Source organism: Notolabrus celidotus, chromosome 13 (genome assembly GCF_009762535.1).
Source record: "Notolabrus celidotus isolate fNotCel1 chromosome 13, fNotCel1.pri, whole genome shotgun sequence".
Taxonomy (NCBI): domain Eukaryota; kingdom Metazoa; phylum Chordata; class Actinopteri; order Labriformes; family Labridae; genus Notolabrus; species Notolabrus celidotus.
The window spans coordinates 21,470,417-21,531,364 of record NC_048284.1 but is presented as its reverse complement, the minus strand read 5'-3'; the positions used below and the strand labels follow the sequence as shown (position 1 = coordinate 21,531,364).

The following is a 60,948-nucleotide window of genomic DNA, read 5'->3' as shown; positions in this document are numbered from 1 at the left end:
GCACTTTAAAAATTAATGCATTTGTTTCTTTTAGTCATTTTAAATCGTTCGTTTTAAACTTTTTAACCTCTGGTTGCACCTCATCTGACTTTTTGTTAAAATTACTTTTTAATTGTTGTCTGTTCTTAATTGATCATTATTTTAAGGTTTTATCTTTTATTTGCTTGTCGTGCATTGTAATGTTTCTTTTACATGCTCGACGTCATTGTAAATGAGGGCTTCGCTCTCAATGATTTTCGAGTTTACATAAAGAAAATATATAATATCAAACAGGAATTTTCAAAGTACGGTTGAGCTTTCTTTAAGAAACTTCATCCATTGCTTTACACTATGTTCTGGAATTTTCAGTTAACACTGCATGGTTCATCCCAGTTCACTTCTTCACTCTGCCCCCCAAAAGTCCCGCCCCCTCTCGTCCAGAGTAACAGAGAGGCGTGGGCACACAGAATGATTGACACTCCACTGAGCCTGTCAGCGACCGAACCGTCGCGAGGACGATTCCAGACGGTTCTGGAAGCTCTGATCAGGATTTCTCGAACACTCCGAGAGCGCACAAAATCCCCGCAGCTGGGAGTCTCTCAGTAGACGGTCTGCGACGGGAACATAGGCACGCTTCTCATTTGAGTTCTCGAATTCCAAGGACCAAGGTAAATGAATGAAATACTTTTATTCAAATATGATGCTACAATTAAATAGTCCACTGACATTAGAACAATCCTCACTTTGGCTTTCATGTGTATAGCTTTTATTATAATTGTTATAAAGCCTAAGCTTTTAGTGATGCATTTAATACTGTTTGAAATTACAATATATTTCAAATTTTCGGATATTCCTTGATGCAAACAGCGATGACTTCAGTCATGATAACACAATATTAAGTTAGCTGTGTAATGTACATCGTGTTATAATGAGATTATGGCCATGTAATAACGAAAGGCCGTTCTTTTGGAGGACATTTCTGCATAAAGACTGTTAAATGTCGGATATAAGTGATTCCTTCGCCCTGCCATCACTATTTGAACACCTCAAAACTTTTCAGTTCCATCATTAATATGGAAACTATCCCTCATCACCTTTTGCACGGCTTAAGCCGGGATGCAGCAGCCACATGGACCGCCGGGTGCGTTCTTTGTGCACCGGTCAGGCAGGAATTATGCGAACTATTTAATGACCCTTTGCAAAGAGTGGGATTTTTTATTATTCAGCTGTCATCTGCCGTCTCAGTTATTCAGTGCACGGACACAGAAGTACACCGCGATGATACAAACTCCCAGAACCTCCTGTCCTCAGATGGTTGGTGGTTGGTAGGAAGCGGAGGAGGAGCTCTTGATTCCTATGAAACTGATAGAGTTCAGTTCTCTTGGTACCTTCTAGAAACGTGTACTTCACACAGGAGACCGCAAGGTGGAGCCTTACTAAGTGATACCCAATTTTATTCAGGTGCTCCTCTCTGTTAAACCATTAAACCAATAATAAGAGTAGAAGAGAGGTTAATACACAACACATCTATTACACTTTAATGATCTGTCTACTTTTGAGGGCAGAAAATAGTTTCATCACTGTTTTCTCTTTTTTGGTAGATCAAGGTTGTAGGTGTGCAGAGTAATGCCTTGAAAACAAATACCTTGATTTGTTAAAATGCATTTTTCAGTCCAGACTTTATGTAATTTTCTGTCAGATCATTTAAATAATTTCAATCTACAGTATTAGTTTGCCTGTGTATTGATCAAACAATGCGTTGAGGCTACAGGAATGCCTCATTAAAAATATCTCTCATCTCTTTGTAACATACCTGTCTAAATAAATGTTAAATAAACAACTGATTCAACCTAGAGACAAAACATTGCTGAATAGCCTTAACTTGTGTAACTTATATAACTTGCGTATAGGCAGAAGCAGACAAGATGGATTATAGGCAGGTGGAGCAGTGAGTAAAGCTTCACCATCTGTCATACCACCTGTCTGCCCAAGTAATACATGCTCACACATCACTTGTCATTGCTGATGCAAACCACGCTGTGCCAAAGTGTTCACTGTCAAGTCATTAATTGTAGAATTCATTTAATATCTTTTACAGGAAATGGATACACACTGAACAGCATGATAACACTGTATACAGTGTTTCAGGTGGATTTATACGACAAACAAGACTGCATCTTTGTGGTTATGACAACTATTTTATTTTCTAAGGTGTCACTTTAATTGCTGGCCAGAGGGTGGTATGTGGTAGATGTGACAGTGTAGTGAGTCATTGTGCTGCAGGGGACCAAAAAATACCACGGTGTGCATGCCTCTGTAACAGCAACAAAAATGATGAGAGGTGATATGGTTTACATACTTTGTGACCGCATGAAATTTTTGATACAAGCATGTTCTCCTCCTAGATGCCTGAATTACACGATCAACCAATGGAGGAGGAGGCAGAGACCTTTGCTTTCCAGGCTGAGATTGCTCAGCTCATGTCCCTGATCATCAACACCTTTTATTCCAACAAAGAGATCTTCCTTAGAGAGCTTATCTCCAACTCTTCAGATGTAAGTTTGCATCAGTATTAGTCTAAAGCTGATTCCTTAATCTCATTGCTCCGGTCTTTGGTTTTAATTAAGGTTCTTTTAAATGAAACATGGCAATGTGCTGTGGCTTTGATACATTGTTGTATAATAAACGGGAAGTACTTGATAATTAAAAAGGCAATTGTTAAAATTTCAATCATAACTTGGATTAATGTTGTTGTTTTACCCACAGGCCCTTGATAAAATCCGCTATGAGAGTCTCACTGACCCCTCCAAACTCGACGATGGCAAGGAAATGAAAATCGAAATCATTCCGAACAAAGAGGAGCGCACCCTCACCCTGATCGACACAGGCATCGGCATGACAAAGGCTGATCTGATCAACAACCTGGGCACCATCGCCAAGTCTGGCACCAAGGCTTTCATGGAGGCTCTGCAGGCTGGAGCTGACATCTCCATGATTGGTCAGTTTGGTGTTGGTTTCTACTCCGCCTACCTGGTGGCTGAGAGAGTGACAGTCATTACCAAGCACAATGATGACGAGCAGTACGCCTGGGAATCCTCAGCTGGAGGATCCTTCACAGTTAAATTAGACACCTGTAAGTAATATAAAGGCCGTCATTTGGGCTGGTGCTATTTGACAATGTATTTTCTTTGATTGTTTGATTGCTGCATGTGGTGCCAGTGTGATCTGTGACTTACAGTTATCAATCTTTTTTGTTATTTCAGCTGAACCAATGGGGCGCGGCACTAGGGTGATCCTGCACTTGAAAGACGACCAGATAGAATACCTTGAGGAGCGAAGAATCAAAGAGATCGTGAAAAAGCATTCACAGTTCATCGGATATCCAATCACACTCTTTGTAAGCAATGATTCAAATAGTCCTTATCATGTCTTTAGATTTATTAACCGCTCTCAACCCAACGAAGTCATCAAAAAAAACATGGCAACCTGACCGTGTTATATTTTGATTCAGGTGGAAAAAGAGCGAGACAAAGAAGTGAGTGACGACGAAGCAGAGGAGGAGGAGGAGAAGGAGAAAGCCAAGGATGAGGATGAGGAGAAGGATGAGGACAAGCCCGAGATTGAGGATGTCGGGTCTGATGAGGAGCACGACCACGACCACGACCACGACCACGACCATGACCACAAGTCTTGTGACAAAAAGAAGAAGAAGAAGAAGATTAAGGAGAAGTACATTGACCAGGAAGAACTGAACAAGACCAAACCCCTGTGGACCCGCAACCCTGATGACATCACTAATGAGGAGTATGGAGAGTTCTACAAGAGTCTGACTAACGACTGGGAGGACCACCTGGCTGTCAAGGTAAAAGATATGACACTTAATGTTGTCTTTACTGTTTCAATGTAATCAGAGCAGTCGGATCATCATTTGTGTCTGTAACATTTAGCACTATAACACTACTTTTAATGCGGTCTGAGTGAGGAATTATCTGGAAACATAAGAAAACTGATATTAATGATCTGATCCATCTTTCTTCCCTGCAGCACTTTTCAGTAGAAGGTCAACTGGAATTCCGTGCCCTGCTGTTTGTGCCTCGTCGTGCACCCTTCGACCTCTTTGAGAACAAGAAGAAGAAGAACAACATCAAGCTGTACGTCCGCAGAGTCTTCATCATGGACAACTGCGATGAGCTCATCCCTGAGTACCTCAGTGAGTATAACAAACCAAACGAAAGTGGCATCACCAGGTTACACAGTTTGTTCATGAGCTGAAAAAATCAGCTCAGAGGTGTGAACATACTTTCTTTATTACTCTTCAGATTTCATCAAGGGTGTGGTGGACTCTGAGGATCTGCCCCTGAACATCTCCAGAGAGATGCTGCAGCAGAGCAAGATCCTCAAAGTCATCCGCAAGAACCTGGTCAAGAAGTGCCTGGAGCTCTTCACTGAGCTCGCAGAGGACAAGGACAACTACAAGAAATACTACGAGCAGTTCTCCAAGAACATCAAGGTGAGTGTTTCTGAAAGCCTGATTTATACTGCTGTGTGGAATCTACACCCTTGCTTACTCTAGCGTAGCAGAAGCAAACGTAGCCTGACTTGCACCTCCTCCGTGGCCACACTGCCTGAGCTGCTGTGCATTCCACCTTCTCTCGTGATCTCCTCTCTTTTGCAATAATTGCAGCATGATCAACTGCTGCTCTACATTCATCAGTTTCACTCCAACATGATATGCCCGGATTCAGTCACCAGCTACTAGTTTGATGTGATGGTGAAATGATTTCCAACTTATATGTTTGCAGGATGAATTACAAAGTTAAGCTAGCACCTTGAGCATTTTCGTATTAGTGAGTAATTACTTTTGTTCCTCAACCCTTTAACATAGTCACCATCTGTCTGATCCTTTGGCCATATTGTCTCAGAGTTAAGCTGCTTGTCTGGATCTTGTTCTGTGTTCAAGCAGAAGCCCTCTGGTTATAAGTGGTTACACCTGAAGCAGTATCAGTCTTTTTATGTGGGACAGGATGAAGTACAATTTCAGATTTTGATGTCATTTAGATGAATCATACTGGATGTTACTGACATTAGATGTATTTTTCTTGCAGCTTGGAATCCACGAGGATTCTCAAAACAGGAAGAGGTTGTCGGAGCTGCTGCGTTACTACACCTCAGCCTCTGGAGATGAGATGGTATCCTTGAAGGACTATGTAACACGCATGAAGGACAGCCAGAAACACATCTACTACATCACTGGTGAGGATGCTCTTCATTTATAAACTAATTTAAGTATATTAGATGTAGTTGAACTGAGTTATCCAGTGTAGTGTTCCAATAAGTCTGATACACAACTGCTGTTTCTGTATTTTTAGGTGAGACCAAAGATCAGGTGGCTAACTCTGCCTTTGTGGAGCGCCTTCGCAAAGCTGGCCTTGAGGTCATCTACATGATCGAGCCCATCGATGAGTACTGTGTCCAACAGCTGAAGGAGTTTGAGGGCAAGAACCTGGTTTCAGTAACCAAGGAAGGCCTGGAGCTGCCTGAGGATGATGATGAGAAGAAGAAGCAGGAGGAGAAGAGGGCTCAGTTTGAGAACCTGTGCAAGATCATGAAGGACATCTTGGAGAAGAAGGTGGAAAAAGTAAGCAGAGTGATAAAAGACACTGCATTTAAACAACCCCTGAGGTGCTTTCTACCTTTGTTTTCTCTTAAGTAAATCAGGTAATGATGCTGATTCTTAATTTCTACCACAGGTCACAGTCTCCAACCGCCTGGTCTCCTCCCCATGCTGCATCGTCACCAGCACTTATGGCTGGACGGCTAACATGGAGAGGATCATGAAGGCCCAGGCTCTGAGGGATAACTCCACCATGGGCTACATGGCTGCTAAAAAGCACCTTGAGATCAACCCCGACCACCCCATCGTGGAGACCCTGAGGCAAAAGGCAGAGGCCGACAAGAACGACAAGTCTGTGAAGGATCTGGTCATTCTGCTGTTTGAGACAGCCCTGCTTTCGTCCGGGTTCACCCTTGATGACCCTCAGACTCACTCCAACCGCATCTACAGGATGATCAAGCTGGGTCTTGGTGAGCGTTTGTGTTCATGTACATAAATGCTGTGAAAATTTTAATCATGCCTGTTGATGAGCTGCAAAATGAATATTAAATATCCAGGATGTCTGAAAATAGTACCTTACTCTAACTGTCTCCTTTTTTCTCAGGTATCGATGAGGATGATCTGACACCAGATGAAACCCCCTCTGCTCCCGTCGAGGACATGCCCCCTCTTGAAGGCGATGATGATGACACGTCCAGAATGGAGGAGGTGGATTAAACTGGTATCTAATGGCTGCTAGTCTTCAAAAGTAGTGTGTTGTAAAATTTGAAGTTTAATGTTGTAAATGAGACCGGAAAGTTCCCCCTGTCATCCCGTTTAACGAGTTCACTTACCTCCCCCTCACACTGACCATACTGTGTGCAGATCAGATTCATTCCTTTTAGAATGGTATTTTTTTAAGTTATCATTTTTGTATCATAAGTTTTGTTAATGTATTTCTTTTGTATTTATTGACATTCCAATGTTCTATGAGTGTTCTTACTTTGACTGTAAATTGAAAGTTTACTAAATTAAAATTGATACTGTTATTTGAAAAAGGCTTGGGGCCTATACAAATAAAAAAATACTATGCTGACATGTCATGTTTTGTTGATGCCTATTTGTCTCATAATTTTACTACAAATGAGTTCTCTATTCATTGAACTTAGAGAAAATTGACATGCTTGTTAAATTTAGTAGATAAACTGCTGATTTCTTATTCAAATTGCCATTTAATAGGACAACTGACAACAATATTATGTAAACAAGAAGTTCAAGCTAACAGCATACACAGAAGAAACTAAAAATTGTATTTAAATGAGCCTTTTGTATATTTATTATATTTTTGATAAACTAAATAAGCAGGTATCACTTATGATACAGACTGTATTGTCTAGTGTTGTCTAGGAAAAGTAAAAATTGGTTCAACGCATTCTACAGATAAAGGTGTGTGTGTGTGTGTGCTTTTCAATTGCCTTTTTGACATTAATCATGACAGAAAAAATGAGATCAATCAAAACTAGAGTGGCCTTTCCTGGTGATATTGCAGTGTGCTTCACCTGCTGCAGCTGCTGATGTTGCTGTAGCTACTTCTGCCTGTAATTTTTAAAGTCCTTGAGCAACTTCCTACAGGTGAAACTACTAATTAGGAAGACTTTATTATTATCTGTGTTTGAAAAACTTTGCTGAAAATGATGACTATGAAATAAATCATAAAAGAGTGCTTCAATAACCGCCAGAAGGTGGGGCTGTTTGCACAACATGCTGAAAAGGAACTTCTTGTAACCTAAGTAGAATTTGAGCAACTGAAGACAGGGAGAGTGCACAGTAAACACAAGTGAAAATTAAAATTGTTCATCTTAAAATTCCAAGAAAAAAAATCTGGGTCGCACACTACTAAGCAGAAATACTTGATTATTTAAAGGCATCAGTTCACAGTCAACCTTTAATATGATTGGAGATAAATTGTGAATGAATAACAAAGGTGACATTACAGCTTGGACAAGTTATATTTGCCCTAAATGATTTGCCATCGTGATGACAAAATGAGCAACATGTAAGAAGTAGCCATGACTTAAAGATTACAGGAGGTCATGGTCAGACATTTTGTCATTTCAAGCACATGTTTTACTAATAAACTGAACAAAAACTCTGTTCTTCGCTGATGTTCCAGAAAGCCAAGAAACTGTGACAGTGAGCCGATGCACAATTGAAGTATTCAGACATGATTAATTTAATTACTTACGCTTGTGCTACTACCCCTACTCTGGAATATGAAAATATCTGCTTTAAAGAAGACACTTTACAGGACAGTGGACCTATTGACCCATCGATAAAGATGAAATATGTTACATTTTGGGGGAAAACTGGATCTAATTAATAGAATTCAAAGGGGACAATACATTCTAAAAGTGATCCACTAGATGGCAGCAATGCCGCTCTCCCAACTCCTTTTTTGAAAGGAGGGTTTCAAATGTTCTAGATGTTCTTGAAAAATGTGAAGCGAGCACACTCGGCTATTGAAGGAGGTGCAATTATTTTATTTTAAAGTCACAATGTAAACAAAAGAAGTTAAAGCTGCTGTTGGTCCCTCCCAACCAGATTTCCTCTTAGCCCCCCAACACAGATCGGCGTGTTCAGGCTAAGATGATTCTTGAGCCTGGTGGGACCATAGGCAGCTCAGGGTGTTTTAACCGTTTTCTGTCCATTGTTGATGTGTGGTGTAAGGAGGAGGAGGAGGGAGGCAGAGGACTTAAGAGGATACATTGGACCACAGCGCCAAAAATAAATACATAAAGAAATAAAGAAGTAGAGAAATAAAGGAGTAAAGTGATAAAGAGGTAAAAAAAAAATCAAGAAATCAAGAAATAAAGAGTTAAATAATAAATTAAGATAAAGTAAAGAAAAAGAAAGAAAAGAAAGAATAAGGAAAAAAAATAAACTTAACAAAAGTAGTGGAATAAAAAGAGTAAAAGAGTGTGTGTGTTTATTAATCGCTGTGTGCAGTCATGATAGTGCTGGACTCATAACCAATCAGAGGATGTAGTAGGGGCCGCCCCTTCACCAATCAGGACAGAGGATTGGAGATTAGCTATGATTGGTCCGTCATAACGGGAACGAGGGGAATAATAACATTGCTTGATACAAAGGAGTTGGAAAATGCAGAGATTTCGCAATAGTCTCAAATTACTCCACTTACTGATGAGTACCAATGGGCATTATGACCTTTTCTCCAAACCCAGCAGAAAAAAAGTAGTTTTTTTTACACCATTCCTACCAACAGCAGCTTTAACTCTACATAATGCACATAGGAAATTCGTGCTACAATCTATCAATGCCCAAACCAACATATTTAACTTGTTTGTTTTGAACCAAGGGTTCTCAGCTGGTGAAAAACTCCTCATAGTGCCTTTAAATAGAAATTTCATATATAACTTTTATGGCCCTGAGGTATCCTGACAACATCAAATGTGGCCCTCTTTAGTCCCAAGGTGCAGGACACAGCGTCACAAGAAAAGCTTTGTTCCTGCTGCTATTACTGAGCTGAACAAGCAATAGCTTTTATTTTCTCACACAGTCAGCCCCCAATCTTATGACTTGAGCCCAGATTGTCTTACTTATTCATGTGGTTCTATCGTTTTTATTGGTTGACTGTTTTCTGATATGCTTTTTAAATGGAACTTTTAGCACTTTTATCATTTTTACATGTCTATTCATTTTACCATGTTTAGTGTTAGATTAGTTTTAGGATATTTTTTGTATTTTTTGCACATTAAAGCTGCTGTGAGGAACTTTTGATTTATATCAATTTTGACGCCCCATTGTGGACAAAGTGATACCTCTTATCTCTTGTTCTGTACATGCAAAAGTAGTGTTTTCAACAAAAACCTCACCCTGCTGTCTTTTAACAGACGGATTTATCACACTCAGTGTGATTATTTGCCACAAAAACAGCTGAAAAAGGGTGTTGCTAAAGCCAAATGTCAATCATGTGGTCTGACACCTACCCCCTCAGAGTGGTTTAAGGCATTAAAAATGACAACAGAGAAGGTATGAGTATTGTTGTTTATGTTTTGTTTGCTTTTGAAGGTCATAAAAAGGCATCAGTGTTGGTTTCAGTCTGTTTCTCAGCTGGGGAAAAACTCCTCATAGTGCCTTTAAGTAGATTGTTCTGTCTGAAGTCTATCTTGTAATTTTGTATCGACCTAACATCTCACTGGCTGCAAAACAAGTTTACCTACGGGTACAAATAAAGTAACCTGAACCTGAACCTGAACCCTCTTTGAAAAATGTTTGGACACCACTGATGTGGACTCTGACAGTGCCAGATAGAACCATCTTTTTTCCATCCTTTTACCAGTAGGGGGCTCCTGTAACCTCTCCATATTCTGGGTGTCGGTCTGTGACGTCAAAGTCAGCTGACATCAGACAGCCAATCACAGGGCGGAGACGGGCAGACCTGCTTTGCGCTGTGGTGCCCTGAGAGTTGTCAAGGTTTTGGTTTGTGGAGGATCCGAGAGGGGAGCAAGGGCGGCTACGGTTGTAAAATGCCGAATAAATCAAAAAAGGACAAGGTGAGTCATAGAATTACTCAAATATCATGGGGGTTAGACGCAAAGTTGAACGAGGTGCGTTTAAAGTGTTTTTTATTCACAAGCCGGCTTCAGAAGAAGACATTGAGCAATCAGCGTCCCATCACATAGACTGTTAACGGGAGCAGCACTCACCCTCAGCTAGCCGCTATCCTGCAAACACTTTATACCTTTTCTGCCTTCATAAAATACACCACCCCTTATCCTGAAGTGTGCTACACTAGTAAACTTTAAATGCATATGCGTTCCCAGACTTTGCTTATGTGCTTTCAAGTTTAAAAGGTCTACACTTTGTGTTTTTTCAAGCTGAAAGCCAGGGTTGTGTGAAGCTAGCCTCAGACTTGTGTGAGACTGGGTGGGCAGGCATGCTATATTTAGCTGGAATATTTTGCATGGCGACATTCATTGATAGACTGCTTACGTATGTTGCCACCCTTCCTGGTTATATCACCATAAATAAAGGACTTCAACTTTTTTTTTTTCTTTTTGTTGAATTTCAGGAGTCCCCTAAATCTGGCAAAGTGGGCAAGAGTGGAGGACAAGAGAACACAGAGCATGAGGTAGGCTGTTTATCAAACTTACCCATTGACAGAAGGACTATTTGTGACACAAGTTCAAACACCAGTGGTGTTACATCCCCAATGCTCTGCTATCTTCATGACCTAATAAATCATCAAGCTCCACCCATGCATTATCATTGCTGAGTGTGTCCATTGCAGGGATTCCAGGGAAAGTCTGGGCATAAAGATGATTGGATGTGGTTAACCTTCATACAGTAAAACATCCAATGCATGACATATATTCTACAATATAACAATTTGGATTAGGTATAGATAGTGTTATACACCAATACCATGAAAATCTCAGTTTATAAATAGCACAGGGAGTGGCTGTCATATGTTTTTTTTTTAATTTTTTTTTTTAAACCATGTTTTTATTAAGATTTTCAGAAAGCTTTACAGAGTATGAAGAATAATGTCAGACACAAAAACAAACAACCAAACAAAACAGGGCTTACATTGCAGGACATTATGCTACATGGCATCAATAGCACAATATTTCTTAAGACAAATGTTTAAAGAGAGGTAAGCGGTGAGCAGTAAAATCAGTCACTGTCCGGGAACTCTGTCCAATCGGGCAAGATAATCAGAAAAGGGCTGACAGATGTTGAAAAATTTGGTAAGATTGCCCATCATGCCATACTGGATTTTCTCCATGTGCAGTACACAGGTGAGGTCAGATAGCCAGGTCTTGAACTGGGGCACAGTGTCAGACTTCCAGAGATTTAGGCTGTTTCCGAAACAGCCTTCTACATACTACTTACTAATGTAGTAGGCGGTAGGTATTGCCTACTACATACTGCATTTGAATTTAGTATGTAGTATGACTGTTCTGTTCGATCTGTGTTGCAGTAATCTGAGCCAGACGTCACTAGATTCCCGGTTTCGGAAAGCAGAAGTAAACAACAGCGCAGCCGATAGAGAAAATGCTTCTTTAGCATCATTTAATGATTTAAAAACTTAGGAAGTGGTTTGTATGTAATTCAATAACCTTCACAGCACCCAAAGACGGCTTCCCGTCAAAAAAGAAGGAAAAAGAAAAAGCGGAACGAGCGCTGTGCATTATGGGAAACAGTACGTGAGGCATCAGTAGACATCCGGGGAGTTTTGGCTCACTGCAGATTTGGCTCTTGTTCACATACTACTTACTACATATTGAATTTTGGCCAAATCAGTATACTGCTAGTATAGTAGGCGGTTTCGGAAATAGCCTTAATATCACTTTCTTAGCAATTACCATACCATACATGATAGTGCTCTGCACAGAGAGACTTTGATTATATAAAGATGGAGAATACCCAAATAATGCCATGTCAGGGTCTGGTTTGAACACACAGCCATACATTCCAGAAAACCAGTTGGATATCTCACACCAAAAGGTATACAGCCTTGGACATGTCCAAAAAAGGTGGGCCAGTGAGCCCTCAGCAGATTTACAGCGATCACACAGAGAAGAGATTGTGGGATGGCTGTCATATTTGACATATGTGTAGAAATGCAGCCCTGCACAAAATACCCATCCTATTATTACATTTAGCTTGTGCAGTTTTTAAATAAACAGCTATAGTCATGTTAAGATCTGTAGGCGGTAGTGTCTAGTGCTAACCCAAAGGGTGATCTCTGAGTGCACTTGTATGTTGTTAAGTGCTGGGCCGTGCTTACTCCTATCACAAAGAGAAGAGAGGTGGTACACCTACTTTGAGTTGGAGCAGACATTTAGATGGTGTGTTTTGATGAAGAACATGTAGGGTTGCAAAATTCCTTGAATTTTTAAAGTTGGAAAATTTCCATGGGAATAAACGGGAATACACCAGGAATTGAATAAATTGAAGGTTGGCTCTTAACAGGGAACTTAAATATAGTTGGGGAAAATATATTTTAGCATAATCCTGACTAAAACAACCAGATTTCATGCGAGTACAGTTGAATGAATATCTATGCTATTCCTCAATCACATGCACATAGCACACTGCTTACTGCATGTCTATTGAGACGATGTCCACTACATGCACTTTTCATTTACCATTTTGAATGGGACTCAGTTGAGATTGCATTTTTGTTAAATTTTTGAATGGGTTGGGTCGGGGGGATGAGTAATATTTAACTCAACATTCATGTTTTTGTTCTTCAATGAAAGAATTGCTTGTTCAATAAAGTATTTAACACTTGATAAAGTTCTACTTAGAAATAAATCTGTTTTAATTGTATTATTTTGGGTGGATGTTTGCTTATAACAAAACAAAAGCTTAAATTCCCATGGAAATTTACCAGAAATGTTCCACCCCTTTGCAACCCTAAGAACATGTAACTTTTCTATCTCTTTAATTCAGCTTTTGTCAGATTGCTGAAAAAATTCTTTAAGATTTTCACAAATAGTAAATACTAAATGTGACCCGGGTTCAAACCATGTTGTAATTGGTATATTTTACCATAGTCCTCTTGTAGCTGCTGTAATACAGGGTATTTAGAAAGAGATTGCGTTCTAAGGGGTATGATGTACTTCCTTGGCTGAGAGGCCAGTGGTGCAAAGCCATCATCAGTGAAACTATGATTGAACTTCTCTAAAACAGAACCTCACAGAAGCATTGTGTGGTCAGCTTGTAACCTTGCTTCTGTTAGTTAGAAGAGCGTTTATTGACAGCACTGGGTTGCACCTGGATCGTAGTAGCCTTTCTCGTGACTGAAGCTGCTGTTTGTTTGGAACCTGGTGCTAAATTCTTCTGGGTGACACCAAGTATGAAGAGTTCACCGCAGTCCCCTCACCATTTGTGCTGCTGTACGGCTACCACAGTTTTGCATAGAACTAAGAATATATGAAATACAATTGAAGGTGTACAGAAATACTTCTCTGTATCCTGGGCGGAAGTCTTTCTTTTTTTTATTAGGTGCTGTCTTTGCAGTTTTCTTGTTTTCATAGGAACATGTATGCTGATGTTGCAAAAGACTACCTTCAATGCAACAAACAAGAAGAGCCATTTGATGCACATGTGATGCATTCTCACTCAGCAGGCAAATATTTGAGCTACTAGATGGAGCCCCAGCTATCCGTCAGCTACCCTCAGATCCACTCGCATCTTTTTAGCTGTAACTTTGACTAGCAGGCATGATGACTGAGGAAGACGAGAAGAACAGGTAGAATGTTGTAGAAGAGACATTGTTGGGAAGAGGAACACACTTTTGCTGCTGTTTCAGTTTAGGGTCAGTGCCTCGCTTCAACAGTGCCCAGTAAGTGAACCAGCTACCATCTACCCCTCATATGTACTTGTCTGTTCTTAAAAATTTGCCTGATCTGACCATTCACTGTTTTTACATTTGGATGTGATCACATCTGGAAAGGATAAAGTGGCCTTCTGTCTAATTTACGAACTCTTATGCTAGGGATACACAGCATGTCTGAACTGCATGATGGCTGCTTCCCTGAACTGCTGCAGCTCACGACCTCCTGGAGTCCACACCAGCAGTGTGTCAGCAGCCAGCTGCTTGAGAGCTGCTGCTCTTTATGTTGAGTTTGAACTGTAGTGAAAGGCTGTGATATTTCGGATATTGTCTATAATAATTAGGGATGCACAATATTGGATTTTTTGCCGATATGCCGATATTTTACAACTCATTTAGCAGATTACCGATACCATTTTCACTGTCACTTTTAGCTTGGAAGATCTGCAGAATGCTCACAGCAGATTTTAAGCAGTGCTTTGTTGCCCACATGGGCTGTGTGGCCACTCTTACCCGTTAGCATGCATGCCAAAAAGATAGGCTAACGCAGTGTGGCCCAGGCTTTAAATCATCAATTCTCTTCTGTATTGGAATTAGCGTACAGTATTATGGTGATGCTCTTACCACATTTGTTATGTAATATTCATTTATTTTGCAAAATTTGAAAAACACTTAATACTTAAAACTGCATATTTATTTACGACAATTGCTTTCAAACAAAATTCATACTAAAAGATACTTCCTACTTAAAACTTGGATGTTGCTCTCCCTGAGACAATCATAACAAAACCCACAACCAGGGCAAATTTGGCCAATTTCACATTTGACAGTAAGTAAACCTAACCTCTGTTCACAGGGAACATGTGAAAAGTGCAACTGTACAGCAAATAAACCCAAATTAAATAAAATGGTTTACTCTTTGACAGTAAATGTGCCTAAATTAGTCAGCTACATGTACCTTACAGACTGCTGCTTAAGTTCAAATTTAACTTAAAACATGAGCCCAGCATGTGTGCAGCAGCCCATTATTTTATCGGTTAATTATACTGGCGGATATCAGCATGTTGGCCGATATCCAATGGTTAATTTTTTTTTATATATACTTTTTATTTAGTAGTTTTCACACACAAAGAAACAGCAACAAGGAAACAAAAAAAGACAAAACAAAGATGTGGCAGCATGTCAGCATTGGATAAGTTTTCTTACATATATATAAGACTATCTTCTGTAAGTAAACAGCTCATTTTTAACTCATCCGTGAGTATAGGATTTGATACCCAATGCAGAGACACACTTTAAAGATAATGTACAAAGAAAAAGATCTACAACGTCGACAAGAATAAACAGAGAAAAGAAAAGAAAAAGAAAATAGTTCATTTTTAAGCCATTATTGGTCGATACCGATAATGTGCCGATAATATCGTGCATCCCCAATAATAATTAAACACACAATCATTTTGACTGTCACTTTTAGCTTGGAAGATCTGCAGAATGCTCACAGCAGATTTTAAGCAGTGCTTTGTTGCTCACATTGGCTGTGTGGCCACTCTTACCCGTTAACATGCATGCCAAAAAGATAGGCTAACGCAGTGTGGCCCAGGCTTTAGATATTGTTTTGGTCCTGTAATAGCAGTAAAGGCATCTGGCGGGAGTCATTACATAACACTTTATGCTGCAAGGTTATAGAAGATGAAAAATGTATCATGAGCAATATGCATTTTAAATACTCCAAGATAAAGGAACATAAATTTAACATAAAGAAGATTTTCCCCCCACATCCTCTCCCATCACCAAATCTAAACATAATTTCCTCCTAGGACTGAGCTCTTCTATTCATCGAGAGAAGTCCAAAAGCTTGATGCAGTCATTTCCCCCCTGACAGGAGAGTCAGTCCTCCTCTTTACTAGATGTTTAATATTGATGTTTTAATGTCTGTTCACCACCTGTGTGTGCTTAAGTGGCTGTAATGCACTGTCAGACATGCATGCTTGTCACTTGTAAAGCTCAAATAAACCATTTGCACCCTATTTCTCTTCAAAAGCACAACAGTAGACATTTGATATAAATGTTACTTGAACGCATCACCAAAAAACATACATTTACTAGTTTGAGCCGAACACTTCTGAATAAGGAAGATGCACATTTCTCAATCTAAGATCTACTTAATACATTTCTGTTTTACAAACAGGCTTTACAGTCTCCTTCCCATCTCATCTCTAGCTGTGTGATGGCAAGCAAAAGCAGCAAGCATGATTGCTGCTGTGTGCTGGCAGACGTGTAGCAGATGTACCGTTTCACCAAGCTTGTGTCAAATTGAAATCGTTGGGCTGCAAGCTGTTGTTGTACCTCCCTGCCCCGCCCTTCATTTTGTCCCATTTACTTTGTAAGCAGAAGTGTTTAAAGCTAAAGGGAATGTTTATAATATATAAAAGCCTTCATATGCTGTCTTGGTAAAAAAAACAAATCATTTAGCTACATTAAAAGCATTAAAACCATAGCTAACCTGGCAGGTGTTCTTACGTTCTAATTAACAGAATTCTTAATTCCTGTTTTTAGATTAAACAATAATGTAATCTAGTTCATAACAGAAATCTGTCTTTTTGCTTTACTTGACAGCTTGGTCGTGCCCGGTTTTTAAGCTGCTGTCTTGCAGTGCCGCAGACAGAGGCCAGCTTTTGTCAGATCTTAAACAAATGTAACAACTCCCCTTGTGACTCAGACAGACACAGCTCCACAGCTGCATCTAATGAACTGAGCTGTGTGACATCAGGTGTGTGTTGATGTATGGATCCCAGCGGGCAGGTGGGACCAGGTGTGAGAAACCTGCCAGATTCATTTTAGCCCACATCAGGATTATATTTAGCAGTACGGATGTCTTCTGGGTGTTTTTCTACGTCTTTGTGAGACTCAGCCGGGTGGCTTGATAAGCGGATAAGAGAGCCGTTGTGTTTAGTTCTCTCTACGACTAATATAATGTTCTGTACGATTACTGTACTCAGGTGTGGTGGAGTGTGTTTGACGGCCTTGGTTATATAATGCAAGGCACTTTGCTGGAGGTGACATGCACACAGTTTTATCAGATTAACAAAGAGGTCATTGTACTCCATGCATCACATATGCTTGCTTTACCTCAGTGTCACTAATGTGGGTTTGTTTCTTCTTACCTCAGCAGAGCTCTAACAGGAAGACTAGCAACAGTGTTCCTCCCACCACCCAGCTGCTGAAGGGGAAGCAGCCAGGTTCCCAGACACCTGTCAAAAAGGACAAGAGGCAGAGCTCCTCTCGCTTCAGCTTGAGCAACAACAGGGAGCTGCAGAAACTGCCCGCTTTCAAAGGTATTTACTGGTGCAGTGACAACATACTGTCACCCAATCATATCCCTTCATTAAGAGCTGAAATGTTTCAGATTTGAGTTTGAAAATCTCAAATCAGACTTCTTTTGTAAAAGGTATTTGTGATAAAGGATGTCTGTAATCTTGGCATGGATAAGAGCAGGCCTCACAGACTTGCATACCTGCATGCACACACTCTGTTATTTACTCTGTCTTTCCACACTGAAATATCCATAAACTACCCCGCTGCATCACTCTGATTTTGATACTGAGCTGGGCATGACATTACGCAATACAAGGAAACAAACAGAGGACGTACATGGCATGGACTTTGCGCTGGATTTAACCCAAGTGTCTATATTTAGTGGTAATCCAGAGATAAAGCTTTAATACCATGGTCCCTGTGTTTCAGGATGTTGCCAGTGACCAGCAATGTCTGGCAGCTAAACTTATATTCCTTCTCTCTCTTCGTGTGCTTGCAGAGGAGAAATATGTTTGTGTTTTTGCAGTTGCATTATCCACATTTAATTAAACGTCTGTGTCGGTGTACCACCAGACGGGAAAGCGTGGAGAGGGAGCCGCCTGTTCTCCTTCTGGGCCTATTATCTATGCATGTAACTGTGTATGCATGCATGCATGAATACACACAGCAATGTCGTCCTCTGCATTTTCAGATCTTTTCAAAGTAAGTGTATAACCTTGAGGTGCACTCAGAACAAACTGCACTGTGAGCTGTGCAAATTGAAAAAAGATATGCAGATTTCAGAGTGCAGGAAAAAAGATTGGTTGTCTCTTCCTGAAAATACATTTATTATATACAATATAATACTAAATGAAAAACATAAATTTAAGCTTTTTGTTGAAAGCAAAATATTCTTTTGTTTTTTGAAGGTGCCGCCTCCCAGCAGAGAATTAAACTATACACATGAGTCATTTACCAAAAACAGTTGTTTTTTAGGGAATATACACATTTTATATAACTAACACAGCAATGATATTACTGTAGGGCAGCAGAATCAGGCAGATCTGGTGCATATGCAATATGTCACTTTTTTTTATAAGGTGTAACTCTGCACTTCCTTTCAGTATTAGGATGCGGTAAAACTCTCCCTGTGTTACTTTTTGGAAAATGTGAAGGCTGCATTGAAAGGTGGTCAAACCTTGTTCCTCGCTTTGCATCAGTAATAGTGCTGCCACCTGAAAGAGCTGACTTTTCACATGGAAGATTTTGCTTTGTGCTACTACCCAGGCCTTAAAATGTGCATCTGTTAAGTTTTTCTTTTGTTTTAAGTTTTTCTCCTCGACAGAGAGAACTAAAACAGACCTTTTTTCCTCTTATGCGAAAATTGAAGTTCTTATCTATGACTAAAGGAAACAGCAGCTGTTGTGTTTTTGCACACCATCTTTTCGCTAAGTCTACCCTTTCTGTAAGACCACAACCAACACTCACAGATGAGTCTGCCATAAATAATTCCTGCATCTTTATCCTGTTTCGCTTTCAGTGCTGCACTGTGATAAGACACCATGAGCATAACTTTAATTCTGACAGAGGTTACCACATTCTCACACCCCAATGAAAGCTTTGATAACACTTGCACAGCTTTATCCCACAGTGGGCAAGAAGGGCCAGAAGTTGTTATCACTCTGTCCTGTCCAAACACGCTCCTCGCTCGGCCTGTTTTTACTCCAGGCATGTTCACCACCTCCTGATGGAAACACATGTCCGAGAACCTGTCCTGCAGAGCCACAAGGTTGAAGCGAGACGGAAAACCCCAAACAGAATCAGGCCTTTCCCACGCACAGGTCCCAAAAGTGAAAGTGCTGATCGTGCCTCCTGAGTACATTTCAACCCGTCCAAGCTTTTGCAGTTTGTTGATCAGCAGTTGAAATTATTCCTGCTGAAAAAGTAATATGGTGAGCCTGTTTTATAAGACTGTGCCAAAGTAAAACATTTGTGTTTTGGATAAATGTTTGTTTGACTGAAGCGTATAAACAGAGGATTCATCTCTACAGGGGCCTGTTTATTTTATTGTGGTCCTGTTTCAAGTGTTAATGTTCCTGCCAAAAAGCAAAGAACAACAGTTGTTGCCTCTGTATGTGTTCTCTTTAGAGCAGGAGCTATCCTGCATGAAGCATCTGTTTCACAAGGTTTGCTGCCCCCTGGTGGTTAGAATACCACATAAATCTTGCACTGTCATCACTGGAACAAATTCTTCAATACATAGCTTAGTCTTTAGCCTAATGTGCTTTTTATCAGCTGTTGTCATCTCATTTCTTACTCTTCATCATCAATATATCAGCATCATATTCACCAGGCGTTGATGTGGTTACATTCATTCCCCCTGAGTCTGTGACCAGAACTGCATCCAGAGTAGCAGTCTGTTTTTCATCGCACAGACGTCTGTCAAGAAAGAGCAGACTGTGCTATTTAATGACTTATCAGAGTCAAGTCCTTACACCAGTGGTTCTCAGAGTGGGGTCCTAGGACACCTAAGGGTCCGCAAACCATAGTGTGGGGGTCCGTGAAATAATTATAAAAAATTCTAATAAATTATAAAATTGTGCTGTGTCATAAAAACAACATATATATACAGCTGAGGACCATTTGCGCCAATGAAATCAGCCTATTGTGCCCATTACTCCCAGCATAGAGCCATTTCTAAATCAGTTCACATCGTCCAGTGATGCTAAGCCAAAGCTAGCTAAATTAAGAAGCAAAGCGACGTCTGATCACCTGGAAGATAAGGACAAAACTAAAGACTTTTTCCAGCAAAAGAGCGAGGAATACATCCGCCAGAAAACTCAGATGGTGAAGTGTTTTCTGTTTATCACTATGGAACAGGTTTGAAGTATTTGGATTGACAAGTTTTACCATTCAAATAGTTCCAAGGGCATCTAAGAGTTCAAATGGTAAAGCATTTGCTTATTCTATGTTACAATTATGAGGGGTCTTTGGAAAATGTTCTCACCTGTAAGGGGTCCCTGGTCCCATACAGTTTGAGAACCCCTGCTTTACACAACAACATGATAACACAGTTAGAAATGCCACAAACTATGTCATAAAACCAAGTCATTGTGAAGTAAAAGTAGTCCTTTAGTGGTGGACATTAGTTTCATGTTTTTTAAACTGTATTATCAGTACACAGTAAGGATTAGTGTTTTTTTTAGTATTGTTCTCTGATGGGAGGCTCTGTGTAATTTGAGAGGTTCAGAGGTCTTTAATATGTAGGAAGATGAATCTCTGGCTTGTAACAGGATGATGGGTGACAGGATTATGACATATTTCCTGCAGCCCTCTTAAGGTTTGACCTGTTTTTTCATCCAAGGGAAATAGAGTTGAAATTCCAAATCATTTCTGGGCTGACTTTCTCTGTAAGGGATACTAAAGTAAACTAACTTACGGTCTCTAGTATCGTTTGCTCAGACTGTGAGCGTACTATTGTGTTTATTTAGCTTATACTATTAGCTAACATAACCAAGCAGAGTTAAACCTGTTGGAAAATAAGGCCAGGGGGAAAATTGCTGTCTTTAAAGTGCCACTGAAACTCATGCAAGTGGGTTGGCTTGTACTTGAAGCAGGATGCCAAAGGGCAAGGCAGGTTTCAGGGAAGGGTTTCCTCTGCCAACCCTGAAAGTGTTAGAGGAAGAGACTCCCACACCTCATGAGAGAGATTTCCCTTGTCCAATATTTTGCATAGAGCACAAAAACAAAGACATAACTCACAAGCTGTGATGTCTTGCAATGGTTGACTCAACTCTCATAACAGTTACTTAAGAAAATGACCTTGGTTTGTGCCCACGCTGGAGTGTTTTTCACACTTTATAATACCATCTGATTAGTCAAGTTTTATATAATTTAGAGTGGTTGGTACAGCTGTCAATTTGAAATAGCTGAGATCAGCCTACAGACTTTAGGCAACACTTTTTTTATATATTTTGTCCCAAATAATACTCTTAAAATATTGTGAACTGAAAGCTGTTTGACCCTTGACATTTGTAGAGGAAAAATCTGTACAAGGAAAATTCAGAGCTATAGGGCTGCCCTTTAAGTTGAATTCATCATCAATCAATCAAATTAGTGTTTCTCCAGTTTTTTGTCTTAGTTTAACAAAGACATGAAATCAGACGAGTCCGAGAGCTGAGCTGCTGTAGCTGGTTCCTGGGGACCCAGTTTGTTTTGGGTCAGGATTCAATCAGCGTCTCTGCTTGATAGGTTTAACTCAGATCAAATTTATCTGCAGAGGTTTCCTCTGCTTCAAAAAATCTAGGCTTAAAAGTTGGTAAAACATGAAATAAAGCAGCTTGATTTTGAAGATTAGCATGTCCCCTCACTCTTCAGGGGGCTGTGGATGAACCAACGCCAATTTAAGTTCTGCAGCTGACCTAAATACTTGATTCAGTTAAATAATACAGTTGAAACATTTTCAGCAGACTCATTTCTTAGTAATCAGTCACCGTGACTCAACTCAACTTTATTTAAAAAGCACTTTTAATACATACAAGTGCTTCACAAAATAATAGAGGGACAGAAAACAACAGAGATTGGAACAGTTGTAAAAGACTAAAATAAGAAAGAAGATGGTGATCATAAAAAATACTTAAAAGTAAAATAGAATCAATAAAATAAGTTAGAGGGCCGGGGCTTAGCCTAATGGTTAAGTTGCGTGCCCATATAGCTAATCCAGCCTGCGGCCCCTTTCCTTCATGTCACTCCCTCACTCTCTCATCCGGTTTCCTGCTCTATCCAGTGTCCTCTCCTGAAGAAAATAAAGGTGTAAAAGCCCCAAAATACTTTAAAATAAATAATGATTAAAAAAAAGTAAAAAAATAAATAAAATAAGAGTAGAAGGCAAAAATAAAAATAATTTAAAGTTGAAAAGATCAGAGAAAAACAAGAAATAAATGAATAATTATAAGATATACTGTACATTATAAAAAAAATTACAATAATTTTAATTTCAGTGGCTCACCTTTTAATAGAAACTCTTGTGAATACCATAGACTGTATAAATAATGGATGTAGTATCTGTGACGTCACTGATCTGTTCCTGAGCAACAAACAAATTCACCCCCCGTACAGTGTGTGCCGATAGAGAGATTAGCTACGTAGAGCAAATCCATTTTTTGAACCAGGCTGTAAACATGTTTATTAATGCTGCAAAGATCAGCTCTTTTGAATTGGTGTGTATGTGGTTTACGTTGTTTCTGCAGTCAGCCTCAAGCGGATTCTTGATGAATTGCAGTTTATAACACTTCCGCAAGGGCTTCATATTTTGAGACCGGAGGTGGCCGCTTGGTGAATACTCAGTATTGTTGATAAATATGAGACTCTTGTGTGCTTTTTAGGAATTGGGTGCTGAGCGAAACACAAAACCAAACATTGGTAGTTTCATTATTGAACAGTCAAGCTGATTGGCCTGACAGATGACTGTGTCACGCCCGGGTCCTATAAATTAGCTGAAAGTAACTGCTTTGAATAAATCACTCCTGATAACTGCTGAAGAAATCAGATAAATGAGAATGGATGTAGAGCGGTGCTTTTATCAGTGGAAGCTGCTTAAGGAGAAAATTAAGTTCAGCGCATGTTAAAAAAAGCCTTGGCTGTGATTGGCCTGTTTCCCCAAACCCATTTTAGCAGTAAGTGCTTATATGGAGGACAATGTCGCTGAAGATCAACAGACCTGTAAACGAAACACTCGGCTGAGTATTTTAGGCCGGCCTGCTGCTATCGATGATGGATTTAAAGAAGGCTCTGATATAAGAGACCGGCACACTTTCCATCTCTTCCATGACGAGACTCATGATGCCTCACAAGTTCTCTCTCTCTCTCTCTCTCTCTCTCTCTCTCTCTCTCTCTCTCTCTCTCTCTCTCTCTCTCTCTCTCTCTCTCTCTCTCTCTCTGCATGGCTAGAAATAGCACAGACACAGCAGAAAACTAAAGGCTGACGAACGCATGTGCCAAATGAGTGCTGCTGGGGGAGTATTTGTAACAAGTGGGTGTGTTCAGTGTTGTCCTGGTCAGAACAACAGATGTACTGATGGGAGATAACCCCATGACTAGTGAACAGTGTGCTAAGAAAGAGCCCTTTATGCCCTCAGACTAGACCCTGTTGATGAAATACCCCACGATTGTATATATCAGGATGAGCCAGAATTCATGCTGGACTCCTGCCAACTGTGATTCCTGACTTATCATTTTTCTATGCATGTAGTAATAACTTCAGTGTTTGTGCATTTTGATTCACTCAAGGTTTCTGAAACATCTTCCAAACACGTGGCAGATTTTTTTAGAGTAAGCTCAGTATTGCGGGAGTTAACGAGCATGAAAATAACAAACACAAATTGAAAAACCAAGTCAGATCATTTTGCCTAGAATTTAAGCTACGGGTATAACAGTGGTAACAACAGATCTCAGCAGGGGAAGGAAAGCTGTACCTGCAGATTATAGGATTGCAAAACTCTGAAAAAAACACTTGTATTATATAAAAGCTTGTTTGATCTCTAGACCTTGCAGCTGTGTCTGCTTGACAAAAACATCAGTGGCAAAAAAATCACGATTTGTTGCTTGACTTCAGTTTTGCACATGTGAGAAGATAAACAACGTGACAACAATGACATTCAGATAATATGTTAAAGCACAGCAAATTATAGCAAATGGCAAATTTAGAATTTGGAAAGAACACTCTGTATGCATTTGCATGTTTTTTGTATTGCACTTATTGCAGGATGCAAAGGTGTTTGGTGTTATTTTCTCTGTGAATATGCGTGTGTATGTTTGCCCACAACCCATAAACAGAAGGATTATTGAGTTGTTACAGGAGATGCTTCATTGAAGGCTTGTTTGAATATCTTAGACTGACTTTGATGCATTCAACAGACCACATCGTTGTATATCGGCTCTTCCTGCACAGCCTCACAGTGCGTGGTTTTGTCCCCTGTGCTGCTGAAAGAGGCAGACAGACAGTGCTGCTCACTGCATATGCACATCCTGTGTTGCTCACATTGAGACTTCCTGCCTTCCTGTTTTCTCTGTCACATACACCTGGGCTCGGGCTGTGGTCCTGGAGAGCCATCTGTCATGCAAGAGCTCTCACACAGACACAGAGACCCACAGAGACAGCACACACATTAAAAGGGCTCTGAGCTAGCAAACAGTGTTAGATGGTGTTCATGCTTCAGGCTGGTTGTTCTCGGTGGACTTGAGCTTTTCATTATTGGTCTTTTGTTATGTTTTAAGCTGATTAATGAGTTGCATCATATCCCTTTAAGGAATTATGGCAGCCTATACATCAGTGGTGTAAAGGAACGAAGTAAAAGTACGTTGTTACAGTACTTAAGTAGGTTTTGGGAGTATCTATACTTGACTTGAGTTTCCATATTTTTTGAAAATTTCACTTTTACTCCGCTACATTCATATTGTCATCATTGTTACATGCTACAAAATAAAATGTGAATACAATTGTCTCATGATGTATGGATTATCGGGACTGTGCATGTTCCCGTTTGAATAACTGAGGCTCGTCTCAGCGAGACCACACACAGCCTGCCAATATAAGTCTCAACAGCATGATGGAAGCAGCCTCGTCCACTGGCGATAGTGGAGATACCGCCACACCACTACCTGCTAGTTGTGCTTCAGGAGAAGACGAACACCCGTTGCCATATCTAAAAAACCTTTTTGCTTTTGTCAGGATGAAAGATTCATCCTACAGAATGAAGTGCCTCTTGTGTTTGCTGAAAAACACCAAAATAATGGTGTTCCAAAACTCACCGTCAAACCTAAAAACACACATTGAAGAAAGTGAATGAACTAAGTGCAGTAATACCATATTGTCAATACTGAAATCATTCCCTGCTGTCTGCACGTTGTCCGTGAATCTGAACACACCTCTACCTGCCTCTGCAGCCTGTCAACGAATAGTTAGCATTGCAGGACTTGTCTTCAGCCCACGAAGAGCATGACTGAACTCTCACAATTTTGCAAACCAACTTCTGCTGAAGATGAACTGCAAATTTGTGGACTTTAATTAAGGAAGGGGGGGAGCAGGGGGAGAAAAGGAGGGAGCAAGAGGAGAAGGAGGGAGGGGGGAAGAGGAGAAGGAAGGAGGGAAGGAGAGAGGGAGCGAGAGGAGAAGGGAGTTGAGGGAGGGAGAACAACTATTCCTAGCTGTTTTGTTTCTTTGTACTTTTACTTTTGATACTTAAGTACATTTAATTTGAGCCACTTTAAGACTTTTACTCAAGTGTTTTTTTAATGGGTGACTTTCTCTTTTACCTGAGTAGATTTCAAGTAAGATATCTTTACTTTTACTCAAGTTTGGCTTTCAAGTACTTTATACACCACTGCTATACATTAAATAACAATGTCCCTTTATTTTGTGTTTATTCTTGTATTCTTCAAAAGAAAACCAGTAAAACATAAAGAATATCTGTAGTTTGCGCTTTAAAACTCTTGACAGATGTGGCTGTCCCCGCTCCAATCACAGCAGCAGTCCCTCCCCCTCCCCCTCAGCCCACCAGCCAATCCCTTCCCTCATGTTTATTTATTCCGACAGCCCGGCCCATGTGATTGCAGCCAGCCAACTGCGCAGCTGCACCGAGCTATGACATCACTAACTAGCTGGTTCCCTCCAGCAGCAGGGGAGCTTCATTTTCTGCTCCGAGTGTTCGTGCTAAAATGGAGGCTGGCTCTTCGCCTTAGCCCGGGCTGCCCTCTCCTCCCCTGTCTCCTGCCTCCACTCTCTGATGTTGGCATGTGCTAGAGCGGCCAGCGGGATGGTTCTGGATGCACCGAGCTCTAATGGGCCTTTCCAGCCTGTGGCCCTCATGCATTTTAGAGGTGAGAACAGGAAATTTCCCTTCTCTGCTGGGCTGTGTTCATGTGTTTGAAAGGGAAGAAGGGCTGGAGTGTTGTTGTCACTTAGCAACTGAAGCTGCTGCTGCTCTACATTTTGCAGAAGGAAATAATTGTGTCAGGGGACTGTCCTTAAAGTTGCTGCGTGAGATTGGGAGCATTTCTCTTTCTTTATGTGGGTGGCAGGAGTATTTTTGGAAGAGGAAGCGGGGGCTTGTGTTTGTATGTGAACGAGGAAGGGTTTTGTCAAGACATTGCATAGCTTAGCTTCAGTCAGAGAGAGAGGGAGGGTGAGAGAGTGAGAAGGAGTGCTACTTTTGAGCCTCCCATCCCCCCATCAAGACTGCTGATGTCATAGGAAGTGAGGTCAAAGCTTGTTGTTGTCACCGTGTGTTTGCATTGTTGTGCATGGATGTGGTGTCAGCTGACACTCGTGCAAGCTGAAATGCTCTGCATGTTGCTGCTGGTTAGTTACCCTCTAACCACAGAGCTCGAAGCTGCAAGAGTTGAGTGGGGAGAGCAGAAACTCACTCTGGAGGAATGCTCAGAGTGCTGATTAAGTGCTCAGGTGTCACAAATGTGCAGCTAATGTTTGTGCATACTCCGGAATCAGATGTTGCAGCATGCATTTAATGATACCCTCACTGTTGCACGCACATGCTGCTACTTGTGAGATGTAGATTTCACGCTGCGGTATTCGGGATTGTTAAAACAGGTGACTTCTTCAATTTCATGCAGCTCCTTTACTCATTCGTCTATCTGCATTGAAGCAGAGCTGGCCCCAGTTTATTAATCACTTATCAATTATACATCACCAGCTGATATATCATAGGATGGTTTTTCCTGTGTGCACAACCGGAGCCTTCAGATGAGTAAAGGTTATTTGCCCATCCATGCAGAGAGGCCTGTGTGTGAAGTCTGCAGGTTCACAGCATGTCTCTTAATATTTTAAGCCCATTCAGAAACCCTAGTGCTGTAGTGTAACAGGAGCTGGGCGACCTCTTAGCACTCAGGTGCTGGTGATAAGGTGCTCATGGGTGCACCCTTGTTTAGGCTTGTTAGAAGAAGCTGCTGGAGTAGACTGAGAATCACTTGCGACGCTTTCAGTATGCATGCAGATAAACTTCAAACAAAATGTTAAGTTGCTAATGTGATGATTTCAGCGTGCCAGCAAGTGGCAACCTCCGGTCTAAGAATAAGAGTCCAATGCGGATGTGCTAAAAACTGCAGTTCATCGTGGATCCGCTTGAGGCTGGCTCCAGAAGTACCGGAAACCACATACACTCCAATTAAAAAAAAGACAATCTTTACAGCAGAAATAAACATGTTTACAGCCTGGTACAAAAGACGAGTGTAGTCTGGATAGCTCATTTCTCCATCGGCACACACTGTACGGGGGGTGAATTTTTTTCTAACACAGCAATTTGGAAGATATTGAGATTACGAGTCTTCCAATGAGAGGCACAGCTGACTTGATTGACAGGCAGGAACACTGTAGCTGTTGGCTATGAGGCTCAAAGCCCGCCTCTTTACGTCACAATTGCTGGACAGCAGAAATATGGCCGCCGCCGCCGATTGGCGCTTCAGAAACAGATGGGTGACGTCAAGGATACTACGTCCATATTTTATATAGTCTATGATTTTTGCTGTTAATTAAAATAATCTGAATACATTTTAATTGACTCAACATGTTTTTGTATGTGTTGTTTCAGCTCCAGAAGGTTGAGGGAAATAGAGTTGTAGCAAATATGCCCTCGAAGTGTCATATCGCCCCGTCGCAGCAACTTCACTGTTTAAAAATTCAGCTTGCTGTTAAAGGAAGTCAGACCACAGTGTTGACACACAACACATCCCATTAGGAATCTCCAGGGATGAAATGGCTAAAGCTCAGGGGCGAAGCGAACCACCAGCTGTATTTCCTCTGGTGTGATCCATTAGATCCTGGATTGAACACATGGAATTAAATATCATGCTTTTAATGTACAGCTGTAGACAGACGTGCCACTGTTCAACGCTGCGTCTGAATATAGACACAAAATGTTTTGTAACCAGTTGGCTCAACTCTCTGTTCGGAGGTACTGCACTGTACAAGCAGTACACACTCAAAAGGACAAGCTGTACAATGCCTCACAAACCACCTCAGGAAAGTTTCATACATATTTTCAAAGGCTGTTCGTTCAGGGAAATGTAATAAAGTTGTTTCTTTAAGGATCAATAAAGATGTGAAAGCAAGGAAACTGTGGCATCCACATGTATAACAGGTAATTTCATGTTATAATGGCTGCAGTGCCGCTATGACTCAGACACATGGAGGTGTAGGGAAAGTCCTTGTTGGTGCTGTCAGTCCTTAGCTAAGGCTCGAGCTTGTGTGGGAGTGTGCACGACCTCCTTTCAGTAAACATTTTAAGCATTTCTCATAAATGACTGATCTCACCATGCCAAGTCATTACGTGTTTTGGACTTTTATGGACTCTGATGTTTGTAATGTTGCCCCCACATGCTGTAGAGGAATATTGAAAACAAGGCTGGGCAGAAAATGCTGCATACAGACCATGCTATTCATTGCACAGCTTCTTCATTGCACAAACAGCTGCTGATAGGTTTGCACGTCGCAAGCAGCTCTTTCAACACATTGGCTCGTGACCACAATCTCAAAGTGGTTTGAAAAGATGCCATTATGAGTGGGCTGCTAAAAAGGAGGTCATGCAATGATTGATAAATGTATCATACCTGAACTCGGATAAAATTGCATGACTGTGAAGATTTTGTGTGGAGGTGTATTTTTTTATGCGTCCGGAAACTAGTAAACTAAAGAACAGGTAATTGCGAATGATTTTAAAGTTTCGTAAAACATTAGAATGCAGACATTTGACATCCACAAGCTAAACAATGTCAATACTAGGGATGTTCTGAAGCGACTATATGCTAGTTATTTATATTTTGACTAGCCAAACTAGTCTAAGGTTAAGGAAAGTCAAAATACTTGCAGGTTAATGTTCACAAACCTCTGCTGGTTGCGCATCACTCTGGTCAAGTTAATCAGAAAGAGTCTTCGTATAGCTTTATCTTCATTTGCTACATCAAAATTTGCCAATCTGTGCAAGAAGAAGAAGAAGAAGAAGAAGAAGAAGAAGAAGAAGAAGAAGATTACTGCTGTCTAGAAATGAATTCATATTGATGGGAGTTTTTAATGGTAAAAAGTTGACAAATGGGGGATCACACTTGTGCATCACAGGAGCGTCCTGTTCTCAAAGGCTTCACTGACAGGAAGGGTGAGCAATGGTTTGTTTCAGTCTAGAATTTGACCTCTAGATATGAAATATTCTCATGTCTCCACACTGTGACGTACATGTGTCTGAATATATCTTAAAGCTTCTGTGAAGAACTTTTGGTTTGAGTCAATTTTGTCGCCCTATGTGGACAAAGTGGTGTGTTTTAGGGTTACCACAAAACCAGCACAGTGTGATGACCATAGACTTTATAGAATATGTATGTAGTATCCTTGACGTCACCCATCTGGTTCTGAAGAGCTGTTTTGAGGCCAATCATTGGCGGCAGCCATATTGCTGTTGTCGAGCGATTGTGACGTAAAGAGGCGGGCTTTGAGCCTCCTAGCCAACAGCTACAGTGTTCCCGCCTGTCAATCAAGTCAGCTGTGCCTCTCATTGGAAGACTTATAATCTCAATATTTTCGAATTTGCCGCATTAGATATAAATCCCCCCCCCCCATACAGTGTGTGCCGATGGAGAAATGATCTATCCAGACTGCACTCGTCTTTTGTACCAGGCTGTAATCATGTTTATTTCTGCTGTAAAGATCGTCTTTTTTGAATTGGTGTGTATGTGGTTTCTGGTACATACGGAGCCAGACTCAAGTGGATCATTGATGAACTGCAGTTTTCAGCACATCCGCATTGGACTCATATTTTTGGACCGGAAGTTGCTGCTTCGTGATGACACAGAAAAATGTCACTGAGCACAGACCAACATTTGACTCTCTCTGTATTTTCTAATATTATTGATGAACGTTTAATGGGTGTCAATAGTCCACAGATCAGGAATCATAGAAAACATATAGTGACCGGACGACACTGCTCTCTCTCTCTCCTCTGCACTCTGTCTGTCAGCGACAAACACAAACGAAACTCTGCTAACTTTGTCTTTATCAAATGCTGAAAGGACCTCAACTCAGTCAGCATTTGACAACCTGTGAAAGAGCAGAGCAGAGACACAGGAAGAAGCGCAACTTCAGCTGCACACAAAACCAAATCCAGCACCTTCCTGCCAGTTTGTGGGGAGATGTGAACATGTTCATGAGTTCTTTAGAGTGTAACCACTGAAGATCAATCAGATAATAACTTCTCATTTCTCAGTTTCACCGTTTAGTTTACGTCACCGGCGCCCGCTCTCTGTACTTGATCTCTTGGTCCATCAACCGCTGCTCCCTGTCTCTCTTTTTTTTATTTGCTCGTGGCAACTTCTGGTTGAAAATTGGGTTCTCAAACTGCTTTATTCCTTTTACATGAATTCAATTTGTAATTTTTTTTTTACATATACCCAAATGGTCTCCTAACAAGGACACCTTTATGTTCCAATGCTCAGTTCTTGGTGGCAATAATTCTCAATTTGGCATTACTCACATCTTACATGGTCTGTGTGGCTGACATGTCTCTTGACCATAGCTGATTCGATTAGCAAATCAGCAGCATATGATCCCAGAGTAACAACAGCAGCAGCTTGCATGCATCTTTGATTAGCAGTGGTCACCCCCTGGTCCAAAGTCCTGTCCATGGCTGTGGTCACCATGGAGATGCACAGCACACATGTAGGGTTGTTAACGGGGAGACTAAACTGAGTCATAAACCACAGGCTGTGACGAGCAAATGAATGCTCTTTCATAGGTCGGTTATATGAGGTGTTGTTTTGTACAAGTCTCTACTGTGTTGGACAAATGAAAGACAAACTAGTTTTTGTAGCTTTGTGATCCAGCTAGCTCAGGCTGAATGATTAATAAACACTCACTTTTGTAATCTTATCTCATCTGGTCTTTCAAAAAAACCACAAGTCACAACACTTGATTGAGAACGGCGCTGCCTGAACACATAACAGCCTTTTTTTCTAATCCCTGCAATGGTTACATGTACTCTCAGAATAGCTCTTTTCCTTGTCTATAAAGCAATACTTGGCCTTAAGCACCTTATGTGTCTGACACAATTTCTGTGCACAAGTTGGGAAAGCCCTTCAGGTCCGCTGGGAGCAAACTTGTAACGGTTCCAAAGTGCAGAACAAAACTCCTGGCTGGTTCTGTATTTAGCTCCTGAGCTTTTAGCTTCTGGCACAGCCACAGAATATTCTGTGGGCTGTTTGAAGTCTTATTATATTTTCAGATAAGCCCACTTATATGTTGCTTTTACTGCATTAATATTTATCTCATTTTAAAACACGTCATGTTTATTTGATTGCCTGATTAATTGCATATTAGTGTTGAGTTTGAGGGCTGTGCATAATCAGTGCTAATCATTGATTAATTTGAAGCAGCTGCTGTTTTGGTAACAATGCGCTATCACTGGCACAGAACCAATGCTGGCTCATTGACAGTGAGGGTGCAGTATCTACAAAATCGTGTAATGGTTTTTAAATTGCGAGTCAATGATCATACGCAGACAGGTGTGGCTCAGTAATCCTGCAGGCAGATTTCGAGCCTCTGCATCATTGATGGAGCTCTGACTCCGTCAGTGAAAGGTTAAATTATTGATTCATGAAGGCTTGAAATGAAGTCACTTCATGTCACTACATGAACTCCACTGTAGCTAATTACAGCTGTGCCCAGCCTGAAAGATTTTGAAGCTATGGTTCGATTCATCCCTGAATGCAAGAAGAGGGTTTGAGTTAGAGAAAATGGAAATGGTTTTTGGCAAGAATTACCATGGCAACAAATCTCTAGCATACAGTTTAATTCTGCCTTGAGTTAAGAGTTTGGAGATTAACTGACTACTTTTTTACTTTTCATTACAAAGGACAATTAGAGCATTATGCATTTTTGTACTTTTGTACTCACCTTTAACCCTTTGTTATGTTGCGGGTCAAATTGACCCTTTTTAAGGTCTATTTTAGGCAATATGTTCCAAACCAGCTAAATGCAGCATAAAAAATTTGGGCAGTATGTGACAGAAGAGGTATCATGTTAATTTCAAGAAGAAGTACAAAGAAATAATTTTCATGAGGTACAAGGAGGAAGAAGAGTGTTGATAATCATGAGGGGTTTACTTTTGATTGTTGGTGTAAATATGAAGATAATGTATGAAGATATGACTTGTGGGAGTGCACTAGTATAATGCCAGATAATAGTGAATGAAGGGATAGGATTAGATAAGTTTTAACTTCTTCCTACTCCTTTTCGCACATGTAAAGTAAAATGTTTCAGTGCTTGCTTATATTGTTTTGTTTCTTTTGTATAACTATTTCCTCTTTTCAACTTGTATGCTTTTTTTTTTGTTATTTTTACTTTTACAATTTCAAAATGAAGACATCAAATCAAATGAAATCAAATTTCTCAACATCATTTCATAAAAAAATAATAATAATCAAAATGTAAAATAAAATTAACAAAAATCAATGTCATGTAAAACTATTGTATTTATATTTAGAGCTTTCAAATGTACATTCAATAGTTTTAACATGAATTTTAATGAAAAACGAGTGAGTTATCCTCATTGAACCATGATCTGTGAGAATTAAAGAACACCAATGGACCAAACCTTGATTTAAATGGTTAGTAATGGAGTTAAAAATTAGATTAAAAAAAAATGTGTATTGGGATTTTTTGGGTTCTGACACTTTTGGATAATTGAATATGTCCCGGGACCCAGGAACATTATTGCTGTCCCAGAGAAACAAACATAACAGGAGGGTTATACAACCCATTCTTTTATACATAGTGATTATTTTTCTGTATCATCTGTCTAGTTTTAGAGTACTTATCGTAAATATTTATACAGTTCATATTTATGATAAGGATATATAACATGGCATTTTATCGAATGATGGTTAATTCAAAACCTATGTAAAAGCTGTTTTAATATGAGGGGTAGTTTTTGTTGTTTTCTGCTCCTGGTGAAATCTTCAAAAACAGACCATCCCTTCATTTCTGTCTCACAGATGTTCCCCCAGCAGAGCAGGAGAAGCTGTTCATCCAGAAGCTGCGGCAGTGCTGCGTCCTATTCGATTTCGTTTCAGACCCTCTGAGCGATCTGAAATGGAAGGAGGTGAAGCGAGCGGCGCTGAGCGAGATGGTGGAGTACATCACCCACAACAGGAACGTTATCACAGAACCCATCTACCCAGAAGTGGTTCACGTGGTCAGTATTTATGCAGACATACACAGTCCACTGTAAATCTATGTGATTTGTGGTTACCTTTTTACTTGATATATTATTTTGTTACATTTTCAATTACATGCGAGATCTTTTATTGAGCCTAATGCACCTTATGTGTCAAGTGTGACAAGTTCATTAGACTGGCTGATGCACATTTACGTGTAATACATTTTTATACTACAATTATACACTGCCATATAATATCTGTACAACACTGTACTGATAGTTTTGAAAGTAGATAGAGAAGACAGAGAGGGTGAATGCTAATAATCTATGTTCACACACACCCCGGCCATCCCCACCTGTGTCAGTGCCTTAGTTTGCCACCCAGCTCTAAAAGTCTAGACACGCCCCTGCATAGTGGCACACTGAAAACTGTGGGAACTGAATTCTACCAGTCTGTCAAGTTTTTTCTACAAAATGTCCTGGAGAACACCCCTCTGTTTTTTAAAGACTGAGAGCAACATAACCAATCATTAACTTCTGTTCCATAGAGGCAGTGAAAAGGTGACTTGAAAAAGTGCTATATAAGAAGAATTGACGTACCATTTACCATATTCAGTGCAACATAACTTGAATTTCCAAATCCGAATGCCCTCTGTAATGTGAAAAGGAACCACAGGTCTGTCTTATAAGTTGTGAACTGAACAATAAACCTATGCTGAGGATTTAAACACAGAAAGTGCTATTTAGCTTATTTATACTTTTGTGTCTTATTTAACTCCTGCACATTCACATAATAACAAATGTTGAATTGTAGTGCTGCATCTTTTTTAGTTAAACACACTGAACAAGTCATAATGTTGATTCTGGCCTTTCATTTTCTCCATTCCTTGATAAATAATTATATTTAAAAAAAAATATTAATCTCAGTTAGCCATAGAGGTGGTCTATGTAAAGTTCCCATTACTCATTAAGAACATACATCGCATAATAATAATAATAATACATTTTATTTATATAGCACCTTTTAAAAACATGTTTACAAAGTGCTTTACATAGTGCAAGACATAGTGAGATAAAACAGAAAAGCACATGACAAAGGTAAGGAGAGCTAAAACTAGTTAAGTAAAAGACAATAATAAACACCATGCAATTAAAAAGTCAGTGATGAGTTAAAAAGTAAAAGCACATTTAAAAAAGTGTGTTTTTAAAAGAGGACAAGGATGTGGCTTGCCTGATCATCCCTGTTTCCTTCAAACGTAGGCCCGCCTTCATTTTTACGGGTAAATTAAAAGCACATTGTCTTATTAGAATATAGTTGATATTTGTTGAATTGTTTATTCCTTTTTGTCCTTTTATATGAAATCCCTTTTGTTATGCGTTAAAAGGTGTTTCGTGGTTATATGGATTCATGTGTTGGAATATTTGTTAGCCCCATATGGCATAAGCTGTACACTATCTGTTGGAGCTTTCTTACTGCCTGTATAATCCTATTTGATTTAGTCCGCTCAATACAATGTATCCTGCTTCTGAGAAGTGTAGCAGTGGTTTTGGTTATTATGTTAAAAGAGGGCCCCTTAAACTTAAATTCAGTTTAATGTTCGTTGGTGGTCGTGCCTCACTGTTCGGAAATAGATTTTCTTTTGTAGTGTGTGAAATCATATTAGACCCTTTTGTGTATTGGCTCTATATAACTTAATGCATGTGACCCCGGAGAGCCATCTGACTCAACTGTTTCTATAACCTATCACTTATGTGTAAGGGCGTGTTCTCTTAAGAAGAAACAGAGGCGGCTGTGGCTCAGTGGGTAGAGTTCAATCCCAGCTCCAGCAGTCACATGCCGAAGTGTCCTTGAGCAAGACACTGAACCCTGAATTGCTCCCTCTGTTGTTCAGAGGTGTGTGAATATGAACGAATGAGAACAACTAATACTGATGGTCCCTCACTACATAGCAGCCTCTACCATCAGTGAGTGAATGGGTGAACGTGACGATTAGTGTAAAAGCGCTTTGAGTGGTCAGAAAGACTAGAAAAGCGCTATATAAGTACAAGTCCATTTACCATTTACCATCATTTCTTTTTCACGTGTGCTTTATTTTTGTTCTATGGCCAGAGAGTGTAGTTTCTAAAGCTAGCAATATTTTGAGTCCCTGTGTATTCTTTTGTTACTGGCTCCTCACTTAGTCACAGGAAACTCACACGGGTCATGTAACTAACACCACTGACCCCAGTCTGAACCCAAAGATCTGTGTCACATAAAGCTAACTTCACTTATCTGCAAAATCAGTACAAAGCATTGCTAATTAAGAGATCCATATTATGTTTCCGTGAAGAGGTCACTTAGTTTTCAGTGTTCATTCAGAGCTCTACTGTACATTTATCATCCAACACTCTCCTCTGAATTGACTGTATGTGCTCACATTGCCATGTTTGTCTTCCCAATCCAAATTAAAACCCTTTGATGATAATCAAAGGCCCGCTCAATGCCACATGGTAAACTGCAGATGATCAAGGTGCAAATTTACCCCCATCCTCCTCATCCTTCCTTTATTTGATCAGTGTAGCAGAAAATGCAACAGAGCTGCCAAATCAGCATGAAAATATACTCTTATTCCTTGCTGCCACTTTCCCCTGCCCCTGTGCAGACAAAGACACTTTGAAGTCCACTGATGCTTTCATCATCAAAGTATGGAGATTGACACAACAAACTCCTTTCCAGTGTAAAGAGTGTATTCTTATGTTAAGGCTGTACTTATTATTTCCTTCTATAAGTGCTTGTTCAGTTTGAGCATGTTTGATACCTCAGGGTCTAAGCTTTGGGACAGTACTCTGCATGACACAATGAGGGTTTTGCCAGTAGTCCTGTTCTCTTGGGGGAAGTAATGACGAGAATAACAACAAGGTGGTGGGAGACAGAGTTTTCGACCCACGTTGACCACTCTTTAAAGATAATCTCTAATGTATGAAGGACAAAAAGTGGCTTATTGCCAGTTTAGGGAATGGTACTGCCAGGTAAACAGGCTGCTATCTCAGTCGAGCACAAGATGGAAAGTTAAACCCTAACATTGAACTTTTCTGATAGAAAATACAACATGTTCCCATGCAGCATTTGCAAGGCAGATTAAGTTAAAGTTAACTTATTTTGACTTGCCATGATTCCTTTGGTTCTTTGACTTTTTCTTGGAAACATTTTGGGAAATTGGTCACTGGACACTATTTTTAGGTTAAATTAGAGGAATACACTGTTGTTACTAAAAAAGAAACTTTGGCATGATTCAGTTTGCAGTGGCTACATGTCATGACACCATAATCTGATCTGTGCAGTAAAATAGACAAATGTATCTCACTTATTCATAATGACATGACTAAAATGCTGTTTATTTTGTTTTCTGTAACCCCCATCAGCCTCTTAGTAACATTTATTTTAACAATATAAAACAAATCAGGGATTGTGGACAATTTTGTCAGCTTTAAAAAAAACTGGCTGATAGATTTCTAAACTGTCCCATCAGGTTGATTGTTGTAGTTGCCAGAAATGTGTTCAAAGCAGATGCCTAACCACTCGTTCTAGACAAACTAAACAGATAAGAGTTAATGTTTACTTGAGTTTGGACAAAGCAGCTGTTATTCTCCCCCTGGTGACATGGAAAGTTCAATTCTGTATGAACAGTTAATAGTTTATTGTAACTCACAGTTACAACCTCTATTCCAAAAAAGTGCAGTCACACAGGCTGCACGTTGTAGAGAAAGGAGGAGAGATCCTATTTCAATACATCCTGGTACCAGTAAAACAATGTACTTAAAGCCTAAATTAAGTATTACTCTGTTTTATATGTGATTGTTTTTTTATAATAATAATAATATAATAATAATCTTTATTTATAAAACTACGTTACAAAGTGCTTTACAATGCCTCAAGCACATGTGCAAAATAAAGAACATTTTGAAAAGCCATACAGACAGTGCAAGTGTCATCACTACTGCAAGAACATGAAATCATAAAAACATAAAAACAAAGTAAAAACAAAATAAAAGCAAAATATAAGCAGGACCCTGTGCAATACACCTTGATCAAATAAAATCAGATTGCACACTGGAGTGTACAATGTTAAAAGGTCAGAGATAAAACTGGGGCCCGAGACCGTGCAGTGCTTTAAAAGTAACTAATAAAATCTTAAAATCAATTCTAAAACATACTGGCAGCCAATGTAGTGAAGCTAAAACAGGCGTGATGTGGTCATATTTCCTGGTGCTAGATAAAAGCCTGGCAGCTGAGTTCTGTACTATCTGCAGTCTGTCGAGGGATTTTTGATTAAGACAGGTAAAAAGGCTGTTACAGTAGTCTAACCGAGTTGATATAAAAGCATGTAAAATCATTTCAGTGTCTTTAAAAGTTAAAAAAGATCGTATTTTTTTGAAAGATTTCTAAGATGCCAAAAACATGACTGTACTAGTTTTGTGATGTGGTATTCAAAATTTAGGTTGCTGTCGAACCAGATACCGAGGTTCCTTGTGACAGGCTTCATGTGATCAGCAAGGAACCCAGCAGATGGCAGAATTTGTTTTGTCATCTGCTGTGATCCAATTAAAATAATTTCCGTTTTTGAAGAATTCAACTGGAGGAAATCAGTTGACATCCAACTTTTAAGATCCTGCATACAGTCCTGTAGTGCATTCAACATTCCAGGGTCAGTGGCTTTAACGGGCAGGTACAGCGGAGTATCCTTAGCATAGCAATGGAAAGATACACCATATATCAGAGGTGCTTCAGGGTGCCTGGTTCCGATCATATCATGAAACAATCTCATTTACATTAAAAATTGGTGCTTCATTTTCTGAGAGATGGAAGTTAGAGGAGAGGGAGATTGCACAAGAGGAGGAAATATCTCCCTGTCACCTGATGTTATTGAATAAACATGACTTATCTGCGGCCAATTAGATTTATGAAAACTTTTGCAATGAAAGTTCAGCAGAGACTGGATCAAAGAATTGTGAAAAGTGACTTAATTGACCAGATAACGATCATGGGAGGTAAACTATGAAGCAAGTTCTGCGATTATCGGGGTAACTTCAAGGTTAACTCTGGGTGGCTTCCTTCTTACTCAGGCAGATCACCATGGTAGCTTATGCTGCAATCCTAACCTGCTCTGAGGGCAGGTTATGTTCAGGATAAGAGATCAGTTGGTAGAAATCTCCCTCTACTGATCAATCAATTAGCTTGATTGCGGGGCTTTGTGAGCTGATGATGAGGGGAGCAGGGAGAGAGGAGGGCAGCGTCAACGTCTAGCCGTATGATGCTCCTTATTCAGTGTATGGTTAAGCTGACATACCTCTCTGTTTTTTTCCTCCAGTTTACTGTGAATATGTTCAGGACATTGCCGCCATCATCAAACCCCACGGGTGCAGAGTTTGACCCCGAGGAGGATGAACCCACGCTAGAGGCTGCATGGCCACATCTACAGGTACACAGCTCACTCACAAACATTTCAAATTAATGCAACTAAGCTGATGTAGCTGTGATCCTCAAGACTGTTTCTGTTTGTCTCTCCACAGCTTGTCTATGAATTCTTCTTACGGTTCTTAGAGTCACCAGACTTTCAGCCAAACATAGCCAAAAAGTATATTGACCAGAAGTTTGTAATGCAGGTGAGTTAATGCTGAGAAGAACACCAAAATGATGATGTCTGTGTCTGACACCCAGCGTCTCAGTAACCTTCATTTCTTCACAGCTTTTAGATCTGTTCGACAGTGAAGACCCCAGGGAAAGAGATTTTTTAAAGACCACTCTTCACCGCATCTACGGAAAGTTCCTGGGCCTGCGAGCGTACATTAGGAAACAGATTAATAACATATTTTATAGGTGGGTAGGAACATTAATGTGTTTACAATTGTGTCTGTGACTGATGGAGTGTACTTTGTGAAATGAACCCTCATGATGCATCGCTGTACTTTTATATTTCAGGTTCATTTATGAGACTGAACATCATAATGGAATAGCAGAGTTACTGGAAATATTAGGCAGGTAAGGTATCTCAGAGAGGTGCATTTTATAGCCTTCCTGTTTGTGGCTCATTCTAAAGTGTTGTTTTCAGTATTCAAATGATTGCATGTGCACATATTTATAAATAAAACAGAACTGTTTCATCTTCCTGTTGGTGTCTTTTTGTTTTTCTGACGATAACTTTTCTACTTGCAGCATAATAAATGGATTTGCGTTACCGTTGAAAGAAGAGCACAAGATATTCCTTCTAAAAGTTCTACTGCCTTTACACAAAGTCAAGTCTCTAAGTGTATATCACCCTCAGGTGATTATTTCCTCTACTGTGCATATTCTGTATCATATTTACTTTACATTACTGCAGTTGGTGACATAATGTTTCTCTCTTTGTAGCTGGCCTACTGCGTGGTGCAGTTCTTAGAAAAGGACAGCACCCTCACTGAACCAGTAAGAATTATTTTATTAATGTTATTATGTTGTTAAAGTTGATGATGGAATTATCCCTCAATATCCTGTCTGCTAAAGATTAGTGGATGGCTGTATGAACCCAAGAACTCCATCTGCCAGAGTCTCTGTTTTTGACATTTGCTTGGTGTACTTGGTTGTACTTTCAATTCTCTAGTTTGAGAAACTCCTCCTGGATTTTGGGGTTGTATTAATTTCAAATTTTACTAAAATCCAAACAAATTGAATTGTTATGGGTTGTATAAAAAAGACCCAAAATAGGACTACTTGTTTAGTTGGCTACGATTGCAGTGCAAGAGACAGAAAAACAAACCTAATCTGATTGTAAGTGTACGTCTTACTTGGACAAATCAGCTGCTCATGCCCGCTCCTTCTACCTCTTTTTTTAAATAACCCTGTTGCCCTCTTTGTGCAGACGGTGATGGCTTTGTTAAAGTATTGGCCAAAGACTCACAGTCCAAAGGAGGTCATGTTCCTCAATGAACTGGAGGAGATCCTGGATGTCATTGAGCCATCAGAGTTTGTCAAAGTGATGGAGCCCCTCTTCAGACAGCTGGCCAAGTGTGTGTCCAGCCCACATTTTCAGGTTAGTTGTAACTCCCTCCAGTCAAGACACGGACAGAAGGCGTTCTTTTTCTTTTACGGGCATTTATTTTCCATGCCTTTGAGCATGCCGTGAGAACTGTGATAAAAAAATCATATCAGCTTGATAAAGCTTGAACACAAATAAACACATAACGCACTACTTGTCAAATCAAATCAATATACATATAAACTGTATGCTGTTTAACTTGTAATCACATCAAAGAAAATAATTCGGCCATTCAAACAAACTTTAACACATACCTCATTGGCCCCATGAACTGAGAGGGAGTAAAAAATGAATTTATGGCTTCCCAGGTCTTTCAATTGTGCAGCAGATTCCTCCTCTCTGCCATTAACCTTGCTGCATGGCAAGCATGAGGTGCATCTCGCTAAGACCCGCCCCCTTTCTCATGTTCTGGAAGCTTCCATCTGCTATGGATTATTTCACTTTAACAAATTCTTTATAACTTACATACTAAACAGCTAAATATTTGAACCTTAAATGTAGTTTTTAACTTAAATTATCATGTGAATTGAAATGAATTAAATTAATAAACTTAAATGACTGGCAGCTACATTTGTAGTTCATCCTATTGCACATATATTGTGGTTCAGCACATTTAGTATGTATGTAACCCTGTTAATGTGTCTTTAGGTGGCAGAGCGAGCTCTGTACTACTGGAACAACGAGTACATCATGAGCCTGATCAGTGACAATGCCGCTAAGATCCTGCCCATCATGTTCCCCGCCCTTTACCGCAACTCCAAGACCCACTGGAACAAGTGAGTCCCAACACAGACACACAGACTCTCCTGTCTCTGTGTTATCTGTCAGGTAATATTGTAGTAGGATACAAACTACATAAATCAAGTGATCTGTGTGTGCAGGACGATCCATGGGTTGATCTACAACGCTCTGAAACTCTTCATGGAGATGAACCAGAAGCTGTTTGATGACTGCACCCAGCAGTTCAGGGCTGAGAAGAGCAAGTAGGTCACTTAGCTACAGCTCTCCTGGTCTTATGACACAGTTCCAAACATCACTGGAAAATACAAAACTTTACTAGAAATGGAAAACACAAATAAGGCTAGCCATACACTGGACGACTTTCACATCTCAACCCATTTTAGAGCTGTGGGACACCACACTCATTAGGACAGTTCCGACCAAACATCCAGTTAGTGACACTTTCCAGTCTGCTCGTCTCATTGGTTATTGCAGGAATTCAATCTGAGGTAGTAAGAATATAAAAGGTGTTTGAAATTTACAATCCTAGGTCTGGAGGTTCTGACTTGGTCGAGGAACAGTAAAATAGTCGTAATGACACCACACACTTGAGGATTATTTGAACACATGATATGTTAGGACAAGCCTAGAATCAGGCCTTGCCTCCCATCATTTGAGGTAGCAAATAAGGCCCTGAATTTGGCCTAAAATCATCTAGTGTGTGACTAAGCCCAAGCAAGAATAATTTTGAGCTGCAAACTCTGTATTGTTTTTCCTTTTAATGCAGCCTCTAATGGTTCTCTTTGTGTTGATTGCTGTCTCAGAGAGAAAGCCAAATGGAGAGAGAGAGAAGAAGCGTGGCTGAAGATTGAGAATCTTGCAAAGTCAAACCCACAGGTGAGCAAAGACATAGTAACGAATATGTAGCATATAATACATATGTAAGGGGGTAATCGTGTAGTCCAAGATTGCCTCAGTGCAGTTTTTATTTCTGTAATAATAATTAACACCCAGTATAGTGTCAGCGCTTCCATGAGAACACAAAAGTTTGCAATCCAATGAGCTGTTAAGGTCGTTCTTTGGTGGAACTGATTTTAAAACGTCAAGTTTGACAGAGATTAAGCTCTCAAGCAGAAATTATTTTAAAAAATACATTAGTGACCTTCCTCTTTTCCTCGACCTGCACAGTTTATGATGTACATTGACTATGTGGGCTCAGACGGTCCCATAGACATGGAGACAGACGGGCCACTGCTCGAAGACGTCGACCTGCTCAAGAGAGCCATGGAGGAGGAAGCCACACAGGTCAGGAATGACTTATCAGAGTAGTGTTGATGTGCAAGGCAGGGAGAAAGTAGACTCAACATAAAGCCGGGCTTCATTGTTTGAACCTGGTCAGAAGCTGATTCTGATCTGAACATCAAAAATAGACTTTACAGGTTTATTTTCACTGACGACATCAGCTGAGTTGGAACAGCTCAAATGTAATCTGTGAAGCGTAGCTGAAACTTTATACATGTGATTAAAGAAAGCATGAAATCAGTCACAGCTCGTAAACATTCTAGACCATTTAAGTCCATGATGCACAGCAGGAGGAATCACCCGCACGCTGCCTCACTCTCTTATAAGACAAGGAGTTTGATTTAAGTTTTTCCCATAGTCCACGAAAGAAATTATCTATGTCTCTCATCCTCGCACCATGCTTATTGCGCTACCTTTGCACCATCTCTCCACATGTCCAGATCCAAAAAGATCAGAGAAGGGAGCGCCCACTGATGCGGAGGAAATCAGAACTGCCGAGGGACATCTGCACTGTCACAGCGTTGGAGTTGCACATGAGGGCCGAGGAGATGTTGACGACGCAAGACGGCCACTAAGAAGACCACCCAAGACCCACCATAAAAACCAGCAGCATCCACAGAGGAACCACAGGCCCACAGGGGCCAGCACAACAACACAACTCTGGTATCTCAGTCCAGTCCAGCACAAACACAGAACAGTCTCAGCTCCACATGACACAGATCAAATCTACAGTCGCACGTCAAAGCCTGGTTGGGCTTCATTGGGACAAAATAAATGGTGCTGAGACGGTCCTGCGAGACCACGACACGCACCGCGCCCTGAACTTCAACCAAGATACTGTAGTGTCGTCATCTCTCTTTCCCCTCCTCGTTTCTCTTATTTCCTATCCTCTCAACTTGTTGTGTTTTTCGGGGTGCTGTGCTGCCCCCTTCTGGTCATTTCTCTCAGGTGTTTTGTTCTTTTTGTGAGTGTGTGTGTGTGTATGTGTGTGTGTTTACGTGTGTGTGAGCTGTCTTCTCTTCTTGCCTATAGATGTCAGGTGCTTGTATGAATAATATGAGCCCCTTACTGTACCCTCCATAGAGGACATCTAATTTGTAAAAAAGAAAAAAGTATCAGTTTATGAGAGTTGTTTCGGTATCCTACATATTTGGTATTTTTCTCATGATATTGAAACAGGACACCTGTTACTATATTTTCCTTCTTCTTTGTGAAAACACACTCCATATCCTTCGAACGGTTCTGTTTCAAAGTTACCTTATCTGCAGTTAATGTCGCATTAGCTGTGAAAATGTGTTGATGGTTCTGTAAATCAGACTAGGATCATCAAGATTAAAAGTGTTCATCAGGCAGTGCTGGCAGATCTTCGTTAGGCTTAGTTTAGTGCCAACTTCTCTCATTAATTTAGTCCCTCTCTAGAAAAAACGCTCCTTTAATTTGTAGACAATACGTTCAGACAGTTTGCAGGATGTGCCAGCAGCTTGATCAATGGTTATATCACGAGTTTAGGTTCATTTGATTGGACATTTGGATGAGCCCAGCCTGTTACATGAGCCAGGATTGTGGGATTTATTTTTGGTTGCCTGGTCACATCCAGCCATGGTAGGCGGTGTGTTAAACATAGTAATTAGCATTCAGTACAAGTCGCTGTCATTCATGTGAGGCTTATGAGAGGTCAGAGAGATGTAGTTGCTTGTCTTGGATTCCCACAGTGTCACAGTGTGTTGAGAGAAGTGAAAACATGAGGGGGGAGAGCAGAAACTGTGCTGATGGTGTTTGCTTTTTCCTACTCTTTTCAAGCAAGACCCTTTTATTTATAAAACACTTGTTCGAGATTAGACTGCTTCTTACGTGAGGTGTGTTTGGTTTGAAGAGGTCAAACATGAGCCTTTCTTTTCACAGTGCCTTTTATAGTCTAAGGGGGACATTGCTCAACAGAGAATCGAGTAGCAGCATGAGCTCAAATACCACGTCATTGTAAAAAATAAATAAAAAAAACGTTACATTGGTTTCCAAAAATGCGTCTTCTTGAGGCTAGGATTTTGTAGTGAGAAGCAGAGTGGTCGCCCCAAACCACTTCAGCAATGAAGCACTTCCTGATTAAACTTGAAAGAAAATAGAAACACAACTGAAAAAACAAACTAGTTAAAAGAAATGAAATCCGTGATGCTGTCTGTCGTGGTGTGAGGGGTCACCTCCTTTGGGTGCCTGTTGATAAGAGCTAGCCTCCATAGGAGAGGACATCACCTCCCATCGTGACTTTTCCGTTGTGCGCCCCAACTGTCTCATTCCACTTAATATTTGTGACATTGTTTGACCCCCTCTGCCCAGACCTGCACTCTGGCTCTAAGCCCCCGTTGTTTGGTGAAAGCCTACTTCCCCTGTAGGGCTCATTATTTGGACATCTGTTTGACCTGCCTCTGGATGTTTGCGAGTTCTTTTTGTTGTGGTTTTATTCTTCCTTTGCCTGCAGAACCTCTCGTCAGTGTTTCAACTGAATGTGCAAAATGTAAATAATACTGCTGTCACATTGTTTCGTTTTCACCATGTTTGTCTTGAAGAACAACATTCACTGAAGGATTTTACATACACCTCATCCCCTTTTGATGAAAAGGAAGTAAATAGAGTCTTTATCTTCTGACGGTTGGTTGTCACACAGGAGGGTCCCGTTGGTGACTGTTGTTCTTCTTGAAATGGCTTTAATATTGGCTTCTTTGGAGCTCTCTTCAGTTCTACGTAAGCTTTGTTTTCTCTGTAAAAAATGAAATGTCTTTGAGTATCAGCTCATACTGAAAGGCTTCATCGAATATTGTACATATAATGTACTTTTATTTTATGTTATAACTATTATTAAATGGTAGATTTCATATTTTGTACAAAATACTCAGTGTACAGAATACAGAGTTATTAGCAACTGCAGACAGTTGGTATGTGGCACAGACTTCTTCAACACGTGATGATTTCCATTTAGAAATATAGAATTTGGATAGTTTTTTATCTATTTGTAATCTGGCATCACCTCCATTTCTTTGTTTTCCATCTCCAGACATGTGTTGAGATTCTACATACATGAGCTTTTTATGTGTGCTTTTATCCAAATCTCCAGTGGTGTACATCTATCTATATACAGCAAATAAAGAGAACATGTGAGTTTTATATTTTCATCCTAAAACATCGTTCTGCGAGTTGTCATTTGTCACATTGAAGCTGTCTTTTCTTCCCTCGCAGCACTCCTGATGAATGTGACATTTCGTTTTAAAGAGGTGTCATGAAGCTGCTCTTGAATGTTATGTCAGGTTAGCATCAGATTCTCTTATCAGAGGTAAAGAGGTGAAGAAGAGGACAGGTGATCATTTGACACTGAAAATGTCTGGCATGTGTTACTGGTAAACGGTGTGTTAGTGTTCTGTCCCTGCAGAAGAATTTAATTTGGGACTTTCAGGACAAACACTGTTTGCTGCTTCAATGACTCATTCTAGTGAAACAGCTGTCACTCTGTTGCTGTGAACAAAGACAATGCAGTCCAGTTCATACATTGTAAAAATGAACAGTGTACCTCAATAAACTTAAAAAAGAAGTTAATTAAATCCTTAAATAAACATGGCTCATCGTATGAATTTAGCATAGAGTTATTTGGAATAAATAATCAAATCTTTTTTTTAAGTTATATTTTGGGGCTTTTTGCCTTTATTCAATAGGACAGCTGAAGAGAGACAGGGAATGTGGGGAGAGAGCCTGGGAAGACATGCAAGAAATGGTCGCGGCCGGGAATCTAACCGGTGACCTCTACAACGAGGACTGTAGCCTCTGTATGTGGGGCGCTTAGACCACTAGGCCACCAGCACCCCAATCTTATTAATCTTGGGTGATACAGGTTTTTGGAACACCTGGCGTTACTACACTTACTCGTTTCTTCTAACTTTAGTACACTGAATTTTTTTAAATTGTTAACCTGCCCATCTCACCTATTGAAATGCATAATAACAACTAATGTCACTTTAAAAGGTGGTCACACTTTCACAACAGAACAAGACATGATACCATTTGGACTTGCACTGTCTGCTCTTTAACTGCAGTTCTTTTGGAGGGAAACCAGCGTTTTATGATTGTTGTTGAAATATTCACTGTTGACTCTACAGAGGACAAAGAAGTACCTCATTGAGTTCACATGAGGTAACTTTCAACTTCTTGTATTGGTAAATGTTAAAGTCAGGCCATTAGGCATTCATCATTAAGCTAAAAGCTGCTACTTTAGCTAACTTTAGCTGGCTCCCTGTTCTGCTTCAGTTGTTAACGAAAAGTCATGTAAATAACTGAAACTTACCATGTTCAAGTTTCATGCTTTTAATTTGCTATTAATGTTCTTTCACCGGAGTTCTACATGCTGATATCACCATGTGTCTTTCCTGTGTCAGTTAGCTTAAGGTAGCTTAATTAGCTACATTTAATCAGAATCAGAAATACTTTATTTAACCGGGGGGGGGAAATTCAGTCATTAAAGTTGCTCCTGTACACAGTAATTAAGCATCAAATCAAATCAAATAATATTAATGGAAGAAGTAATCAATAAGATATAAAAACAAATACAATGAAAATAATGATAATAAAAATATGTACAGCGGACAAAAATATTAGCTATGTAGAAAATAAATGGTTGAAGTCCCAAAAGATCAGGAAGAGGGCCCTCTGGTGGTGTGTTTGGAGTCTGGTAAGCTGATGCTTACCATAGTTAAACTGTGATAGACTTTGTTTTCAGTCATGTCCACAGTTTAATCTGTTTTTGTTGACTAAAAAAACAATATTTGACAAGGATGGTGATGTCAAGCATCACAGACATCAGCAGTACAACACAAGGTCTCATTTAATAACTAGAGTGGATATTTATCTCAGATAGCTGAAATAAAATTCCTCTCGTTCAGAAAGACCATTTTGGATACTGGCAATAAAACTCCTCCAAGGAAAAACTTTTATTTCAGATTTCTACAATCTAATTGTTACTTGTCAAAATTTCAGTTTAGGATATCCCAAAAAAAAAGGTGACAAACATCCATTATTCTACATCCTCAGTTCATTTTAAAATTGTCATTTCAGCTATTCACATTTGGCATTTGATTTTAGATATCTGCAATCAGTTATGACCTGAAGTACTTAAATATACAGTGTGGAGAAATACTTCTAGACACGTCACTGTGCAGGACATGTTGACCAAAACATGTTGATAAAGAGATAACAGGACAAGTGCATGACAAGTGTTGTTACTCTGGGAATTATGTTAATTCTAATTAAATTAAATGCACACATATCAGTCATAGCTCATTAGAAAGGCTTGTATTTAGGGAGAATGTGTTTCAATGTCAGATGAGGCAATTTACAGAAAGTCAAAGATAAATCCCTTTTAATAATCTTGATACATTTTCGTACAAAAATACATCACAATGTAAGATTAAAAACAGGAAGTAGTATGACACAAGGTAACTCAAATATGAACATAATGATATTGAAATAAAAAAAAACATTTGTTCCATTCAAGCTTTAACCAAAACATACGATAAACTTAACAATACTAAAAATACTGAATTAAGTAGTTTCTTTAAAATGTTCTTCAATCATGAAAAACTTCCACCTGAAACCTCTGCGGCCCAAGAGCTTTTAATTTGTATACCCAGTCCTCTGCTGCCCCCTGCTGGACAAAACTGGTAAACATTCAACCCTTTAAAATCTAGATGATTCATCTCTGGACGTTTATTTCAATCACATACATGCTTAGTCTCTGCAGTACTGAATTATAATGTAACCGTTTTTTAACTTGAATGATACTTGAATAAAACTCACTGCTAGTTTAAGGCTATTTCATTTCTTATTACACTTGATTCTTTTTTCATTTGAGAATTTAGTGAACTTTAATGTATATTGTCATGTCATATGTTGTGACATGTCATGATACTATTGTCACAACCTAAAAATTCATAAATATATTTTCATGTATATATATTTAGATGTATTTATTTATGAATACAAATGATGCTATTATTATTATTATTATTATTATTATTATTATTATTATTATTATTATTATTATTATTGTTGTTGTTATAATCATCATCATTATTATTATTATTATTATTATTATTATTATTATTATTAATAATAATAATAATAGTATTAACATTGTTATTAATATTATTATTAATAATAATAATAATGTTATTATGATTATCATTATCATTATCATTATTATTATTATTATTATTATTATTATTATTATTATTATTATTATTATTATCATTATTATTAACTATCAGATCAGCCTTGTTTTTTTTTATCTGAATGATTTTGTTGCTTCTGGTTCATTATGTTGTGTTGCCTGCTTTCTCTAATTTTACCATACCGCAGTAATGAATCAGGACACACTCAAAAGTGAAGTCACACATCGCTGACTCAACTCACGTTGATATCCTCCTTTAATTCATAAGCAGTGATATTTCAAACGGCATCATCTGAAGGACACTTCACGCTTTTCTGTCGGAGATGTTGCTAGGTGCTGCCATCAGCCGTTCACAGTTGCCCTAACACTGGCTCGTCTGAGGTCACTTAAGTTCCTCTATTCATTTGAAGACAACAGTGAGGACTGGCATCCGCCCACCCTCTTGTGTCTAGCACCCCTGCTGGGATCTGCGCTGAACCCAAATGAACTTGCGAGGATTTGGTAAATAAACAGACTTTTATATTTTTGTCTTCCTCTTAAACCACAAATATTGTTGCTGCTGGTGCTGCTGCGACGCAGATGATGACAAAACACATTGCAATTATTGATTTGTCTCCTTGAGAATATGAATGTTTTATTGCTGCATGTTTTAATTTTGTGGATACAATCAGTGCATTCCTCAGATTCCATTTTTTGGGGTCAGACATAAACATCTGTGTTTACTGTAAGAGAACTAAATATTGTAGCATAATAGCCTTTTTGTCTAAATGGCTGCCCTAATGAGGATGCAAATTGTCTCCCCCAAAAAACCCAATTCGCCTCATTATCGACACATTGTACCCCAATTATCTAAGAGGAAATATTCCTCTGGGCTTGATGCGCCAATTCAAAATACGTCAGTGGTTTTTGTGCATGGTTAAAAGACTCTGTGTATCTCTCTCACCGCTCTCAGATGGGGTCACTTGAGTTCACTGTTTTTGCCTGCAGTTGGAGAGCTCCACTGCCTCTCTTGACTTCGGTGTATTGCTTCCTCTTCTTCTTTCCCTCCTTTCTGATCAGGGTGTTCTGACAGCTTTCTTTTACTGTCAATGTTCAAATCTTCCTGAGCAAACCCCCCTGGTCCTTGCAACCCAAACCCCCCCCCCCAAAAAAACAAAACAACATCTTGTCACGACAGGAGATGTCAGAACCTATCGCCATGGAAACAGTGCTCAAAAGTTTGGAGCGTCGACCCCCATTGTGACTACATCCAATCAGATTTTAGAAAAAGCTTTCAGCACAGCGTTACTTAAGTCTGAAGTGCGGTGTGGGTATATCTGTGTGGATCGGATCCTGTGTGTCTGGTTCTTTTTGTGTGTGTGTGTGTTCTGTTCTGGTTGGTGGTTTGTGTGTGTACGTGTGTTTGTGAGGAGTGGGAGCCAGGAAGTGACTCATCACAACACCCCGGGGGTCTGAGATCCGACTCAGCTGTATGGTCTCACATCCACCTCTTCATCCTTTCTCTCATACTGATCCTCTGTAGCGCCCCAAGTTTCCCTGAAAAAAAAGTGTCGAGTCACACCTAGCACCTCAGCTCCACCCCCTGTTCCTGAGGACAGACGGCTGGAGTGCGGCTCAGTCCCACTTTCTTTGATCCCTGACCCTCGGTTTCAAAGTCCTCAGCATCAAAGCCCGGGACTTGGGATCAGACCAAGCAGCGGCCAGATATCCTGCCTTACATGCACGAGAGAGAGAGAAACAGCATAAAGCTGTCTTCCCTTGAGGTTTATCCAAAAGTAACAAGGCTAGAGTCTTTGCAGGTGACACAAGAAGTAGCAGGTGCAGGTAGATTCATGGGGTTATAAAGCAAGCACAAGTAATGTTAATAGTTTCTTATGAATAGGAATAATGAATAACTAAAAATGTAAATTTGATAGTTTTTAAAACATCATTAAAAACAGTGAGGTGAATAAGTTTCTACAAGTGTGGAGTTACGTTAATGGCTGCGTAGTGCATACTATAGTGTATTTATGTGATGTTACTTAATACAGAAAAAATGTGCATACTTGTTTTGTTTAAGCATTGTTAACTCAGCATACAATGTCAAACCATGGAGTGTATAAAAACATAGACGGCAAAACATATCCCCTGTAGTGAAGCCAAAACATCTAGAGCTCCCCCTACTTACTGTCTGCAGTATGAAAGCACTGTATTCATAGGGCACTTTCTATAGTCTCTTGACCAATCAGAGCACTTTTACATTACATACAAGCGGCAACCTCCGGTCTAAAAATATGAGTCCAATGCCAAAGTGCTAAAACCTGCAGTTCATCGAGGATCCGCTTGAGGCTGGCTCTGGAAGTACCGGAAACCACATACACACCAATTCAAAAAAGACGATCTTTACAGCAGAAATAAACATGTTTACAGCCTGGTAAAAAAGACGAGTGTAGTCTGGATAGCTCATTTCTCGATCGGCACACACTGTACGGGGGTGAATTTTTTTCTAACGTAGCAATTTCGAAGAAATTTAGATTACGAGTCTTCCAATGAGAGGCACAGCTGACTTGGTTGACAGGCGGGAACACTGTAGCTGTTGGCTAGGAGGCTCAAAGCCCGCCTCTTTACGTCACGATCGCTCGACAGCAGCAATATGGCGGCCGCCGTCAATTGGACTCAAAACAGTGCTTCAGAAACAGATGGGTGATGTCACGGATCCTACGTCCATATTTTATACAGTCTATGATTACATATCACATTTATACACTTATGGCAGAGACTGCTATGTAAAGTGCCCATCAGTATTAACTATTTCCATTCACACACCGGCAGCAATTTAGGGTGAGGTACAGAACATTTTTCTATGTGGACACAGCAGGATCTCCTCTGATTGAGAGATGACCAACTCTACCACTGAGCCACAGCCAACCCTAATAGATCCTAAAGCCCACTTTCTCCATTTTAACAGATGGGACATGGGTCAAACTAGAAAATCAAAACTCCCATAAAATATATATTTCTCAACCATGTTTTTTTCACGACAGTCATGCAGAAATATCAACAAGCATTCCTTTTTCTAAGAAGTTAATGTTAAATCGTTTGATGCTAAAACAAAGAGATGTGACGTCATGACTGGCAGCTCTGTTGACAGCATTCTTAACTGGATTAGCAGAGTAGAGGATAAATATATCACCAGTGTAATGTTTCAGTACCCATTGTGATAGTATTGTGGCTGGTAACGAACATGAAGAGATAGAGTATTGTAGTAGTATTGGATAATGCTCCAAAACATTTTGTGTATTATTGCCTCATTCAATCATTTTATAAAATATATAACAACTGTTTGTTACACTTGAAAACAATTCAAATTCCTAGTATCTTCATATGTGTTCATTGAGAAGAATTCTGAGTGCTCCCTTTATGGGATAGAGCTAATTCATTTCATTGACTTTAAAGAAGACCAATGGAATACAATCAGAATAGTTGTTGCTTTACTTTTCTGTATGTCAGCTTACTTAACACTTAAGTATTATTTCTTTATTAAGGATTTTAAGCCTTTGAAAAATAAAAGTTGAGAAGGACAGAACCCAGATTGTGGGTTAGGCTTACAACAAACAGATTTCTAGAACACAGGATAAGATGTTATTATCTTTTTTGCAAGGACTTCCAATGGCGTGTTCTTGCTGTCAGTAAATTCATTAATGATGTGAATAATGATGGAAGGATAACACAAGTGTTTCAGTTGTAACCCTCCACCCTTTAACCTCAACAATTTGTTGATGAGTTCAGTTAACCACCAGAGGGCTCAGCAGTAAATCTGGGCTACCCAGAAACACTCCCTCTTTGTCCTCCTGGCCTACTACTCCTGGGCCCAGCAGGGTTCTTGCCTCTTCATCTAAAGCCAGCGGCTGCTTTGGTCTGTCTGCTGTCTCTGACACAGCTTGGGTGGCTGGGTGCAGGCTCTGGCCTCTGATGACCAGGTCCCAGAGCAATCTGCCAAGAGAAGCCAGGGAATCTCTGCACCCTATCTCCACAGGGTGGACTTCAGTGTTTCAACTAATGTGTTTCGCTCAAGCGTCAACCTTGGTTACTGAAAAGTAAAGCAACTGGGGCAATGCGAAGATACAGTTCTTAGGGTGTCCACTTGAGTATTAGGCCCCACGTTAAAAAGTCCATTTGCCCAAACCTGCTTACAGCCTAGCACAAAAAAATGTCTCTATTCCTAATGATGATTTGTTCACTTTATTTGTTTTGATTATGTTGAGGCTAAGAGTTCTGCATAATAAAGCATTGAAAGGGGTGTAGCTGATTTGACAGGCTGGTGTGTTGTAGCTGTTGGCCCGGAGTTTAATGGCCCTCCCCGACTCCTTCTCTACACTGGTTCCCAAGTTGACCATCAGCAATTCCAACATGGCGACAACCATTGCTTGGTTTCGCATCACCTCATCAATGGGTGACATCACTGAGACCTGGTCTATCTCTAGATGTGTGGAGCTGTTCTTAGTTACCGCAACAGGAATGGCAGCTAGATGCTGCTGGTGGCAACTTGTGTAATCCAGGATGAAGGAAGGACCTTCTGGACTTAGTTGTGAAACCACATTTTACAAACTTTAGAGCGGATTTTAAGCCTTGTGAGAATTTGTTCAAGGTTTGCTAGCACGGAGCAAAGCCCTCATCTGTGATGGAGATAAGCTGTGGTTACATGATGCATAATGGAAAACCCCCTTGTCTTCTTTCCATGGCTAACACATCCTCATATCTAATCTTCCTTTTTTCACCCTTCCCCATCTCTTCCTCTGACCCTGTTTGCCAAGGATGACCGCTTTGGCCCACCTTGTAGCATCCTCCTGACAGTGCACTTCCTCCAACCCCATCTGTCTTTGTTCTTGTTCTGTGGCCTTATTCCAAGCTAGACAGCTGGTTGTTTGCCCAACACCTCCTTTTTCTTGCTCCACATGTCCCACAATGTATGTATGTCTGAGAGCTTCTGTTGCCTTGTCCACTGCGTTGGCTGGTCTCCATTTGCGCCCAGCTGCCAAGGTTGGCACGTTCTCTCTCACCACTGAGACATTGTGCTCATTTGGTGTCATCTGGAGTCCTGCTTATGCACATTTGATGTCCTCTGTGAGACTGAAAAGAGACAGCTTGAAAGCATCTCCTACATAGAGGTCTACTGAGGTAAGGCACTGTGGAACATTGAGATGTAGCCTGCTCTTTCCATTTTCTTCACTGTCGAGATCAGGATCTCATAGACTGTTCAACACAACAAGCCCAAACTGCAGACACCAGGTCTTTATTCTTCCAGACAGCTTGGTCTTATTGATGGTCTGTAGGACACCGCTGGTGGCAGGGACATGTCCAGACTCTATTGACTTGGGTTACTCAAATGGGGCTTTGTCATAGGCGAGGGTGGCAAAGGTATGTGTCTGTGCACACACAATTCAATAGCATTTCAACTTTCTATTGTCACTATCTACCTTAACCACTTTTATTTCTGTATTATACAGTTGTTACTGTCCTGCATGTCATTTTTTAATTTTAAAAAGAAACACGACAGAGTGGGAACACTGTCGTCTCAGCTTAATGCCTTCAGGTACCAATGGAAAGTCCAAAGTCATCATTTCAGGCTGTACTAAAGAGGATGTGTCCCACTGAAATGCAAAGGGAAGCTTGTTGAAACACAGCCTGTTAGATTAGATTAAACCATGCCTTTCACAGTTCAATGGGGGCAGTGCCACCCCTGGACACTCCTCTGAACACATCCCTGGCTAGTGGCCTGCTGCTTTTTTTGCATCTGTTTGTTCTTTAGTTTTTACCCAGCCTATTTACTAATCAGACGGCTGTGTGGTTGGTCAGAAGTCTTTAACCTTGACAAAGGTGAATCACTTTGTATAGCTGGGACACCAGGGACAACCTCAGAACAAATGTTGCACTTGCCAAATCAATGCACGGAAAAAATCACCAGGATGAGAATTTGCTATTTATCCAAAACCAAATTACACAGAAAATAAATGCAATTTGCTGCACGCTCAAGAGACCTAATGACACTGACACAGCAGTATCTTAGTAACCATGGTAAGGGAGAGTGACTTGTGTCTTTTTCACATTGAGATTCTGCCATGCCGCTTTAACAAAGCTCTGCTGTTGTTGGAACAGCTTTGCCCCACCATTACGCCCCCAGTACAATTTACATTGTTGGAGCAGCATAACAGGTGTAGCATTCCTGTCTTGAACAGACAATGTAAAAAGGCCTTTAGATTAGATGATCTGTTATTTGCCTGACTCTTGACAGTCTCTCTTCGAGGGCAACCTTTGGCACTGTCATTCCTCATTTTTTCCCTTGTGTCCTACTCTATTCAATGTAGAGCTGCCTTAAAAGTTAGACCCGACCAGAGCCCGACAGAATTCTGCCCGAACCCGTCCAAACTCGAATGACCTAGATTTTTTATTCATTACTGATCTGGCTAATTTTGCAAGTTTTGTGTAGGATGGTCTGTTGATCTTCCACCAGCCAAGAACATTTTCCATCTTCATCTTCCATGACAGTCGTTTTAATGTAGCGAGAAACCTCGTCGTCTTCCCAGTCAGCTCTCTGTACATTTTCCCACTCCTCAAAAGTTGCTCTTTTTGCCGGAGGATGAGCGCTCGTCTCTGGAGAGCTCTGGGTCTCGAGTCTCCACATCTCGTCGTGAACCTGCAGCACCGTGCATAGCTTGCAGAAGAGTGCGGGCATGAGCATGTACGGCCTCCCGGTCTGAGTGTGACAACATTCTCAGCTGGTTAAATTTTGGTCAGAGGAATGATGTGGTCTTATAGAGGTCCTGTATTATCACTTTACGCGCGAGCCAGTGCTCGTGCCGTTGACACACGACTGCTTGCTGAGGGGAGTCCAGATTTACCTGACCGCTCATTTACCGCCCTTGAATAATAGGGTGTGCATTTAATCAACAAAAAGATACACATTGTCATTGTTGCTAGTTGCACCAGATTACTTGTTGGTTTAACGCATTAGTTATATTTTTATTAATGCAGGTCTGAAATGCCAGTCATATGTGGTTTCTAATCTGCAATGTAACCACTGACCACTAGCTGGTACTGTAGCTTTGCTCAATGGCGACTTCCAAAATGCTACAATTGTCTACTACCTAGAAATAAACAGATAGTATCTTGTGACATGGCGTGGGTTGGCAGTATTTGATCTAGAAAATAGAGATAAAGTTGAACTTAGGCTGTCAAACGGGCATATAGACACTTGACCAGAGCTAAGTGTAAACAGCACAGGTACGTGAACGTTAACTTGCAAGGAGGACTGAAGGCTGGCAAAGTGTGGCTATTTTTGTGCCCCCTCCTGGGCGCCGCCATTGTGCAGCCAGAGCCTGTGAAGCCACTGTAATAAGCTCCGCCCTACAGCGTAACGTCACAAGACACTGTGTGTCCTTTGAAGATTCACTCCACGGCGGCTGTGAATCAAAGGAAACCTGGAAGTTAAACTCCGTTTTATAAACTCTAATAACTAACGAAAAAGAAACTTTTCAGAAAAAAGAGGCCTTGAACACAAAACAGTCAGATACTAACTACATATCACCACAGCATACGGATGTGAGAAACATTCGTACGACGTGTATTTATTTTTTAAAGTTTGACAGATTTTTTGAAAGCTTCACCACCAGGGTCGCAGCCGGCTCGCTTGGTATTTACCTTTCAGATTAATCTGTTATTGGAAGAAAATTAGTCCTTTGGAACATCCTTACTGCATATAGTGGCAATACAATCCCAAGAATATTCTCAAAGTTTAACTTGAATAAGATGGTATATATAGAAGGTCTGTACAGGCAGGTAGGCAATCAGGGAGACCATTCACAGTTAACAGGTTACAGCTTTTTGGTGCCAAAAAAACTGAAGAAAAACATGAGGCAGTATTGACAACCCAGCAAGGGAACAAGGGAAATGGTCCAGATTGAATGAGGCTGATGAGGGAAGAGGAGACATGATTGAAGTGGGTTGGATAAGATCAGGCTACTGCAAGGACAAGTACAAGAGGACTCAGGTGTAAAGGTGGGAAAAAGAGGGGAAGTCTGAGGACCTCTGGTGGTGAAGTGAAGAATGGCAGGAAGAGCAGGAACAGGGTCCATGCCTTGTGAGAAGTGAGCAGGAACTGAAAACTGAGAGAATGCAATTCAATGCAGAGGATGTGTAGCACATTAACATTTTGAGATCATTTTTCAAAAGTGAGGAAGGTTCTGATGTTCTTCGACTGTGCCCCTTAAATTCTGAACATGCAGCATGTTCTGGTAGCATGAGCATGAATAACATTGCAATTTTTTCTTTTCAAAGAGGGGACAGTGTGACACCCTGCAATAGGATTTATTTTATTTATTTTTTTATACTTTATTGTGTCAATGTTATATATACATGATATACATTTCTTACAAGTTCAAACCTTTTTGACACAACACTATTTTTGTTTTGTTTTTTTGACATTGTGACCCTCCACCCATAGAAAATTGGAAAGTAAATTATATAGAAATATAAAATAATATATTAATAATATAATAAGATAATAATAATAATCATAGAAAATAATAATAAAAAAATAGAAAAGAAGGTTATATAAAGATAATCAAAACTCAAATTTGAAAATGCATAAATTCATATATAAATAACCCAAAAGAATAAAATAAATATACATATATATACATATATACACACATACATACATAGACATACACATACACACATACATATGCATATATATACATATATGTACATATGTACATACACACATATACATACATACATACATACATACATACATACATACATACATACATACATACATACATACATACATACATACATACATACATACATACATACATACATACATACATACAAGGGGCATAAGCTTCAACATTTTCTTTTTTACAGGCACATAACTTTATATTCATTGATATCCTGTCCTTGCTTTGAAAGGTACCCATCTTTTTTCAAACAGCTTTTCATTTTTATTTATTCTATAGGTTACTTTTTCCCTTGAGTAAAAGTTCTCTACTGTTCCTAACCACTTGAATGCACTTGGAGATTCCTTTTTTTTTTTTTCCAGTTTCTTGTGATTTGCTTGAGTGCTGTTATTCTCAATACACAGATAGGATAGATACACTGCAATAGGATTTAAGTTGAGAAATGGCAATGTCTTGCCTTACACACCAAATGATTTTCTTTGGCTTCTGTATTCACAGTGGAGTTAAACGTGATAATGATTCACATTCAAGGTATTAACCTCAAGGGTATCCTGTTGATGCTGTTAGATAAAAGCACTCTCAGATAATAGAAGCTGAGGTTTGATTTTGAGTAATTGTATGAAAATCTAACCTTGAATACAGTTTAAGGCCGAAAAGTAATTAATCTAATAAATGTATCTGTTATTATGACCTGTTTCAATAAAACACCGATTTCAGAAATGGTACATAAAAAGGATCCACCCTTGATTTTGATAAGTCAGCTCAGGTCTTACCAGGCGACTGCTCTGGTTCCAGAGTTATTACCCAACCCCTAATGGTACTGCACATTGAAATATGACCAAAAGCTGCAGGGTGTTGACATTGTAAGTTCATTCTCCTCAAAAACATGTATTCGTGTGTTTGCTTCACATGTGTACACCTGCTCTTGTATCTTCCCTTGTGAGATAAAGTTGTGGTAACCTCTCCGGCAGTAATCCTGCCGCCTGTCACTCTGACCACGGGGGACACTCTTCTGCTGTGACTGTCTGGAACATGCACACACATACACCCACATATAAAACCTTTATTATCTTCCAGTATCTGGGGCACTTGGGGACAACCCCATTGTCTGAAGCCATGCAGACACACACGTAAGCCATAGTCTGTACAAGGGACACAGGTAGCTTTTTGACTATATGTGGGGCAGATGAACCAGAACTGTGCAGACACAGCGGCCTCACCTGACCGTCTGGAGCCTTGCTGTTCTCAGCACACAAGGTCAGACCACACATGAGAGACATGAGGGGCAAAAAACACTGAAAGCACAGCACTGGCCTGTGTTAGAAATAAGACAGGGAAGAGAGGAGAAGTGGAGAGAGAACAGACGGGCAGAGAGAGAGAGAGAGAGAGAGAGAGAGAGAGAGAGAGAGAGAGAGAGAGAGAGAGAGAGAGAGAGAGTGAGAGAGAGAGACATGCCGAGGTCTTTCACACTCTTTTGCTCTTTTTCCACTTGGCTGAGCAATGGACAGAATGTGCAAAAAGTGATGGAGGCAACCTTTCGCAGAGGGGGATGTTCAGATGAAAGGCTTTATCTAAACAGCACGGGTGAATGATTTTTCTCAGCATGTGCCTGGATGCATTGATGTGCTGTTTGTGTTTTGCACTGGCTGTGTAGGTAACAAGAGTTATGCTCAGCAGGTATATTGGTATATGAAGAGAATGTGGTACATGAATAGCACTGATTTGGACCCCTTATATTTACACTCTGACAACTTTTGAGCAAACAAACACACAACTTCAAGCCCTTTTCTTGGGTTTGTTATGAACCTGAGCTGACATACATTATTGCTGAATTTCTGAATATAAAATGCTGTCCTTTCAGTTTCTTTTAGATTACTGTGATTGAAAACACATCATAAATAAGAACAAGCTTGCAAAATGTAGTACAAGCAATCATCATAATTATACTGAGTATGTTCTGCAATGATTTATAATCAGTTCTATCCACCAACATCACGTCATCACATTGGTGATCTTTCAAATAGATGCACTCCATTGATAGTAAAGAAATCTTCTGCTGTATCTAATTGAAATGTTCGCCTGATCTCTGGTAGCCAAGTAGGGTCAATCTGATTTAAGGCAGATGCGTCTCCAGGGTACAAAGAGAAAAACATCTAGCTTGATGGATTCTGTTGTAGTTGGTAGAAGGATAATCTGTCCTGTGTCTAGGACGAAGGATATGGATTACACACAGTTGCTGCTTGGAGAGATAAGAAGAGATAAGATAATTCATAGGTCATGAGCGTTCGCTCTCCCCTGTCTGCACGTGTTGCGTAGACTCAGAAGACCACTTATGAAAACATGTTGCCTTAGGTCACCTCAGAAATCTCGTGAGAGGAGATGTAGAGTATGTGAAGCCGTGGACGATGGTCCCTGCAGTGAGAGCTGCAAGAATTCAAGGACATCCTCAGGCAATCGTGCCCTGAACTGACACATGATCTTGTTTGTAAGGAGCATCTGAGGTCCGGAGAGTGTCCAATTTAATGTTGGAAAATATGTAGAACAAATCCCTTTATTGTTAACTAACCATGAACCAACTCAGTCCAACAGAGACCAGAAGGTTCATTCATTGAATTGATTTTCACAACACCTATCACAGCATGGTTAACTCATGACATCTACATGAAGAGTGGATCTAAACTGTACTCTGTGTAATATTATTTACATAATCCCAACATTATCCCATTGATGAGCTAGCACATATTAACAATGAAATGCTTCTTCCATTTCATGCCAACATGTATCTGTCAGTCTGTCATGGTAGCCCCTCAATGACACATCTCATAGGGAGGAATGTTAATGCCAGAGCTGAACAAACTTTTACTGTTTATGTTTGTGACTTTTGCATGTGCAGAGCATTCGGTGCTCCTAATGGTCAATGTTGCTTACGTGATGGGATACATTGTAGAGGACAGAAAGAAAAATCGAACATTTTGACTTTTTTTAGGGAGTTGATAAGGTGTCCTAGACTAGGCCTGTGTTATGCATATTACACACTACAAAAGATACATTTTGGGAGCCAACTGGTCCTGACGCCTGCTGGATCGAGCTGTAAATGTCCTTAAAATCTGTAGTCTGTCCTTGGCATAAGCCTATAGTAGCATAACTATGGGCTGATCCAAGCCTAAGCCTGCCCTGACTATACACTATCAAAAAAACATTTTAAAGCTGACTTTAAAAAGTATAGAACATCTGCTTTCTAGACCAGAGAAGAGAGACCAGATGATTAAAGACTCTACCTCCCATACCATTCTTGAAGACTTAGGAATGACAAAGCCTGTGCTCTTGAAGTGTAATGTTCTAGAAGGCTAATAGAGCACTATGAGCTCTTAAAGATACATAGTCCCTGACCATTAATAGCTTTGTCATCCCCTTAAATTATATTCTAGATGTTGTGGGGAGGCATGGCAGAGGTCTAATATGAGACAAATATGCTACTTTTTCCTAGTAAGGCCAGAGCTG

The 60,948-nt window shown here is 40.0% G+C and overlaps 2 protein-coding genes across 8 annotated transcripts; both read left to right on the top strand.

The window, feature by feature from the left end:
* The first annotated feature begins 330 nt into the window (after window positions 1-330).
* hsp90aa1.2 (heat shock protein 90, alpha (cytosolic), class A member 1, tandem duplicate 2) lies at window positions 331-6,675 on the top strand. The gene is made up of 11 exons (XM_034699568.1): window positions 331-647; window positions 2,385-2,534; window positions 2,746-3,112; window positions 3,243-3,376; window positions 3,491-3,841; window positions 4,024-4,189; window positions 4,299-4,489; window positions 5,085-5,232; window positions 5,349-5,617; window positions 5,730-6,063; window positions 6,198-6,675. Exons 2-11 carry the CDS (start codon window positions 2,385-2,387, stop codon window positions 6,308-6,310), a joined length of 2,223 nt encoding a protein of 740 aa, XP_034555459.1. The 5' UTR covers window positions 331-647; the 3' UTR covers window positions 6,311-6,675.
* A 3,229-nt stretch (window positions 6,676-9,904) lies between these two features.
* On the top strand, window positions 9,905-46,104 carry ppp2r5cb (protein phosphatase 2, regulatory subunit B', gamma b). Of its 7 annotated transcripts, none has more exons than XM_034699227.1 (16): window positions 9,998-10,146; window positions 10,665-10,724; window positions 17,113-17,275; window positions 33,285-33,484; window positions 38,797-38,907; window positions 38,999-39,091; window positions 39,175-39,305; window positions 39,408-39,467; window positions 39,642-39,750; window positions 39,837-39,890; window positions 40,324-40,494; window positions 41,149-41,276; window positions 41,382-41,483; window positions 42,045-42,117; window positions 42,409-42,525; window positions 42,963-46,104. In XM_034699227.1, the coding sequence occupies exons 1-16, from the start codon at window positions 10,120-10,122 to the stop codon at window positions 43,095-43,097; spliced, it is 1,734 nt and encodes a 577-aa protein (XP_034555118.1). In that variant the 5' UTR covers window positions 9,998-10,119; the 3' UTR covers window positions 43,098-46,104. The 7 variants fall into 7 exon arrangements, with proteins under 7 accessions (XP_034555121.1, XP_034555118.1, XP_034555117.1 ...); XM_034699226.1 differs by having other exon boundaries at window positions 17,110-17,275; XM_034699230.1 differs by lacking the exon at window positions 42,409-42,525 and having other exon boundaries at window positions 9,905-10,146.
* Window positions 46,105-60,948: the final 14,844 nt, after the last annotated feature.

What these genes read in the sequence shown, in the direction of transcription:
- ppp2r5cb (XM_034699226.1), top strand. Translation starts at nt 10,120, where the DNA reads ATGCCGAATAAATCAAAAAAGGACAAG. An exon ending in ACCCAGAAGTGGTTCACGTG is followed by an intron (nt 33,485 to 38,796) that starts GTCAGTATTTAT and finishes TTTTTCCTCCAG; the next exon opens with TTTACTGTGAATATGTTCAG. An exon ending in ATTAATAACATATTTTATAG is followed by an intron (nt 39,306 to 39,407) that starts GTGGGTAGGAAC and finishes TTTATATTTCAG; the next exon opens with GTTCATTTATGAGACTGAAC.
- hsp90aa1.2 (XM_034699568.1), top strand. Translation starts at nt 2,385, where the DNA reads ATGCCTGAATTACACGATCAACCAATGGAGGAGGAGGCAGAGACCTTT. An exon ending in AGTTCTCCAAGAACATCAAG is followed by an intron (nt 4,490 to 5,084) that starts GTGAGTGTTTCT and finishes TTTTTCTTGCAG; the next exon opens with CTTGGAATCCACGAGGATTC. An exon ending in TGGAGAAGAAGGTGGAAAAA is followed by an intron (nt 5,618 to 5,729) that starts GTAAGCAGAGTG and finishes TTTCTACCACAG; the next exon opens with GTCACAGTCTCCAACCGCCT.